General features: G+C 40.4%; 1 protein-coding gene across 1 annotated transcript; it reads left to right on the top strand.

Annotated features, from left to right (window-relative positions):
* Window positions 1–42,769: 42,769 nt before the first annotated feature.
* Window positions 42,770–44,969, top strand: PNSL4 (FK506-binding protein 16-2). Its single transcript, XM_079000718.1, has 5 exons — window positions 42,770–43,245; window positions 43,733–43,825; window positions 44,239–44,299; window positions 44,529–44,597; window positions 44,686–44,969. The coding sequence occupies exons 1-5, from the start codon at window positions 42,877–42,879 to the stop codon at window positions 44,775–44,777; spliced, it is 684 nt and encodes a 227-aa protein (XP_078856844.1). The 5' UTR covers window positions 42,770–42,876; the 3' UTR covers window positions 44,778–44,969.
* Window positions 44,970–72,089: the final 27,120 nt, after the last annotated feature.

Below are 72,089 nucleotides of genomic sequence, written 5' to 3'. Positions count from 1 at the left end.
AATAGTGCCCAATGGCCACAGGCTATGCCTAGTGAATCATACCAATGCTCCACCGGTTGGGGGTTGTAGCCCCTCCTTCCACGCAACTGGTAGTTTCCAGAAACAATGTTCATAGAGTATATCGAAGCAACTACCATTGTCAATTTATATTCGATGGACTTTCGTGTTGCGAATGAATCCAGATATAAGGAGTAGGTCTCGCAAATCCCAGTTCGACGGTCTGGGATCGCTTCTCAAGAAACTAATGTTGAGTAGGTTTCTTGAGAGTGCCTCAATCTCGTCTTCTGCATAGTGAGGTGTGCTCCTCTTACAAGAGTTAGAGATGGTGAGTACATGTTTTCCGTGATACAGATTTGTCCGCAATAGATCGATATGCAATATCGCCATCTGAGGCAGTGGAACATCCGACGACAGTTGTCGGAAACTGCTTTGGAGTAGTGTCTCTGCTATTTCTGCTGTAATCACCGGGATCCATGCCATTAGCAATTGGATTGGGGCCTGTGTTCTACACTCGCGATGATGGTCATTGTTTAACGTCACCGGTATTTTGAACAAATCTTCTAATGTCGTCCCCAGTGTTCTTGGGTTTAGATACCCCTTTTGTAGAGAACCAGCTCGTCTATTGGCTGTATCACTCTGAGGATACGTCCGGATGGCGCAAAATGTTATGACATGTTCAACAGGGGTTTGGATGCCAGATGATGGATCTGTCTTGGGAGTTTTCCTGAGAACACAACACATAGAAGAATCATTAAAGGACGTCCGGGTGTTCTCCTAGGATGTCGCTCTGATGTTCAAGTTAGTTTTCTGAGAGAGGTAATTTTAGACTAATATTCCTGAGAGAGAAGATGGATCCCTTCCTTGAGGCGGAAGATGTAACAGCCCGGAATTCCAGGTATTGTTATATTTATGATTTTTGGGTGTTTTAAGAGGGGACTCGGCGAGTTGGAGCTCAGACTCGCCGAGTAGGATCGCGGATCTGGCCGCGGGTTCGCGACTGGACTCGACGAGTCCGGATATGGACTCGGCGAGTCTGCGCTGTTTAGCGAAAACCCTAACCGTTCAGGTTTGGGACGTATATGAGGGACCTTATGGCCGTCATTGTTCACCCTAGTCCTCTGAGAGAAACTCAAATTCGTTTGTGAGCATCTGGAGCAAGGTAGAAGACTATTGTTAATTTTGGAAGTGTTGTTTTGCAAGGAAGAGGAGGATTGGCTAAGGGAACAACAAGGGGAGCCACGTTCTGAGAATTGGGGACACAGAGAGCACATTATACATGTAATATTTCGAGTTGCATCCTTCTATGATTGATGTGTATATGGATTTAGGGTTTATTGAACCCTTTTGTGGCTAGATTGAGTGTTACCTTAGTCCCCCAAACGATTGGAACCCTGTATTGGGATCTTTGGAAGTCCAGAATGTCCCATGCCTGGACATTTCGTGAATCAATGGAGGTTTTGGATTGGAATCCTTATGCCTTAGGTCAAAATGTAAATTATGAGTCATGGGGTGTATCATGAGCACCGAAATGAAGACCTCACGTGATGAATCAGTCTAGGAAGGCCAGACCTATGAATGGTCGAAGCAGTTCTGACCTTAGAAAGCAGTTTGAGCGGTTTCATGGCATGGACTCGCCGAGTCCAATGAACAGACTCGGCGAGTAGCTTGAATATTAACTGGGACTCGTCGAGTTGTTCTTCAGACTCGGCGAGTTGAGTCGGGGTGGCCCCACGATTCTTCCAGGAGGAACTCATCGAGTCAGTGGAGACACTCGACGAGTAGAAAGGGAATTTTAGAGAAGTTGTGAGGACGTCTAGACTCGCTGAGTCGCCCTAGCACTCGCCGAGTCCGGTCAAAGTTGACCGTTGACCGTTGACCAGAGTGGACCTGTGTTGACTTCTTAGGGATAGTCAACATTAGAGATATAAAGTGTTAACTAGGGACATTATGATGTTATAGGAGGATTAGAGCTCAGAGAATCGGGCACGAGGGATTCCCAGGTTGTGAGATATCAAGACACGCGAGGTGAGTCTTCTCACTATACTTTACCTTGAGTAGGTAACCAGAGTTATATGATAGAGTATTTGTATGCTATGTATGTTATGTGTTGCATTGCATTCTTCTATGTGATTTATGCTATGCTTGTGTACAGAGTTAGAACCTGAGGGTTCACAGAGTATGGGTGCACGGACCCACAGAGTTATAGCCTCGAGTGGCTAATATGTGTTATATAGTATTTTGGGGAACTCACTAAGCTTTATGCTTACAGTGTTGGTGTTAATTGTTTCAGGTACTAGTGAGGATCGCGGGAAGGCGCCGGCCTGATCAGTGCACACACGTGGGATTTTTATATTATATGATCTTGGGAATTTTATATATGTTATGAAATGAACTACAAACATGATGTTTTTATGAATATTAAATGAAGTTGTCTTTATTAAATTTGAAAAATTATTTTCAAAATTCTTGGTGTTACAATTTGGTATCAGAGCCTTGGTTTGAGGGATTCGAGTACACCTTCGGGCGTATTTGGACTCAAACTGAGGATTTAGATGTAATTTTCAAAAGATTAAAAGATTTTAAAAGACGCAGAGCAAGAGATATGTGTACGATCAGCCCGCGCCCGAACGGTGATTTCCCAAAATACCCTTACATTATGTGATGTTAATATTGATATGATGTATCTGCATGCTAGAGTAGGCTAGGCATTGCTATTAGAACTAGATTGGCCTGATTGTGTTGCCTTAGCCTAGGGAGAGGTGAGCTGCTATGAGATACTTGAGAGTGAGTAAGTAGCAGCTAGGGACTTATGAGAGATCTATTAGAGAGTGATTTACGCATGATAGAGTACTTGAGACTTGGAATCCGAAGAGAAGGACTTGGAGTGTATTCTGGTGCGGTGTGGATAGTAGTATTGGGCCCGTACTACTGGAAGCACCGGAGCGGGGTACAGCTCAAGTAAGAATCTTTGGAATGCCAAGAATCAAGGAGGAAAGAGTTGACGAGTGTGAGTGTGTTCGTGGGGATTCTAAATTTATTGTATGTCGTATTTTAGCAGTAGATCATGGTGAGGACACGTTTCACGTCCGAGAGCAGTGGTACCAGTGAGGAGGATATCCGTCGGATCATCCAGGAGGAGGTAGCTGCAGCCATCAGGGCAGAGATTCCGGAGATGTTTGGGTCCATAAAGACCACACTGATCGAGACGTTCGACGAGCGTTATGCCGCTCTTACTGAGGCTGCTGCTGCAGCGGCTACCGCAGCGGTGACTGCTGCAAGGCCGCAGAGTGGGGACGCGTCACTATTCCGGGAATTCAGCAACACGAAACCACCAGAGTTCGATAGGACCCCGGGTCCGGTGGCAGCGATGAGGTGGATATCTGATATTGAGGGGTGCTTCTTCACTTGCTTGTCTCCTGAGCATTTGAAGGTCCGATTCGCGCTGAACCAGCTTCGCTTGGGAGCGAAGGACTGGTGGAAGTTTGTAACGGCGCATTATACGCCTGCCGAGCTTGCTGCGGTGACCTGGGAGAGGTTCACCACCATGTTTCGAGGTGAGTACGTTCCCCAGGTGGAGAGGGAGCGTTTAGCACAGGAGTTTCTGACCCTCAAGCAGGGTACTGAGTCTGTTACAGCAATCACGAGGATGTTCCACGAGAGGGCGATGTTCTGCCCTGAGCACGTGCCCACTGAGCAGGCACGTATCAGCCGCTACTTGAGTGTCTTGAGGCGGGATATTCGGGAGTTTGCTGCGAACTCCTCGTACCAGACATTTGCCGAACTTCAGGCAAATGCCCGGAAGAGGGAGATCGAGCTTGAGACTCAGGCCAGGGAGGAGGCGGAGTCTCAGGGGAGGGATCGACGACCGGCACAGTCGCAGCCGGCCGCCAAGCGGGCCAAGCCTGCTGATCCCAGACCAGGGAGCCAGAAGGGCCGCACTTGCGGAAAGTGCGGCAAGGGGCATGACGGAGTTTGCCGAGCGGGGTCTTGCTACAAATGTGGCAAGGAGGGGCACATGGCCAAGGACTGCCCCAAGGGATTTGCAGTGTGCTTTCACTACAACCAGACTGGACACCGGAAGGCTGAGTGCCCACAGCTGCGCGGAGCACCTCAGGGACCTGCTCCTGCCGCCATCAGAGCTACAGAGAGTCGGCCTATGAAGATCGAGGCACCGAGAGCTCGAGGGAGAGCCTTCCAGCTGACTGCGGAGGAAGTCCGCGCTGCGCTCGATGTGGTGGCTGGTACGTTTCCTTTCATATATTTATATTGATGTTGAAATATTATGCTTATATTAGGTTATGCGTAGGTACCTTCCTTGTGAATTCTGTGCCTGCTTTAGTGTTATTTGACTCGGGTGCGAGTCGGTCTTTTGTATCTCTGGCCTTTAGTCAGCATATCAGTGCTAGTCGTGAGGCATTGAGTCGACCTCTGAGAGTTTCCATAGCTGATGATAGAGTGATTTGTGCCACGGGGGTTTTCCGGGGATGTGTGTTAGAGATTTTTGGGGTTGAGTTTCCGATTGACCTAATCCCTATCGCGATGGGTGATGTCTGTGTCATTGTGGGCATGGACTGGTTGAGCCGATTCAGCGCAGTCATCGACTGCGAGCGTCAGCTGGTGACTATACGAAACCCTAGTGGGGGAGTTCTTTCGGTGTACGGCGAGGGTACGCGTTCGGGATCAGCCTTTTGTTCGGCCGCCAGAGCGAGGCAGTGTCTACAGCAGGGCTGTAAGGGTTTTGTGGCGTATGTGATGGATACGCGAGTGACTTCCGAGAGACCGAGTTCAGTTGAGGAGGTACCGGTGGTGCGTGAGTTCCCAGATGTCTTTCCCGAGGAGTTGCCGGGAGTACCTCCTGTGAGGCAAGTGGAGTTTGGTATTGATTTGATTCCGGGAGCCGCGCCTGTCGCTAAGGTGCCTTATCGTCTTGCACCTCCAGAGATGCAAGAGTTATCCTCGTAGCTTCAGGAGTTGTTGGGAAAGGGATTCATTCGGCCAAGCAGCTCGCCGTGGGGAGCACCTATTATGTTCGTCAAGAAGAAAGATGGTTCACACCGGATGTGCATTGATTACCGGGAGTTGAACAAGTTGACGGTCAAGAACCGTTACCCATTACCGAGGATCGACGATTTATTTGATCAGTTGCAGGGAGCATCTTGGTTTTCCAAGATCGACTTGAGGTCGGGATATCATCAAGTGAAAGTGCGGGATGAGGACGTACAGAAGACAGCATTCAGGACGCGATATGGGCATTATGAGTTTGTGGTGATGCCTTTCACCAACGCCCCGGCTGTATTCATGGATCTCATGAACCGGGTATGTAGGCCGATGTTGGATCGGTCAGTGATTGTGTTCATCGATGATATTCTAGTGTATTCGAGATCTAGAGAGCAGCATGAGGAACATTTGAGGGAGGTCCTTGGGGTTTTGAGATCGGAGAAGCTTTATGCAAAGTTCTCCAAGTGTGACTTCTGGTTGTGGGAGGTCCAATTCCTAGGACATGTTGTTAATCAGGAAGGGATATTGGTCGATCCGGCCAAGGTTGAGGCGGTGATGAGTTGGGAGGTGCCGAAGTCACCTTCCGAGATCAGGAGTTTCCTTGGATTGGTAGGGTACTATCGGAGATTTATTAAGGACTTCTCCAGAATTGCAGTGCCACTCACTAGATTGACCCGAAAGGGAGTTGCATTTTCATGGGGACCCGAGCAGCAGACCTCTTTTGAGACACTTCGCCAGAGATTGTGCGAAGCCCCGGTGTTAGCTCTCCCGGAAGGGATGGAGGATTTTGTAGTTTATTGTGATGCATTTATTTCGGGGTTGGGTGCAGTTCTGATGCAAAGAGGGCATGTAATAGCATATGCATCGAGGCAGCTGAAGCCTCACGAGACGAGATATCCCACGCATGATCTAGAGCTGGGAGCAGTAGTGTTCGCCCTCAAGATTTGGCGTCATTACTTGTATGGAGTTCGTTGCACGATATACACTGACCATAAGAGTTTGAAGTACTTGATGGACCAGCCCAACCTAAACATGCGTCAGATGAGGTGGTTGGATGTGGTCAAGGATTATGATTGCGAGATCCTGTACCACCCGGGCAAAGCTAATGTGGTAGCAGATGCGTTGAGCCGTAAGGGGGAGAGCACTCCACTACGGAATGTATGTTTGAGGTTGACCGTGATAGCTCCAGTGCTGGATGCCATTCGTGGGGCACAGTCTGAAGCTATGCAACCGGAGATGCAGAAGAGGGAACGGGTCGTTGGTTTGGTTTCAGAGTTCGTTACTGATGATCGAGGGTTGATGACCTTTCAGGGTCGGGTTTGGGTACCGTTTGTGGACGGTACGCGTATTACTTTAATGGAGGAGGCACATCGATCGAAATTCTCGATCCATCCCGGGGCTACAAAGATGTATTTGGATTTGAGGAGAGAATATTGGTGGCCCTGCATGAACAGGGATGTCGCGTGGTTTGTCGAGAGGTGCTTAACCTGCCGTAGGGTTAAGGCCGAGCACCAGAGACCACATGGCAAGTTGCATCCATTGGAGGTTCCCGAGTGGAAGTGGGAACAGATCACTATGGACTTCATCACCAAATTTCCGAGGACTGCCAGAGGGGTTGATGCAATTTGGGTGATTGTAGACAGATTGACGAAGAGCGCTCACTTCCTTTCCATTTGTGAGAGTTCTTCAGCAGAGAAATTGGCGGAGGTGTATGTGAGAGAAGTAGTATCTCGGCATGGGGTGCCGATCTTGATCGTATCAGATCGTGATGTGCGTTTCACTTCTAGGTTCTGGAAGAAATTTCATGAGGAGTTGGGTACTAGATTGCATTTTAGTACCGCATATCATCCCCAGACAGACGGTCAGAGTGAGCGGACGATTCAGACGCTCGAGGACATGCTTCGGGCGTGTGTATTGGATTTTGGGGGTAGCTGGGATGCGTATTTACCCTTGGCAGAGTTTTCCTACAACAACAGCCATCATTCGAGCATTGGTATGCCACCCTTTGAGCTGTTGTATGGTAGGAGGTGTTGGACCCCCATTTGCTGGGGAGAGGTGGGGCAGAGAGTGATGGGCAGTACAGAGATCGTGCTTCAGACGACAGAGCAGATTCAGCAGGTTAGACAGAGGTTATTGACCGCCCAGAGCCGACAGAAGAGTTATGCGGACAGACGCCGAACCGAGCTTAAGTTCCAAGTCGGCGACTTCGTACTCCTGAAGGTCTCGCCTTGGAAAAGAGTGATTCGATTCAGGAAGAGGGGCAAGTTGGGGCCCCGGTATATTGGGCCTTTTCGTGTGATTGCGAGGGTAGGTCGGGTGGCCTACCGTTTGGAGTTGCCAGCGGAATTGAGTCAGATCCACGACACTTTTCATGTGTCGCAATTGAGAAAGTGTATAGCCGATGAGTCGGCAGTGGTTCCATTAGAGGATATTCAGGTGGATGCGAGCCTGAATTATGCCGAGAGACCAGTGGCCATCAGAGATCGGAAGATCAAGGTTCTGAGGAATAAGGAGATACCTCTGGTGTTAGTTCAGTGGCAGCACCGGAAGGGATTGGAAATGACCTGGGAGCCGGAGCGTGAGATGCGGGAGCAGCATCCGGAGCTATTTTCAGAGTGAGACTTCGGGGGCGAAGTCTAGTCCTAGTGGGGGAGAGTTGTAACGTCTCGTTTATGATTTCCGTTACATTTAACGTGGCCGTTTATGGTAATGTTAACAATGTTTAACTCCTTTAGACAATATACAATCCAATTCATGACAGTCTTAATTCACTACTTACTTCGCAAAGTATGAGCGACTGTACAATTTGAATAATTAAATTATTATTGAAGTAAAACATGCAAAATGAAACACAAGAATAAATAATTGACAAATGCAGTAAACAAAATCATAAATAATCTCTATTATTTAATCACCAAAAGTCAATTACATTTATTTTGTTACAAGTTCAAACTAATCATCTGACTACTAAATCTAATGCCATCTATCAATCCAATAAGGTGACCTTGTTCTACTCTATGTCTGATATAATGGTACTTTCTGTCGATATGTCTTGATTTGCCATGATCTCTCGGTTCTCTGGTTAAAGAGACCACTCCATTATCACAGAAAAGTTCCATTGGTTCCTGAATTGTTGGGACAACTCCAAAATCTCCAATGAAGTTCTGCAAACAAGCTGCTTCCTTTGATGCTTCACTTACCGCTACGTAATCTGATTCATAAGTAGAGTTAGCCACTTTGTATTGCTTGGAACTTTTCCAAGTAACGGCTTCTCCGTTTAATATAAATACCCAGCCATATTGAGAATGAAAATTGTCTCTATCTGTTTCAAAGTTAGCGTCACTATACCCAGTCACCCTCAATGTATCACTGCTACCAGGAACTAGAGCCATGTCGTTTTTCCTTCAAAAATATTTGATAATGTTTTTAATTGTTGTCCAATGAGCTCTGCCAAGATCTTCATGATAGAGACTGACCATGCTTAAAGCAAAGCACACATCAGGGTGAGTACATGGTGTAACGCCCACAAATCTGGGCTAGTCAATTAGAGGCAATAAGGGTCGAAAACGACTTTTTGACAAAAGATTATTTAGAATAAATAATCTTAACCAAGTTGTATAATATGTTACAAGGTTTCCATACATATAAACAACGTCGAAATCCGAGTTATAACGAAGAAGTTATGACTCGTCGAAGTTTTGCGACGGAACCGACACGATACCGGGAAGCGTAAATAGTGAATTTACGATAGAGCGAGATTTAGCCTTAGCGATCTAAATGAAAGTCATAGAATATGTTAAACTAAGAACATCAACAAAAAGAACGCCCAAATCTGACTTCGTATGAAGAAGTTATGATTTTTCGAATTTCGGATTAGCAGTGTACAACCCGAAATTCGAATATTAGATCGAGCGATTTTTAGCCAACACAACCTAAACGAGAATCGAAGATCTTGTTAGAAGTAGCGTAACGAGAAAAAGATGGGCGAAAACGGACTTCGGATGAAGAAGTTATGAGGATTTAACGGAGCAATCATGTCCCGGCCTGTTAATAATATAAAATTTAAAATCGAGTCAAAATTAGCCGACAGAGTCTAAACGAAAGTTATAGAGTACGTTCCCACCTTCGCGTGGATATAAAGAACGTCGAAAACGGAGCTCGTATGTGAAAGTTACGAATTTTTAAAGTAGAAAAGTGAATTTGCGAAGCTGAGGCATGGACTGATGACGTGGCTTAATCCTGACTATCACTTGCGGCCCACGGTCCTCGCTTCGGATTGTGACACATCGTCCCTCGCTACGCCCAGTGTCTGATCTCGGAACGCACCGCGTACGAAGAGCTTTCTTCGGTCTACAAGCCTCCACGTAGCTCCAACGAAGTCGCACCACCTGTAGCCTTATCCGAACTACGCCCCGCGTAGTAATACTGTACGCCCAGCGTAATTGCGAGGCCTCGCACCTATAAAAGGGGTGCAAAGGCAGCCTGTTTTTCACACTAAATCTTCTTCTCTCTCTAGATTTCTTTCTCACTCTAGAGTTCCAAACCCCCCCCCCCCCAAGCCCTAGGAAAAATACCTAGCACCTAAAGGAAGCCCCGAGGCTCCCGGAGTCCTGAGAAAAAGAGTCTTTCGGTTTCGAAACGCTGCTCCAATTAATTTTCGGTTTTCGATAAAATTCGTTGTAAGTGTGCTATGCTTACGCAATTTTTAATATAGCTTTCAAATAATTATAGGAATGTTATTAGGTCCTTAAAATAATTATTTGGGCTATTATTATGAGTTATATTGAGTGTTATTAACGCTTAATAATAGTCAGACTAATTAATTATTCACGGTTAACGTTAGACTAAACCCTAGTGATATTGATACTAGGTTTTGTCGAGGGAAAAATTGTTTTGAGATAACGAAGTGCTGTCCGAGTACCGAGTCACCACCTAATCAAGTGAGTGCATAGTTACTTTCAGCTTACACATAGATATGAAGTATTTTATATAAATTACGTGCTATGTGTGCATATTACTTGAATACTTGCTATCTATGCTGGATGAACATTTTTATACATGTTTTCAATGATTTAAATTGTATATGTATTTTATATCTACGAAAATGTTGGGGTAAAACATGGGTAGATGTATTAGTTGCTATGTGATAAAATAAAATAATGAGAGGCCTCGTTATAGATGTTATTGATGATCTAGTCATCTAGCGAAGTATAGATGACGACCACGGACTATTCTAGACAGTCCAGTGGAACACTAGCAGGCTCGCAACCTGTAGGTGTTTATTCGAACTGTGTGTTTATTCAAACTGTGTGTTTATTTGAACTGTGTGAACTATGTGCTCACCAGATGTACTCCATCCCCCACATGGTGGCCTTAAGGACATTTATTGCTGAGGAATCCCCTTAGTAGTAGTGTCCATCCCGATGATAGTCGTTAGACTAGGTCCCTTGTGTTAGATGTCTTAGGGACGTAAAGTGAGGATAACGGGAATGGGCTTTGTTTGGTTTGATAAAGTTAATAAACTTATTGTGGGTTGAAAACCCTATGTGCTCACCAGGCTCCCAAGCCTGACCCACTCAGTTTCTTGTATTACAGGTAGTGGCGCATGAGCATAGATGTGATGTCTTGGGATGAGAGATTAATGGATTTAGGCCTGTAAATACGGAATAATGTAGTAAGGCCTATGATGTATTGTTTATACTTATGTACGGTATCGAACATGACATCCCGAGTCTTTTTAATGAAATACATTTCTATAGAAATGCTTTTGATCAATCTTTATCATATTTTGTTTTGGGACAAATTCCGCAAGTCTTTTATTAAAAGGTTACTCTAATTTTGAAATAAAGTATAAACAAAACCGGTCTTTTCTAGCCGTGATTTTGGGGATGTCACACATGGCATAACGTACATGATTGATCTCATATCTGAAACATAAGGAAATCGACTCATATAAACTATCTCTTCATCCGTACTTGGGATTTGAGTCTTACTCAATTTGGCATTAATCTGAATAGATAGCTCTGCTTTCTTGGAATTTTCCATACTAAATTGTTTTAGTACTTTTTCCAAGTATTCGACTAAGTCCAATTAGTCTTCTCTTTCTATCTTTCAAAACTCTTATCCTGAGAATATAGGTAGCCTCTCCTAGATCCTTCATAGCAAAAAACTTTCCAAGCCAAGATTTTGCTTCTTGCAAGGTTGGAATGTTGTTTCCCAAGAGTAGTATGTCATCAAGATATAATACTAGAAAAGTTACTATACTCCCACTTGCTTTGACATACGCGCAGGACTCATGCTCACTCCTAGAAAAACTAAATTCTTTGACTTTTTTATGGAAGCAAAGATTCCAACTGCGAGATGCTTGTTTCAATCCATATATGGATTTCTCAAGCTTACACACTTTATTGGGAAATTTTGCATCAATAAAACCATATGTCTGACTCATGTAAACATCTTCAGCCAACTTCCCATTAAGGAAAGAGGTATGGATATCCATCTTCCAGATTTCACAATCATGAAAGGCCGCTATGGCAAGCATTATCCTAATAGATTTTTTCTTAAACACTAGTGAGAACGTCTCATCATAGTCAATATATGGGGTTTCATTAAAGCTCTTCGCAACTTGTGACAATAGTCAAATTCGGGTCAAGTCTAAGCCGGGCAAGGTCAACGAGTCAAACCGGTCAACTCAATTAAAACCTTGTATAATAGGGTTTGTATTATGTAATTTCTGTATAACTCACTATCTTAATGAGAAAACATCACTTGGAAAGTTCGTGTGTTTAAATTTCTTTAACTTTAGTGCTAAACAATAAGCAAGAACAGTAAAACAATGTTGCATACTCATAGGGAGTGCGTAAGATCCTAAAACATGGCATAACGGGGTTTACGGACCTTGCATTGCGAAGCCGGACACTCACATTCGTCACACACGAAACCGCTCTCAATCGTTTTCACTCTATCTCTTCTTATCGAGAATCTCTCCCAAATCTCTCTAAGTATGTGAAATCTCTCCCAAATATCTCTTTGTATGTGAAATCTCTCCAAGTATGTCAAATCTCTCTAAGTATGTGAAATCTCTCCCAAATATCTTTTTGTATGTGAAATCTCTCCAAGTATGTCAAATCTCTCCCAAATCTCTCTAAGTATGTGAAATCTCTCCCAAATATCTCTTTGTATGTGAAATCTCTCCAAGTATGTCAAATCTCTCCCAAATCTCTCTAAGTATGTGAAATCTCTCCCAAATATCTCTCTGTATGTGAAATCTCTCCAAGTATGTCAAATCTCTCCCAAATCTCTCTAAGTATGTGAAATCTCTCCCAAATATCTCTTTGTATGTGAAATCTCTCCAAGTATGTCAAATCTCTCCCAAATCTCTCTAAGTATGTGAAATCTCTCCCAAATATCTCTTTGTATCTGAAATCTCTCCAAGTATGTCAAATCTCTCCCAAATCTCTCTAAGTATGTGAAATCTCTCCCAAATATCTCTTTGTATGCGAAATCTCTCCAAGTATGTCAAATCTCTCCCAAATCTCTCTAAGTATGTGAAATCTCTCCCAAATATCTCTCTGTATGTGAAATCTCTCCAAGTATGTCAAATCTCTCCCAAATCTCTCTAAGTATGTGAAATCTCTCCCAAATATCTCTCTGTATGTGAAATCTCTCCAAGTATGTCAAATCTCTCCCAAATCTCTCTAAGAAAGTGGAATCTCTCTCAAATCTCTCTCGAAATCTCTCCCAACTTTCTATAATCACTCGGGGCATCCCGACCCTCGAATTTCGCGAAAACAGCCCAAAAACGGAAGTCTAAGCGAAAAACGGACTTAAGGAACCGAAACCCCTCTTAGGAACCGAAACCCCTCTTAGGAACCGAAAGTCCCCTTAGGAACCAAACCCTCCTCATGAAGAAGGCTGCTGAACCGAACCCTCCTGATGAAGAAGAACCGAACCGAACCCTCCTGATGAAGAAGAACCGAACCGAACCTTCGGACGGACCCTCGCCCTTCGCTTCTCGCTTCTGGTTCGCACCCTTCGCTTCCGGCTCAACACCAGCAAGGACCGAACCTCGGCCTAGGGACCGAGAGGTCTCGCTGGGAACGCGTTTTCTCCCGGTTTTCGACTAAATTCGCATTTTAGGCCTGTTTTTAATTGTTTTAACATGGGATTTTCACCCAAAACTTTATTTTAACATATAAGGATCCTTAACTATTAATTAATCACATTTTTAAGGATAAAACTTTATCCAAAAGAGAGTGGGTGAAGTACAAAGGTAGAGTGTTGACTTTACTTATGTCTATGACACAAGCAACCACTCTCATACCCACTCCATGTCACTATTCACCACCAGCCCATCCCTAGTCACTTCATAGGTCCTTTCTCACTATTTACAACTATTCCCACGTTCTTAGGGCTGGAACATCCATCCTCTCTCCTCACACTTTAATCATTCTCTCATTTTTACCAAAAATCACACTCCAAACTCTCATCTTTTTCTCTCTAATTCAAGAATTTCAAGGCATACTCCATAACTCTTCTCCTACAATTAGTAAGTATCATCATCCTTCTTATGATTATTACACATCCTCCTACTCAAAATCAAAGATTTCTTACACAAACATCATCACATTCTTGTTAGATCTTCGAATCTTCAAGTGATTCTTCAAGTGTTCTTGGGTTGAACACTTCTCTTCCTCAACACTTACCTACTGAAATCACTCAAGGTGAGTTCATACCCCTATATTTTCATGTTTTCTCAAGTTTTTAGGGGGGGGGGGGGGGGGGGGAATACAAGTTCAAACACCAAGAACATAACTAAATTTTTCTAACAGCTTTCATCAGAAAAGTTGGACTCCATTCACGGACTGTTTTGGACAACTTAAACAATTGTGTTTGAAAAACTGTTTTAGTTGTAAGTAGTTCCAGTTCTTAGCTTTAAAATGACTACTTGCACATCTCCATATGATTTTTCTACAATTTATGGTGATTTTTACAAAACTGCCTATCATTTCAAACACCAATCCGGACCAGTCTGTGATTATGGACTTTTTCACCCAAGTTGGAGGTCATTAAAAATCATGATAAAAATTATGAGTAAACTAGACACATTTTGGGAACTCTCAGAATTTACGGATCTAGTTTTCAATTTCGTATGATTTTTCTATGATTTTTCAAAAACAGTGTAGAAAGGTTGAAAATTTGTTAACAGCTTATAACGTTCATAACACTTTGTATTATGTTGAGCAAAGTGTATAACGATAAGTTCTAAATATTGAATGTGTTACCTTGTTAGTTCATCATCATAAACTAAATATAGTCATTCATGATAAGATTATTCATTTATTTAGAACACGTATATTAAACTATAATGAGCATAGTTTATGGATTCATAGCATTAAAGCATTCATAAAAGAATTCTTATACATTACAAACGTTTTGGATAAACTATAATTGGTATAGTTTATGTATCATTTACTTCTCAAACTTATTTACCAAAGGTTTTCAGTTTAGTTCACGTGAATCTGTTAATGACTAAATTGTGAGTCATTCCCTTCGGGTTACTTCCAAAGTAACAAAGTCGAAAAGTCCTGTAAATTGTAACCAGAGTCTCTAGTAGGGAGAACATGATAGTTTTGTATAGATCTATATTGGGTTTGACAAACCCACACCAGAGCTGCTTGCAACAGTTAGACCGGCAAGTCTGTGGTGACAAGTGTCATTTAACGGCGACGCCTGAAGAACGTCGCATTACGAGGCCGTCTATGTCAAGTATGGTTATAATAACTCACGGAAAGTATTAACAAACTTAAGAATTTACGAGAATTTCACTAATATCATACGCGTTTATATCGAAATAAACTCACGTTAACTTCTATAAATAAGGAAGATTACTCATACGTTTCAGTCTTTGGGTACAAGACTACAGCATTCATTTTAAGGAAAATATCGGATTTTTCTAGAACTGCTATACAATTACGAGACAAGCTATTTCATAATTATATACAAAAACTTATGAACTCACCAACCATTGTGTTGACACTTTTTCAAACTATTTGTATTCTCAGGAAATCGCTAAATAGGTAACAAAGTACTTTTGAGGATGGGACGTTGAGGCGTCAAACTTATCATATTTTGTCAACATATTGTAATTGATTTTGAAACATGTAATTCATACAATGATGTAACTCTTTCAATTATATATATGTTGGTTGTGTTTACTTTCATCACTATTACCATTGTTGTTATGATACTACACATGAAGTCCTCCACCCTCGGACGTTTCCGCCATCCTTGGTTTGGGGGTGTGACAGATTGGTATCAGAGCACGGTTTATAGTGAATTAAGTATATCAAACAACATAGGATATACAAACTATAAACACATTTGGGACTAAGAGTCTCTGATTTTAAAACATTCTAACTGGTTATACTTTTAGAAAACGAATAGTTCTTGTTTAAAAGCATACCTACATGCATTGCATACTCGCGTAGTGTCATAACTAGAAGAACATAAACAAAAAGAAGAGGAGTTGAACGCTACGAGTATGCCTTGGTATGAGTAATCAGTTTTGGGAAGGATATAGCCTGATCAACTATATTAGTCCGGGAAGTGACTTACTCATATCGGGGGATAGTCGTAGGAGGGCAACAAGTCTAATAACCTAACTTCACCCTACAAAGAGTGTTATAAGAACCAAATCTAAACATTAAAATACTATAGGAGTATTTGTATGTTGCTATATCGCAATATTATTAATATCTACCGCTATCTGCTTCTTACCCCTCTATTCTCGCGCAGACAACATGGCAGGATTTCACCTACCAGGAGACCCATACTTTCCCAACCAGGGAAATGCCGGCTGGATTGAGGAAGAGCCCGAAGAGCTGATTGAAGAGGATCCCGAAGAGGATCCCGAAGAAGAACCCGACGAAGAAGAAGAGGAGGTAGACGAAGAAGAAGAAGAAGAAGAAGAGGAAGACGATGAGGTGGACATGAATGAGGATGAAGGTGAAGAAGAGCCAGAGGAGCAAGTCTTCAACCCTCCTTACATTGCGAGGGTACCTGCAAACCGATGGGGGCACTACGGGCCTGAGCCCCGTTGGGCAACCATGATCGAGAGGTGGAGCCGGCAACAACGCCAAAGGTCACCCTATGGCGACCAACGAGGTTACTATGACCTCAGTCACGGGGACCGGCTGACAGAGCTCTCCCCGTTATGACCCAGCACATCACGAACTTGGGGAACCAGAGTAGGGAAATGGCAGACCAGGTTCGAAATCTCAGCGCTATTACGGCAGCCACCGATGCACGCACCCGGGATTTGGAGAGGGACTTCTATCCATTGGACCAAATCATCGAGGACCTTACCGCTGCTCGAGCGAAGGTAAGGGAGTACCAGGAGAGGCACGCAGCTCTCGAGGAGAGAGTGATCGCGGCCGAACGCCGGATTGCGGAGCTTTAGGGAGCCTCGACCTCATCCCAGGGCCACCATGGACCAGATGCTACCCGCCACGAGTAGTGTTCGCGCTACTTATATTTTGTTACAAATCTAGGATTTCGAGTATGCGTTGGTGCTACTCTTTATTGCGAATAGGTTGACCTCGCGACTAAGTGATCACACTAGTCAAAGGGGCTTTTGTACTGCCAAAACTTTATCTTTTATTATGATGTAATGTAGACCCTTATGAGGTCAAATTCCTCAAAACAATATGTACTAACAAATTATCAATGAATGTGGCATGTATCTTACTTCCTTGGATGCTGACACGAACCAAGCACATGACTCTGCTCGGGTCAACACTATTTAATTCATAAGTTTAATTGCATAAACTTTGCGATGAATTACCTTCTAAATTAATAAACTCGGACAAAATACAATTGAGATGAAACAAGTAACGCTCGACTCGTTATCACCATTGAAGTCTTACCGACAAGTCTTTCTTTTTATTTTCTTATGTCAGAACCATGCCACCAAGGAAAAGACCAAGACCTTCCGGAAACTCAGCACCACCCCCTCCGCCACCACCTCCGGAGTTTGATCCTGTGATGTTTCAGGCTACAGTAACAGCAGCCGTGGCAGCAACAATGTCGCAAATGGGTACAAATGGTTCCGGCGGTTCCGGATCCAGGAATACTAACTCGAATCAGGGGGGACAGCACGGGGCGCACTAAGGAGTGTTCGTACAAAGACTTCACTAATGGCAAACCCGATCCTTTCGACGGAAGCGGGGGCGTCATAGCGCTGATGCAATGGTTCGAAAGGACCGAAGCAGTCTTCGAAATCTGTGCTTGTCCCGAAGCGAGCAAAGTCAAGTATGCGGCATTCACTTTCACAAGAAAAGCTCTTACTTGGTGGAATGGCCGAGTTAAGTCACTTACTCCTGCAGTGGCTAACTCCATAGGCTGGGAAAACTTAAAAGCGTTGATGTTAAAGGAGTATTGCCCGAGGGGAGAAATACAAAAACTCGAAGAGGAACTCTGGAATCTCAAGATGTCGGGGACGGATCTCGAAGCTTATACCGCCCGATTCAATGACCTAGCACTCCTCTGTCCTGCAATGGTCACTCTGAAGGAGAAAAAGGTAGAACGATACCTATGGGGGCTATCATCCCAGATTCATGATAGTGTTTTGGCCTCGAAACCTACTACCTTTGAAAGTGCCAAGGAATTGGCACAACAACTTATCGATCATAGGGCCAGCCGTGGCATCATGGTCGCCACCACCGACCAAACAAAAGGAGGGAACAACAAGAGGAAGTTCTGGAACAGTAAAAAGAAACAACCGGTGTAGGACCCCACAAAGAAGCAACAGACTGTTGCTATCCGTGCAGCCACTACTGCTACCGCTCCAGCGCCACCAAAGCAATACGCATGAACTCTTCCCAAGTGCAACAAGTGCAACTTCCACCATACCGGTGCTTGTCGGGAAATGCACTGCAGAAATTGCAACCGGAAGGGGCACACTGCTCGATTTTGTAAAGTGCCAGCCCAATCCGCCCCTCAAGTCGTCCCAGCCGCTAACACCGGAGCAAGTCAAACCTGTTACGGATGTGGAGAGGCAGGGCACTTCAAAAGAAACTGCCCAAAAGCACGAAACACCAATGCTGGAGGTGTAGGGAAAGTCCTGACGATGGGACACGGAGAAGCAGTCAAGGATCCCTTGGTGGTTTCTGGTACGTTTCTCCTCAATAACACATATGCATGCGTACTATTTGATAATGGAGCAGAGAGGAGTTTTGTGAGCCATGAATTCAAACAATTACTAAAACAAACCCCTCATTCATTAAAAGATACATACGTAGTAGAAATGGCTAATGGGAAAGAAGAGCACACTAATGATATATACTCAGGGTGTACCCTCACTCTAGACAACCATTCGTTTAAAGTAGACCTGATGCCGGTCACAATAAAATGCTTTGACATAATCATCGGTATGGATTGGTTAAGTTCCCATCGTGCCGACATTCTATGTTACGAAAGGGTCGTTCGCCTTAATCTGCCAAATGGTGAAACCCTCTTCATCTATGGCGACAAACCCAGTTCAAATTTGCAAGTCATCTCTTGCGTCAAGGCCCAAAAGTATCTCCGAAAGGAGTACCACACATTTCTAGCCCACGTAGTAGATATGAAACAAGAGGTGAAGGATATCAACGACATTCCCGAGGTGTGCAACTATCCCGATGTATTCCCCGAAGATCTTCCAGGTGTACCCTTCGCACGACAAGTCGAATTCCGGATCGACTTAATCCCAGGAGCTACCCCCGTCGCCAAGGCTCCATACCGCTTAGCACCGGTAGAAATGCAAGAACTTTCCAGCCAGTTAAATGAGCTGTTGAGCAAAGGATTCATCAGGCCAAGCTTCTCACCCTGGGGAGCACCGGTCCTGTTTGTAAAGAAGAAGGACGGATCTTTTCACATGTGCATAGACTACCGGGAGCTAAACAAACTCACTATCAAGAACCGATATCCCCTACCCCGAATCGATGACCTCTTCGACCAACTCCAAGGAGCAAGCTACTTTTCAAAAATCGACCTGAGGTCGGGTTATCATCAACTACGAGTTCAAGAAGAGGATATTCCCAAGACTGCGTTCAGAACTCGCTACGGGCACTATGAGTTTGTGGTAATGCCCTTCGGATTAACGAACGCACCGACAATATTTATGGACCTGATGAATCGAGTGTGTCGACCCTACTTAGACAAATTCGTGATTGTGTTCATCGACGATATTTTAATCTACTCCCGAAGCGAGGAAGAGCACCGTCAACATCTCCGGCTAATCTTGGAAACACTGAGGGCTGAGAAACTTTACGCCAAATTCTCTAAATGCGAATTCTGGATTAGAGAAGTGAATTTTCTTGGCCATGTGGTTAGCGAGAAGGGGATACACGTGGATCCCGCTAAAATCAAAGCTATCAAAAACTGGTCAGCACCTACAACGCCGACAGAAATTCGACAATTTTTAGGGCTCGCCGGCTACTACCGAAGATTCATACAAAACTTCTCCAAGATCGCCAAACCACTCACCACCCTGACTTAAAAAGGTGTGGTATTTAAGTGGGGATATAAACAAGAAGCCGCTTTCCAGACATTAAAACAAGCCCTATGCAGCGCACCAGTTTTGTCTCTTCCAGAAGGAACTGATGACTTCGTGGTATATTGCGATGCTTCAAATCAAGGCCTCGGATGCGTGCTCATGCAGAGAGGGAAAGTCATCGCCTACGCGTCAAGACAACTTAAAACACACGAAGTTAATTACACTACCCATGACCTTGAACTGGGGGCGGTAGTGTTCGCCTTAAAAATCTGGAGACACTACCTCTACGGCACAAAATGCACCATCTTCACCGATCACAAAAGTCTTCAGCATATCCTCAATCAAAAAGAGCTCAACATGCGGCAACAGAGATGGGTTGAACTGCTAAACGACTATGAGTGCGAAATTCGCTACCACCCGGGTAAGGCCAATGTAGTGGCTGATGCCCTAAGCAGGAAGGAATACTCGGGCCGCCGAGTAAGATCCTTAACCATGACCATCCATTCCCACCTGACCACGCAAATCAGGGAAGCCCAACTAGAAGCCTTGAAACCAGAGAATGTGGCAGGTGAGGCATTAAGGGGAATGGATAAGAACTTAGAAGTCAAGGATGATGGAACTCGTTATCTCAATAACCGAATCTGGACACCGAAGTTCGGTGGGATCCGAGACGTAGTCATGAATGAAGCACACAAGACTCGATACTCCATCCATCCAGGGTCAGACAAGATGTATCTAGACCTCAAAAAGTTATACTGGTGGCCGAATATGAAAGCCGAGATTGCTACTTATGTGGGCAAGTGTCTGACTTGCGCCAAGGTCAAGGTGGAATACCAGAAACCCTCAGGACTACTACAACAGCCTGATATACTGGAATGGAAGTGGGAACGGATAACCATGGACTTCATAACCAAGTTGCCTAAGACTTCAGGCGGGTTTGACACTATATGGGTAATCACAGACAGATTGACCAAGTCTGCGCACTTCCTGCCAATAAAGGAAACCGACAAGATGGAGAAGTTAAACAGGATATACATCAAGGAGATTGTGCGACTACATGGTGTACCAATATCTATTATCTCAGACCGAGATAGTAGGTTCACTTCGCGATTTTGGCAGTACCTGCAGAAATCCTTAGGAACTAGGCTAGACATGAGTACGGCCTACCATCCACAAACCGACGGGCAAAGCGAGCACACTATACAAACCTTAGAAGACATGTTGAGAGCCTGTGTAATAGACTTCGGTAAAGCGTGGGATACCCATTTGCCGCTGATTGAATTCTCCTACAATAACAGCTATCACACCAGCATTAAAGCCGCTCCATTCGAAGCTCTCTACGGTCGCAAGTGCAGATCACCCCTATGTTGGGCTGAAGTGGGGGATACTCAGATAGCTAGGGGGCAAGTCCCTAATAGCACCCTTACTGGTCCTGAAATCATAAGGGAGACCACAGAAAAGATTGTTCAAATCCGAGAAAGGCTGAAGGCCTCTCGAGATCGGCAAAAGAGTTACGCGGATAAGCGACGCAAACCTTTGGAATTCCAGGTTGGTGATCGAGTGTTACTAAAAGTTTCTCCTTGGAAAGGAATGATACGTTTCGGTAAACGTGGGAAACTAAACCCGAGGTACATTGGACCGTTCGAAATCCTCGCCAGGATTGGTCCTGTGGCGTACAAACTTCGATTACCTCAAGAACTCGATAAGGTACATCCCACCTTTCACGTATCAAACCTGAAGAAGTGTCTGTCCGACGAGACACTTGTAATACCTCTCGACGAGATCGAAGTTAACGAAAATCTCCACTTCGTAGAGGAGCTAGTTGAGATTATGGATCGGGAGGTCAAAAGAACGAAACAAAGTCGTATTCCTATCGTGAAGGTTCGATGGAATGCTAAACGAGGACCTAAGTTCACCTGGGAGCGCGAAGACCAAATGAAACAAAAGTACCCGCATCTTTTCCTAAACTCTTAAAGTCCCGGCCAAAGCATAAATTCCGGGACGAAATTCCCTCTAACGGGGGGATGATGTGACAATAGTCAAATTCGGGTCAAGTCTAAGCCAGGCAAGGTCAACGAGTCAAACCGGTCAACTCAATTAAAACCTTGTATAATAGGGTTTGTATTATGTAATTTCCGTATAACTCACTATCTTAATGAGAAAACATCACTTGGAAAGTTCATGTGATTAAATTTCTTTAACTTTAGTGCTAAACAATAAACAAGAACAATAAAACAATGTTGCATACTCATAGGGAGTGCATAAGATCCTAAAACATGGCATAACGGGGTTTACGGACCTTGCATTGCGAAGTCGGACACTCACATTCGTCACACACGAAACCGCTCTCAATCGTTTTCACTCTATCTCTTCTTATCGAGAATCTCTCCCAAATCTCTCTAAGTATGTGAAATCGCTCCCAAATATCTCTTTGTATGTGAAATCTCTCCAAGTATGTCAAATCTCTCTAAGTATGTGAAATCTCTCCCAAATATCTCTTTGTATGTGAAATCTCTCCAAGTATGTCAAATCTCTCCCAAATCTCTCTAAGTATGTGAAATCTCTCCCAAATATCTCTTTGTATGTGAAATCTCTCCAAGTATGTCAAATCTCTCCTAAATCTCTCTAAGTATGTGAAATCTCTCCCAAATATCTCTTTGTATGTGAAATCTCTCCAAGTATGTCAAATCTCTCCCAAATCTCTCTAAGTATGTGAAATCTCTCCCAAATATCTCTTTGTATGTGAAATCTCTCCAAGTATGTCAAATCTCTCCCAAATCTCTCTAAGTATGTGAAATCTCTCCCAAATATCTCTTTGTATGTGAAATCTCTCCAAGAATGTCAAATCTCTCCCAAATCTCTCTAAGTATGTGAAATCTCTCCCAAATATCTCTCTGTATGTGAAATCTCTCCAAGTATGTCAAATCTCTCCCAAATCTCTCTAAGTATGTGAAATCTCTCCCAAATATCTCTCTGTATGTGAAATCTCTCCAAGTATGTCAAATCTCTCCCAAAGTCTCTCTAAGAAAGTGGAATCTCTCTCAAATCTCTCTCGAAATCTCTCCCAACTTTCTATAATCACTCGGGGCATCCCGACCCTCGAATTTCGCGAAAACAGCCCAAAAACGGAAGTCTAAGCGAAAAACGGACTTAAGGAACCGAAACCCCTCTTAGGAACCGAAACCCCTCTTAGGAACCGAAAGTCCCCTTAGGAACCGAACCCTCCTGATGAAGAAGGCTGCTGAACCGAACCCTCCTGATGAAGAAGAACCGAACCGAACCCTCCTGATGAAGAAGAACCGAACCGAACCCTCCTGATGAAGAAGAACCGAACCGAACCTTCGGACGGACCCTCGCCCTTCGCTTCTCGCTTCTGGTTCGCACCCTTCGCTTCCGGCTCAACACCAGCAAGGACCGAACCTCGGCCTAGGGACCGAACCTCGGCCTAGGACCGAGAGGTCTCGCTGGGAACGCTTTTTCTCCCGGTTTTCTACTAAATTCGCATTTTAGACCCGTTTTTAATTGTTTTAACATGGGATTTTCACCAAAAACTTTATTTTAACATATAAGGATCCTTAACTATTAATTAATCACATTTTTAAGGATAAAACTTTATCCAAAAGAGAGTGGGTGAAGTACAAAGGTAGAGTGTTGACTTTACTTATGTCTATGACACAAGCAACCACTCCCATACCCACTCAATGTCACTATTCACCACCAGCCCATCCCTAGTCACTTCATAGGTCCTTTCTCACTATTTACAACTATTCCCACGTTCTTAGGGCTGGAACATCCATCCTCTCTCCTCACACTTTAATCATTCTCTCATTTTTACCAAGAATCACACTCCAAACTCTCATCTTTTTCTCTCTAATTCAAGAATTTCAAGGCATACTCCATAACTCTTCTCCTACAATTAGTAAGTATCATCATCCTTCTTATGATTATTACACATCCTCCTACTCAAAATCAAAGATTTCTTACACAAACATCATCACATTCTTGTTAGATCTTCGAATCTTCAAGTGATTCTTCAAGTGTTCTTGGGTTGAACACTTCTCTTCTTCAACACTTACCTACTGAAATCACTCAAGGTGAGTTCATACCCCTATATTTTCATGTTTTCTCAATTTTTTAGGGGGGGGGGGGGGGGGAATACAAGTTCAAACACCAAGAACATAACTAAATTTTTCTAACAGCTTTCATCAGAAAAGTTGGACTCCATTCACGGACTGTTTTGGACAACTTAAACATTTTTGTTTGAAAAACTGTTTTAGGTGTAAGTAGTTCCAGTTCTTAGCTTTAAAATGACTACTTGAACATCTCCATACGATTTTTCTACAATTTATGGTGATTTTTACAAAACTGCCTATCATTTCAAACACCAATCCGGACCAGTCTGTGATTATGGACTTTTTCACCCAAGTTGGAGGTCATTAAAAATCATGATAAAAATTATGAGTAAACTAGACACATTTTGGGAACTCTCAGAATTTACGGATCTAGTTTTCAATTTCGTATGATTTTTCTATGATTTTTCAAAAACAGTGTAGAAAGGTTGAAAATTTGTTAACAGCTTATAACGTTCATAACACTTTGTATTATGTTGAGCAAAGTGTATAACGATAAGTTCTAAATATTGAATGTGTTACCTTGTTAGTTCATCATCATAAACTGAAATATAGTCATTCATGATAAGATTATTCATTTATTTAGAACACGTATATTAAACTATAATGAGCATAGTTTATGGATTCATAGCATTAAAGCATTCATAAAAGAATTCTTGTACATTACAAACGTTTTGGATAAACTATAATTGGTATAGTTTATGTATCATTTACTTCTCAAACTTATTTACCAAAGGTTTTCAGTTTAGTTCACGTGAATCTGTTAATGACTAAATTGTGAGTCATTCCCTTCGGGTTACTTCCAAAGTAACAAAGTCGAAAAGTCCTGTAAATTGTAACCAGAGTCTCTAGTAGGGAGAACATGATAGTTTTGTATAGATCTATATTGGGTTTGACAAACCCACACCAGAGCTGCTTGCAACAGTTAGACCGGCAAGTCTGTGGTGACAAGTGTCATTTAACGGCGACGCCTGAAGAACGTCGCATTACGAGGCCGTCTATGTCAAGTATGGTTATAATAACTCACGGAAAGTATTAACAAACTTAAGAATTTACGAGAATTTCACTAATATCATACGCGTTTATATCGAAATAAACTCACGTTAACTTCTATAAATAAGGAAGATTACTCATACGTTTCAGTCTTTGGGTACAAGACTACAGCATTCATTTTAAGGAAAATATCGGATTTTTCTAGAACTGCTATACAATTACGAGACAAGCTATTTCATAATTATATACAAAAACTTATGAACTCGCCAACCATTGTGTTGACACTTTTTCAAACTATTTGTATTCTCAGGAAATCGCTAAATAGGTAACAAAGTACTTTTGAGGATGGGACGTTGAGGCGTCAAACTTATCATATTTTGTCAACATATTGTAATTGATTTTGAAACATGTAATTCATACAATGATGTAACTCTTTCAATTATATATATGTTGGTTGTGTTTACTTTCATCACTATTACCATTGTTGTTATGATACTACACATGAAGTCCTCCACCCTCGGACGTTTCCGCCATCCTTGGTTTGGGGGTGTGACACAACTAGTCATTCCTTGAATGTGTGCACATTTCCATCCATGTTGGTCTACTTCTTGATGATTCATTTGCAGCCAACTGTCTTTCAACCAGTTTCTTGATCAACCAATTTCCAAACTTGGTTGTCATACATGGACTTAATCTCGCTGCCTATTGCCTTTTTCCACTTTGAAGCCTTAGGGCCCGCCATTGCTTCCTTGTATTTAGTCGGTTCTTCCAAATTTACCAGTGTACGATCACTGATAAATGTATTACCATCTGCAGTTATATGGAAAACATAGAACTCATGTGGCATGCTAACTCGACTAGAACGATGAAGAGATAATGGGCTGTCAACTGGCTCGACTGGAATTTCTTCCTCTGGTTGAGTGTTATTATCTTCTAAGGTTATTTCATTGGTTGACTCTTGAATCTCTTCAAGTTCAATTGTGCTCCCACTATCCTCTTTTCATATGTGCTCTCTCTCGCATAAAATTCATCTTTGTGCTACAAAGACCATGTTTTCACTAGGAATGTAGAACAAGTATCCAAAAGACTTTTGTGGGTAACCAATGAAAATACATCTCTCACTTCTGGCTTCTAGCTTGTCATGAGTCTCTCTTCTAACAAAAGCTTCACAACCCTAAACTTTGATATGTGCTAACGAGGGAAATTTCCCTGTCTACATCTCGTGAGCTGTTTTGACAACCTTTTTAGTAGGGAAAAGATTGAGGATATGAGCAGCTGTCTCTAAGTTATACCCCCAGAAGGAAATAGGAAGAGTGGCTCGACTCATCTTGGAACGAACCATGTCCAACAAGGTTCGATTGCGCCTCTCAACCACACCATTATGTTTTGGTGTCCTAGGAGGAGTCAATTGTCAAACTATTCCACATTCCTTGAGGTAGTCGTGGAACTCAATACTAAAATACTTGCCTCCTCTATCAGAGCAGATCATCTTTATCATCCTGCCTAATTGACAACTTCATGTTTAAACTCTTTGAAATTTTCAAATGATATTGATTTATGTTTGACTAAGTAGATATAACCATATCTACTATAATCATATATAAACGTTACATAAAATCGATTACCGTCTCTTATAGTGGATCTGAAAGGCCCACACACACTTGTGTGTATGAGATCCAACAACCCTTTACTTCTTTCACAAGATCTAGTGAAAGGTGATTTTGTCATCTTGCCCAAAAGACAAGATTTGCATTCATCATTTGGACTTAGGTTAAATGATTCCAACACTCCATCCTTTTGGAGTTGGGCGATGTGTTTCTTGTTAATGCGTCCAAGACGAGAATGCCATAAGCATGCCTTGTCTAAACCATTAGACAAATCAATGTAAAATACACTATTGCCTAAGATATCAACACAAGTCATAGTTTCATACACACCATTACAAGGTAAAACTTCGAATATAAATACACCATTTTCATAAACCAGAATTGAACCATTCAAATCATCAAAAGAGTAGTGAAAACCTTATCCAAATAATTCATGAAATGAAATAATGTTTCATGTCATTTCTGACAAGTAGAACAATCAATAAAACTAATCCTAACATCACTACTAATCACAATTTGATAAGTCCTAATCTTGGTAATAAGAGAAGATTGCCTATTTCCCATGATCAGATTCATCTTCCCATGCTCCACATCCTCACTTTCTTTTGGCCCCTACAAGTCAAATCAAATGTGAAAACCACATACTGTATCAAGTACCTAAGAACTAGTATATGGTGAGTTATAAGATTGAATACCATATATACGTGATAACGTTGGCTTCACCTTGCCATCCTTGATGTCTTGTAGGTCTTTAGGGTAGCTCCTCTTCCAATGGCCCTTCTCATTTCAATAGTAACAAGTAGCCTCTTTGGGGTCACTAACAACTGGAATATTTGAGTTAGGCTTTGCCTTTGGGCTATTGCTTGATGACCATGCATGGACCTTGTTATTCTAGTTAGCTTTGGGAGCAGCCTTCCTTTTCTTCCCTTAGCTCTTTTCAATGGAGAGAACGGGAGCATTATTAGGAGGGGCCGAATTCTTCCCCTTCAATCCCGACTCAACAGTCTGTAGCAAGTTGTGGAGTTGGGCCAAAGTGTTTTCTGTGTTGTTCAAATGATAAGCTAATATAAACTAATCATAACAACTTGGCAAGGAGTTTAAGACCATGTCAATGGCCAATTCCTTTTCAAAATGCACATTAAACTTAACAAGGTACTCCACATATCTTTTCATTATCTACACGAGGTTGCATACAGACTCTCCTTCTTTCATCTTGCAAGCCATGAGGGACTTGACCACTTTAAATTTCTCTTGACAAGCTATCTTGTGGTACTTTTCCACAAGGTCATTGATCATCTCAAATGGCTAGTAATCCTCATAGAACCTTTGCAATTAAGGAGTCATTGTGGTGACCATGATGCAAGAAAATTTGTTGCATCATCGTAGTGTTTCTGTAGGAGGCTAGTTGTTCGGGAGTAGTAGTGGCATCATCGACTTCAACAAGTTTTTCTTCAAGTACATATTCTTTTCCCTTGAATTGAAGAGCCATTTTGATGTTGCACATCCAATCATTGTAGCTAGAGCCATCAAAGGTTACTTTGGACACAATAGAGAGTAGATGGGCTTGGATAAGGCATGTTTCCTTGGATAAGCCTTATCCCTTTTGCTTTTCCCCCAAGTTTCCTTAGAGCCCATGAAAAGCTCTAGAAACCTTCTACAACCCCCTTAGGATTCGTCCAACCCTAGGGAGGTTCTAAAATTGGTCAATGCTCAATCTTTTGAGCATTGTCACCTTTAGTCCTTCCACTTTTAATTATTCCAATTAATTTATAATTGAACAATATAATTTCGAATTAATATATATTTTTTTAAAACATATTAATAAATTATTTATTTTGATTTCAAATTATTTTATTAATCAAATAATAAATTAATAAATCAATATCTCTCTTTCCACATAGCATTCCAGTTTCTTACTATGTTTGAGGGCAACCCAAAAGGAATTTCCTAATAATTTAAGTTTATAATAATTTAGTTAATGGCTTAGACACCTAATCCAACAATTTTTGCTTTCAATATTTATTGACATTATTTGTATGGAGTCAGGTGTATCATTTTTATAGATCACAAGAGCATGATGTATCTGATGGATCAACCGAACTTCAACATGAGGCGGTGCAGATAGTTAGATGTGGTGAAAGATTATGATTGCGAGATTCTATACCATCTGGGAAGGCCAATGTTGTGGTTGATGCCTTGAGTCACAATTGCACCCATAAGAGATCTATGTTTGAGGATGGTTATTGTTTCACCACTTTTAGATCTTATCAAGAAGGCACAAGTATAGGGATTAAGGAAAAAGAATTAGAAAGAAGAGAGAATTAGGGTTCACATTCCATTATTTGTCAGGGATAGTCGAGGATTATTGTCTCAGTGCAGCAGAGTATGACTCTTGGTTTCTTATGGGCTTAGGCATACAATAATGAAGGAACGTCACAATTCGAAGTTTACGATCCATCCGGTGGCCACAAAGATGTATAGAGACTTGAGATTGAGCTACTGGTGGTTCTGCATGATGAGGGGGATAGCATGGTGTGTGGAGTGGTGCTTGACTTGTTGGAAATTCAAGGTCAAAAATCAGTGACCCGACAATAAGATGCTTCTGTTACTTATTCCCATATGGAAATGGGAGGATATCACCATGGACTATATCATGAAGTTTCCATGGATGACACATGAGGCTGGTTCTATTTTGTTCGCTATTGATAGATTAACCAAGAGTGCTCATTTCATCCCTATTGCTAAAATCATTTCCATCGAGAAGTTAGATGACGTCTACATCACGAAGGTAGTCGCTTGTCATGGGGTTCAAGTTTCAGTGCTCTGACCACGATGTCCATTTGACCTCCATATTTTGGAGAAAATTTCATAAGGATTTGGGTACTCAATTACTTTTCAGGACCACAGATCATCCTCAGATCGATGAACAATGTGAGAGGACTATTAAGACGCTCGAGATTATGCTTAGGGCATGTGTGCTAGATTTTGGTGGGATCCAGGATACTTATGATGGGTTTTGAGCATTCTAACACTCCTATGGTGTACATGTAACCCTATAAACCTTGGATCTATGTTTTCTCTATTATACATGCAAATATTAAATATTCCAAGGTTTCATCCTAACTAGCATATTATGAAGCACCTATACTACAAAGTTCTAGTTAGATGACATAACTTTTGATGTAGCTTGATGTCTTCAAGCTTTAAGAGCTTAGCCCCAATAGTGTGGAAGCCTCAAGTTGAATTACAAATCACCAAAACACCTTGGAAGACCTTGAGAGAATATGTATACACACTAAAATCGGCCCACTCTTATGTCCTCACACACTAGTCCCATTTCTTGTGCCAAAGACCTCTTTATATAGTATGGAGGATTATGGTTACATTAATGTAAACCCTAATACCCATGACCTTTCATTTCATAGGATCCATGGGTTAAAACTCCATGGACTATCCATGATAGCTTAGCCCAACCTAAATGAACTTGGCCCATTCCATATATATATCTAAGAGTCCATATTTAATTAGTTCCTTTTGATCACTTAATTAATTCTAAATTAATTATTGATCAATACTAATTAAATAATATGATTCCATATTAATATATTATAACTTATAGTATATTAATATAAATCATAAATATACTATTCTCAAAAGACTAACCATATAAATTGTGTAGGTGAAGTGCAACCCAAATGGACCATGCCGAGTCGGGTAAAGTACATACAAAATATAGTTATGGACTTAGACATTAATCCAATAGTCTCCCACTTGGATAAGTCTAAAACTATTATTGAGTATGACTTCAAAATCTAAATGGCAATCGTAGCTCTTAAAGCCACTGTCGGACTCTGACCTTGTCAACGACTTGTCCATTAGATAAGGGATCATATATTCCTCCATTCTAGATATCATATGGACTAAGACATGGATTATAATCATTCTCTCTGTCCATTTGTTGTTTCCCGATTTCCGATTTATGATGCCTGACTGATTGAACAAATCAAATCAGTCCTGGCTTGGCCAAGCATTCACATGTGTCATCGCTAAATCATCGAGGGGCCCACAGATACCGTTTTTATCCCGAAGGTAAAACGAATGGATAAACTTCGACTCATATGGCTTGTTCTACTACTTGTTGAATCATACACAAAGGCACGTTTTATAACATCGAGTTACCGAATGCGTTTTCGTGCAATCAATGTACAACCAACTCATAGTAACAACTCATATCTCTAGGTTTGAAGAATATAAGATATTATCGTCTCATGATCACTCGTGATAAAATCCATGAAATGATTCAAATGAGCGCGGGTTGAATCTAATACTCATAACTTATGAGCACTTATGAGTGTTGTAGCACAACTTTGCCCACCTACTTGGACCTCTACAAGCCAACCCATGACAGTCTTGATTCATATCTACTTCCAACATATGACCGACTTTGGATGGTTTGAATAACTTAGTCATTCCGGAAGAATAACCTACTTATTATGGAAGTCAAAACATGCAAAGGGAAACACAAGAATAAATGAATCTAATATGGTATCAAAACCTATGAATATAAATAAAACACTTTCTATTTATCACCATACTGATTACTCATTATTCATTGTTTCGGTTTTATCAACTTTATACTTGAATTAAAACACTAGGTGTCCCATGCTCTAAGCATGTACTCTATGTTTTCTAAACAATAGCTTTGCCATACACTAAGTATGAACTCTATATTTGTTTATGATCCTTTTCTTTGTGAACTAGATCAATTGAACATAATTTCAATGATACTTTTTTCACACTCCCAAATCCATGTCTTAAATGTAAGAATTCCAAATTCCTATCATTTATCGAAATTTGTTTAGATTTTAAACTTATATGCATTGTTCCTCTTGTAATGATTATGCACAAAGCCACAAAGGCTTGGCAATAATCAGTACAGAGTATCCTAATGGAGAGCAATTCCATGGAAACGATGTCTCAGATTCAAAGCGCATTGCTTTGAACATGCTTCTTGCATTAAGTTCCTTTAATCTTACACAGATTGCTTCCACCTATGAAGACAACTCTATATTCCCATTTTAACTACCACTTCTGAACAAGAGTTTCCTCTTTTCATACTATGTCAATATGGTCCTTCCAACAGTATACTTCCAAATTTCCTTGAGCAACCAATCTTTGGTAAACCTTAGATTGTCCTCGACAATTGCTTAATCACTTTAGTAATATCCAATTCTAGACATTGTTCCCCTTAATTCTCCAAGCCATTTGGAAACATTCCTTGATGAGCTAAAACAAATATTCAAAAGTTCGTGCGGATTTCCGACAAGAAAACACTTCATAGAATAGGTCTCAGCTTGTTTTTTGATCATCAAAAACATCACAACTCCAATTCTAAATGTGCTAGAGTAAGAAAACATTATTACTCCATATTTTATGAGCTATTGTTATCCTTCTTAGTTTTTGAAATGAGTTTCAAGATATGATTTGTTGTTACTAGAGCATGGCTCTAAAACTTTGATTGGGAACAAAGTATAACTCGTCTTATGATCGAACCATTTATCACAATGTTCTATTCCTCTTCTTAGTCATACAATTGCACTAAGTTGTTCTTGGATGATTTATTGTGATACCATTCCACAATTACTAAGACGGTCATAAAACATTGATACTAAAACATTTTCCTTCTTTTCAGATTGAAGAATCTTTTATCTTTCTGCCTAACAGATTCTTCTATTCGTTCAGCTACTCTTTGAACTTTTCAAAAGTATTAGAATTATGTTTAATCTTATAAACAAAACCATATTTATTGAACATTAGTAAATCATCACAAATAAAGTTATCGTCCTTTGTGGTAGATCTGAAGAGTGCATATCAACATATACTAGATTCATTATAAGCCTTAGTTTACAAACTATCATATTTATATTTTAAATTCCTATTTTGGCATATTTGACCAAAAAACTCAAAATGCAAGCTTAAATGTAGAACAATAAAAATCATTACCAAAAGGGAAAATGACTTGCGATGGTAATTACCTTTTCATCTTATTCAGGTTTATGCAACTTTATTTTTTTTATACATATTTGACCATATAACTTGTTCAATGTGTTCACATATTACCATTGTCAACTGCTATAGCAGATGACAATGATAATATGTGAACACATTTAATAAGTTAAAAGGTCAAATGTGTAAAAAAAAAGAAATTTGTCTAAATGTGAACAACCTTTTTTACAAATTTCTTAAGAATTTTTATAATTTCTTACAACATTTTTATGATATTTGTTTTCCTATAGGTTTTTTTTTTACAAATTTCTTAAGAATTTTTATAATTTCTTACAACATTTTTTTGATATTTGTTTTCCTATAGGTTTTTCTAATACAATGTTTAAAACTTTTTTATATATTTTTTTAAACTTTTTTTTTTATACTTTTATATAATTTTAATACAAGTGTTTTAAAGAAAATATTGTATAAATGTTTGAAATTGTTCTTACAAATTTTTAATTCGTTTTTTTTTTCAACATCTTCACAAAATTTTTTTTATAAATTTCATACATTTATTTTTAAACTTTTCTTGTACAACATTTTTAAAATGTTTCACAGATTTTGTTTGACAATTTAATATATTTTTTATAATATTTTAAAATACTATCGTTAAATACTAGTTTAAAATGTTGTATAAAAAAATCAAAAGTTTATAAATTTCTAATTAAAAAGTATTAAAATTTTAGAATAATTTTAAAACATTTACATTATATAGATTTATTTTATTTGTTAAGTAATATTTTCTTTTTAATTTTTTAAAAGATCCTGCATATTTATTGTAACATATTTAATTTGTTTGTTAGATACTATTTAATTTAAAAATATTTTATATGCTTAAAAACAAAAAAAAAAATTAAAAGATGCTATATAAAATATTTCACAAAACAAAAACATATTTATTAATTAAAAAGTAAAATTTAAAATTGATCACTTGTAACGTCCCAAAATTCAAGACAAAAAAATTCTTTTAATAAAGCATTACTTTAAGCAAATTCATCATTTCAAAACATAAACAGAGTATTAGTTTCCAAAATACATGTTCGTTATCAGAGTAAACATTCCCAGGCTGTCTAAACTATGGTGTGTGCCATGCGATCACCCCGAGCTCTTCCCTCCGGTACCGGAAGTACCTAAAACCAAAACTGAAAACCGTAAGCACGAAGCTTAGTGAGTTCCCCACCCTACCACATACCATGCATAACCACATACTGCACATACTGGGCCACACCCGCTAACCTGGGCCTCGCCCGCTACAACGGCCCCGCCGCTCCAGGCCCCGCCTGGCTTCAAGCCCCGCTCGGATACAGATCTGTTTCACTTAGGCCTCACCTGTCACAGGGCCTCGCCCACTAACATATAATAGCACGTAAACATATCACATCACATCACATAATCTAAACACATACTAACGGATCTTGTCCTAAGGCCTCGCCTATCTCTGGGCCCCGCCCTTGTCCAGCTACTGATGAGTCATGGAACCCCGTTCATACTCCTGTTGATAGTGAGGTACGGGCCCAGCCCACCCTCACTTCGTCCCTAACTTGGGCCTCGCCCCTGCTCTGCTGCTACTGAGATGTGGAACACCATCCACACTCTGCTATTAGTGAGATACGGGACCTCGCCCACACTCACCTCCCTACCAGGCACATATAAGTATCACACAGACAACAAGTATAAACTATCACATAAACCATTCCTTGGGCACCCGCCCTCTGCCATTGGACCACGTCCCGAATATCATACTAGCATACTATGCCTAGGGCTAACCCCCGGGTCTTCTACTCATAACTACGTGGGCCGGCATTGTGGCCTTAGACCCATTCACACAAAGGGAAACTCACCTACACTGGCTGAACTGGCTGATGAACCCACTAGCTGCTGCCCGGCAACTCTCTGAACTCCTGCTCCACTCGCTCCCCGAGCTACCAATGTCAAGGCAACACTAAGTCTAACTGACCCCCGAAAGACAACCAAGTCAACTCTGGTCAAAGTCAAAGTCCTGGTCAAAGTCAACCTTCCAAGTTAACCCTACTCGCCGAGTCACCCTATTGACTCGCCGAGTTCATATGTTCAGAGTCCTTCTCTTTGCGACTCGACTCGCCGAGTCAGTCCATGACTCGTCGAGTCTACCGATTTCCGAGTCCTGACCTGTCCAACTCACTGAGTCTCCATTCGACTCACTGATTTGAGTCTCAACACGAAGGGTTTGGGGTTCCGCGACCTGACTCGCCGAGTCCAAGAACAGACTCGCCGAGTTGTTCATCCAACTTGCCGAGTTCCTGCCCAACATCATCTGACTCGACGAGCTGTTCATCCCACTCGTCGAGTTCCTCCAAATCTTCATGCTACTCGCCAAGTCCACTCAAAGGGCTCGCCGAGTCCATTCAGATCTCCAAACATGCAAAGGACTTTTGAGTCATGCAGGGACTCCAAACCATATATCCATACTTCCAAAGCTCAATCCCCACATAAAGTTGCAAACTTTACGTATAACTAAAGAGATCTAGGCTCAAAACATACTAGGGTTTGGTTTAAGGACAAAAGGGCTTCACCAACTACTCATCTTCTGATGCTTTATGACATATTTGACCATCCCAACACTAGATCTGAAGTGGCAACAACATATCTAAGCCCCTAACTCGAATTGGGTCTCAATCAACCATAAAACCCCCAAATCTCATAACAAAATATATCTAGATGCAAAGAAGGGAAAATGGCAGCTTAATACCTCCAAGATGAACGCAAACTGAAGTAGATCTCGGATATACACCTCTCCTTTGAAGCAACCTTCTTGATCTTCAAGTTCCTTTCCAAAATTTCCTTCCTCCAAAGCTATTTCTCTCAAATGATGGTAGCTCACACGAAATCTAGGGTTTATAGGTTCTCTAGGATGATATGGAGGCTGAGGGAGGGACATAACACCCTTTATATAGGATACAACTCTCGGAATTAGGGTTTTCCTCACACAGACCAGACTCGCCGAGTCTCCTAGCCGAGTCGCCGAGTCGGTCACTTACTCCTCGACCCGGATCCCGCTCAGACTCGCCGAGTTCCTCCTTGAACTCGCCGAGTCTCCCCTTAATTTTAGGGGTTTTCTTTCCTTTCTTGGCCTTCAAAACTTTGGGTGTTACAAATCTCCCCCACTTATACTAAACTTTGTCCTCGAAGTTTGCTATGGCCCACCGCCTGCGATTTGCCTCCAATAACCCACCAATTAATCCAACACCAGCTGCCTACCTTCGTTGGCTTCCAGCTCGGTCATTCCGACTAACACAAATCCTTGCGAATAATAGACTCGGGTCACCCTGACCCTGAACATCCTGGAAACACAACTTACTTACCGACAATCCTTCTGGTACTCACCGAGTACTGCACTAAACCTATAGGGGTTCACCCCTTCTTTCCTTGCACAATTCCTTGCCTTCCCAAGGCAAAGCTCCATAACCAACTATTTCCTTAGTCACTGTGAAGGCCTTATCCTTCACCAACTCCATCACCCCCCCTATTTCCAGTACGGGTCATCACCGTCAATGACCACTGACACTCCTCTCTGCCAAAACTTGGTGCCGAGCACCCCTCGATTCAACTAACTGAATTCCACCATACACTGCTTACCCGCAGTACCACTGACTGTAAATTCTGCTATTCCTTGTCTGCCTTCCGGATGAACTGAGACCACCCTGGTCCCTACCAACCTATCAATGCCTGGATTACCGGCTCCCACCGGTAGCTAGTCCCAACACCACCACTAGTCGCTCCCAGCGACTTCCGAAGAAACTTCGACCACCTATAACTGCTCAATCTATTCTGCTATTCAGGCACTACAAACCTGGGATCCCCGATCCCCTAACTTGACACTAAGGTCCCTACCAGGTCCCACCTGTGCTGCTAAAACTCACGGGCCTCGCCCACGGGTCCCACCCGCCTCTATCCTTCTAGTCCCACTAGTCTAACCACTCTCGCTCGGGCCTCGCCCACGGGTCTCACCCAACCATACTGCTGAGCAACCCTGCTTCCAGGTCTCATCTACACTGCTAATCTCATACGGGCCTCGCCCACGGGTCTCACCCAACTATATCCTGGAGCGGCCTCTCCCAAGGTCTCACCTCTCTAGGGCTATACAGGCAAACTCCCTATCATTCTCATCCACTACCCATTCTTGATCCCTATCTGGTCACTAGGAGATAAGGGCCTCGCCCCAAATCCACTAACGAAGCTACTAAGGAATGCTACGGCTTACCCGTAGCCTTACATCACCATCCATTGCTGACTGCTAGTGAATGCTACGGCTGCCCCGTAGTCTTACAACACTTCCACCACTGACTGCTAACACGAAGGCACCCACGTGCCATTAGCTCTCAAGATCCTCATTCCGACTCCCTCGAGTCCTACGGGCGATCCACAACCTGAATTCCCAACCACGTACTAACCATTACCATCACACGCACTAGCTGATGGGGAGTTTCTCAAACTCCCAACCCTGAAATCCTCAATCCATCAAATGCTGAACTACTTCTTTTCCTTCTCGGAGGTCGCACACTCATTCTGGATCTGCGTGCTCCTACCTTTGCACACTCGGAGGATTCTCCCCCACTTCGATCCTGCTTACCCCTTGTTGCTCAATACTCAAAAGAAATCCTTGCTACCATTCCATAATCAATCTGCTGAGGGACCCAAGCTTACCATAGCTAGGGATCTAACCAATCCATTTCTAACACTATACAACTCCGATCTAGCGAGACATAACAAGTCCTTCCCAAGCATGCTATAGTTACTGCATCCTATGCAACCTTCTCCAATAGGGCACATCCCCTCACTACCATTCGGATATCCAAGGTATGCAGATGGCATATAACTCGATCACAATCAACCACTCAAAAAAATAAAATACTCATACTGATAATGATGCAGAACCATATCAATATACTCATGCACAAATAAAAGAACTGAAAACAGAAATCGCATACCTGCAACGTCCGGTGTTGATCGCGCGTCTAAGGTAGTCATCTGAAGAGCTCTGCCTCCTACCGCAGGCACCTCTGCACGGCCCTGACGGCCGTCTGTGATCCTCAAAGTTGCAGGGGCAGGTGCCATCACCCATCCTGCTGAAAACAAACTAGGGCACTAGGCCTTCTTGTGGCCCTGCTGGTTGCAGTAAAAACATAACAGGTCTGATCCCTGTGAGGTGGTAACTGTACAATCCCTGCTGAAATGACCAGTCTGACCGCACTTGAAACAACCAGACTCACCACCGCTACCACTCCTGCACGCGCCCCTGTGCGCCCTACCACACTTTTCGCACCGGTTGCGGTCCTGATAATCCCTTGAACTCGAATCCGACCCCTTGGGCCTTTTTCCCGAACCTACAGCTACCTGAACCTCATCCAGCTTCCTCTTCCGGATCTGCTCCAAATCAATTTCCCTCTCTCTAGCCTGAGAAATCATGTCTTCCAGCGTCTTACACTTGGATCTGTTCACGAACTCCCTGATGTCATCCCTCAACATCTCATGGTATCGGGCCTTCTTCATCTCCTCATCTGCGACATACTGCGGTACAAGAAGAGCCCTCTCCCTGAACTTGGCGATGATCTACGCCACAGTCTCAGTGGTCTGCGTCAAATCCTGAAACTCCCGTGCCAACTGCTGCACCTCAATAATCGGCGAAAACTCCGCCCTGAACCTGGCTGAGAAATCGCTCCAAGTCATTGCGTCCAACGCGACATCATCCCCCAAAGCATGACCAATCTCCTCCCACCAATCCCTCGCTCTGTCCTTCAGAAGACATGAAGCGAGTCTGACCTTGTCCCCCTCAGGATACCGGCTCGTACGGAATGCGTTGGCAACATCAGCCAACCATCTGCTGCTAGCGATGGGGTCCCTAGCCCCATGATAATCTGGTGCCCCGCAAGCCCTGAACTCTCGAAATGTCAAGGTACGTGCTCCCATCAAAGCCATCATCTCAGTACGGAAGGCTCCCAGCCTCTCATCCAAAATCTCCAATATACCCTCCTTGACCGTGCCAAAGATCACAGGAGTCTGATTCAAAATACTGTGCGTAGCCTCGGCGGATATCAACTCCCTCATTTGCTCCTCAAGCTGCTCGGCCCCTGAACCCGAGCCTGATCCTTCTCCGGCGCCTGATCCGCCTGCTGGTCTCTCTCGCAACGTCACCATGTTGACAATGTACCACAACCACTATCAGAATACTCATCACTGATGCGAGACCAAACACACTCTACCAGGTTCCCGGTCTTGTCTCAGCCTTTCCCAAATCGAGTACGGATCCTCTACTTTCAGTAGTACGGGCCCATACTACCTTCCACATCTATCCGTACTTTCCTCCGGAATTGCTTTGACTCCACCAGGTCCCTTATCCACTACCACTGCTCCCAACACTATCTCATCCTAGGCTTACCCTAGGAAAACCTCAGACTCAACTCAAACTAGTCCTCAGCTGTTGAGGGTCTCCTTGTGATGCCAACTAGCCATCACCTAGATAGCATCACATGTGACGAGGCTCAGATAATCCTTCAAGTAAAAGACTCGTCCCTACAATGGTTGGACTCAAACAAGAGATGCGCAATAGGACCAAATCCAGCACTCTGAGATTATCCAACCCTGATCACATGTGGCGTGCCGTATCCACCTAATGGCTAACTCCCATCACTCAGAATCCCATAATGCACAAAGCAAGCAGCATTCAGACAAGGGAAAATCTAACCATAACATACTCAAGCAATCATATCCATAAGGCAAGAAACTGAACTAGCAAGCAACACAAGCTCATAGACTCACACAAACTCATAAACTTAGGCATAACCTAAACAGGCTATCCTACTACTGTCTAATCAGCACTACTATGCAGCTCAAAAGCACAAATAATAGGCACATAAGGCATCATCCCTAGATCCTTAGTCCTATTCTAGCATGCTGTTCTATCAACTGATAATCATAACATAAGCTTGTATGGGTATTTTGGGGTACTTACTTGAGCTCGGTTGATTGCATGCACCACACCCTTTTTCTCTTTTCAAAGTTCTTTTCTTTCTGAATTATTTTTGCCTTTCTAAAACTGTTTTCTTTCCCAAAACTCTCTTTTTACAAAACTATCTTTTCATTTTGAAAACTTCTATACCAATTCCTCAGTTTGAGTTCAGACACACCCGAGAGCATGTCCGAATCCCTCAAACCAAGGCTCTGATACCAACTTGTAACGTCCCAAAATTCAAGACAAAAAATTCTTTTAATAAAACATTACATTAAGCAAATTCATCATTTCAAAACATAAACAGAGTATTAGTTTCCAAAATACATGTTCATTATCAGAGTAAACATTCCCAGGCTGTCTAAACTATGGTGTGTGCCATGCGATCACCCCGAGCTCTTCCCTCCGCTACCGGAAGTACCTGAAACCAAAACTGAAAACCGTAAGCACGAAGCTTAGTGAGTTCCCCACCCTACCACATACCATGCATAACCACATACTGCACATACTGGGCCACGCCCGCTAACCTGGGCCTCGCCCGCTACAACGGCCCCGCCGCTCTAGGCCCCGCCTGGCTTCAAGCCCCGCTCGGATACAGATCTGTTTCACTTAGGCCTCACCTGTCACAGGGCCTCGCCCACTAACATATAATAGTACGTAAACATATCACATCACATCACATAATCTAAACACATACTAACGGATCTTGTCCTAAGGCCTCGCCTATCTTTGGGCCCCGCCCTTGTCCTGCTACTGATGAGTCATGGAACCCCGTCCATACTCCTACTGATAGTGAGGTACGGGCCCAGCCCACCCTCAATCCTTTCCTAACTTGGGCCTCGCCCCTGCTCTGCTGCTACTGAGATGTGGAACACCATCCACACTCTGCTATTGGTGAGATACGGGACCTCGCCCACACTCACCTCCCTACCAGGCACATACAAGTATCACACAGACAACAAGTATAAACTATCACATAAACCATTCCTTGGGCACCCGCCCTCTGTCATTGGATCTCGTCCCAAATATCATACTAGCATACTGTGCCTAGGGCTAACCCCCGGGTCCTCTACTCATAACTACATGGGTCGGCATTGTGGCCTTAGACCCATTCACCCAAAGGGAAACTCACCTACACTGGCTGAACTGGCTGATGAACCCACTAGCTGCTGCCCGGCAACTCTCTGAACTCCTGCTCCACTCGCTCCCCGAGCTACCAATGTCAAGGCAACACTGAGTCTAACTGACCCCCGAAAGACAACCAAGTCAACTCTGGTCAAAGTCAAAGTCCTGGTCAAAGTCAACCTTCCAAGTTAACCCTACTCGCTGAGTCACCCTATTGACTCGCCGAGTTCATATGTTCAGAGTCCTTCTCTTTGCGACTCGACTCGCCGAGTCAGTCCATGACTCGTTGAGTCTACCGATTTCCGAGTCCTGACCTGTCCAACTCACTGAGTCTCCATTCGACTCACTGATTTGAGTCTCAACACGAAGGGTTTGGGGTTCCGCGACCTGACTCGCCGAGTCCAAGAACAGACTCGCCGAGTTGTTCATCCAACTTGCCGAGTTCCTGCCCAACATCATCTGACTCGACGAGCTGTTCATCCCACTCGTCGAGTTCCTCCAAATCTTCATGCTACTCGCCGAGTCCACTCAAAGGGCTCGCCGAGTCCATTTAGATCTCCAAACATGCAAAGGACTTTTGAGTCATGCAGGGACTCCAAACCATAGATCCATACTTCCAAAGCTCAATCCCCACGTAAAGTTGCAAACTTTACGTATAACTAAAGAGATCTAGGCTCAAAACATACTAGGGTTTGGTTTAAGGACAAAAGGGCTTCACCAACTACTCATCTTCTGATGCTTTATGACATATTTGACCATCCCAACACTAGATCTGAAGTGGCAACAACATATCTAAGCCCCTAACTCGAATTGGGTCTCAATCAACCATAAAACCCCCAAATCTCATAACAAAATATATCTAGATGCAAAGAAGGGAAAATGGCAGCTTAATACCTCCAAGATGAACGCAAACTGAAGTAGATCTCGGATATACACCTCTCCTTTGAAGCAACCTTCTTGATCTTCAAGTTCCTTTCCAAAATTTCCTTCCTCCAAATCTATTTCTCTCAAATGATGGAAGCTCACACGAAATCTAGGGTTTACAGGTTCTCTAGGATGATATGGAGGCTGAGGGAGGGACATAACACCCTTTATATAGGATACAACTCTCGGAATTAGGGTTTTCCTCACACAGACCAGACTCGCCGAGTCTCCTAGCCGAGTCGCCGAGTCGGTCACTTACTCCTCGACCCGGATCCCGCTCGGACTCGCCGAGTTCCTCCTTGAACTCGCCGAGTCTCCCCTTAAAATTAGGGTTTTTCTTTCCTTTCCTGGCCTTCAAAGCTTTGGGTGTTACATCACTATTTAGGAAATTATAGATATTTTAAAAATAAATTTTGAAGAAAAATAATACAAACAAATATGAATAATAAGACCGTTATTAAAAGAGAGAAAAATGATTTATCATAATAATTAATTTGTCGTTTAATTCACACTTAGGCAATTTTTTTTACATATTTAACCATTTAACTTGTTAATTTGCTCACGTATTATTTATTACCACCTTTAATAGCCGATGACAACGACAATATATAAATACATATAAAAGTTAAATGGTCAAAATATATATAAAAGTCAAAAAATTACTTAAATATAAAAAAATAATAAAAATGATTATTATTTTTCCCTAATAGCGCATAACTAATTATCGATTCTCGTACAAAAATGAAATAAAACTAAGGGAAAATGACTTAAGAGACCATCGAAGTTTCAAATTCGTTCGAAAAAAAACCATTCAAGTATTACATGTTCAAAAAACACCATCAAACTAAGACATATGTTCAAAAAATACCAACGAAGTACATGTTCCGTTCAAAAAACATCATCTCTATGATTTGGGGTAACTTACATATTTAGTCTCTAACTTTTTTTTTTCTAAACTCGGACGGTCCCTTTAGTTTAAATTTGCTTCAACTTCGGACTATGATCGAGTTAAAAGACTAATATACCTTTATTACTTTCATTTAACATTATTTTTATTATTTATTAATTATTTATACAATTTATGTTATTATTTATTATAAATATATCAATTGTCTAAATAATTAACAAGTAATAAAAATGAATGTTAAATGAAACCAATAAGAGTATATTAGTCTTTTAACTCGATCATGGTCCGAAAGAAAAATAAATATAAACGCTAGGGATTGTTCAAGTTAAGAAAAAAAATTAGGGGCTAAACATGTAAGTTACTATAAACCATAAAGATGATGTTTTTTTAATACTTTGTGGTGGTTTTTAAACTTATGTCTTAATTGGTGTTTTTTTATTTTAAACAAATTTAAAACTTCAATGTTTCTAGTCGTTATCCCAAAAACTAAAATACACGGATTTTGTAGATTAAAAAGTACACAAATCCCTCGAACTAGCCAAACTACAGGCGGGAATTTTGTCTATCCACAGGCTCTAGATAGACCGATAGAAAGCAAGACACAAACCTCATCGTCCCCAGAAATGGCGATCTCCACACTTCAAACGCTAACCACACCATCTCTCCACCATACCCTTCAACTCTCCGCCACCAGGCCACACCACCACTGCACCACCATCAAGTCACATTCTAATTCGAACTGCTCTCTAGACTCTACAACTAATCTTACTCCTAAACCTAACAAGAAGAGGGGATTAGTGGGCGCAGGCATTGGATTGTTAGCTGCTTCGATGTTAATTTCATCCCCGCTTGATGCTAATGCTACTAGAATCGAATATTACGCCACCGTTGCAGAACCCTCCTGTGAGCTTCAGTTTGCGCCTTCAGGACTTGGGTACTGCGATGTCGCTCCCGGGTTTGGTGAAGAAGCTCCCTATTCCACTCTTATCAATGTGAGTTACAGACATTTGAGATTAAATCCATTAATTTCCATCTTCGAGTTTACATTATTGTAATTGAAAATTAGATTATGCATTGAAATTATAATCCCTAGTTGCATAGAAAAATCGAATTCGAAAATAGTTTGTGAACCTCGAAACTGATTATAGTATAGAACAATTTCCCCTCTGGTTCAAACGTATATAGTTTTGGATCCGAAAAGTGACTAATTTCATAAAAATGTCTGATTTGGAATATTTCTGTCTTCATCACTTTCTGATCCAGCTTGTTTAATGGAATGCAAAAACTTTTGGTGTTTCTTGGATTTTCATCGAATTTTGATTCCAAATGAGAAATTTGAAATAGAGAAACGTGAAACTTATATCTGATGCTTCATGCTTGTTTATCCCAATATTCCATATACCTTTATTTGACAATCAAAGTTCAAATGTATATATAGTGAATTTAATCCTCAAATATTCCCCCTTTCCCTTCTTACAGATTCATTATACTGCAAGATTTGCTGATGGCATAGTTTTTGACAGCAGTTATAAACGTGGAAGACCACTAACTATGCGTATTGGTGTTGGCAAGGTATGAATTAGTTAGTGGCAATTTGGTAATTGTATTATATTTATCTTTAAAGGTTGTTTGTTATGTCAGAACTCGGTCAAGACATGACAACCTTGTACTAAGTTTGACTCGGGCCGATGTCAATGGGACACAAATTCCAATTTATTGTCAAATATGTATTTGTCTGTGTAAAAGACGCAAATGCCCTCCTCATCCTCATCATAAGAGACAACCGTAGAAAGCTTGTGATGTCCGGTCCATGATAACCTTATATCGTCTTTGTCGCGCATAAGACAAAATTTCAGCTTTTTGTCGTTCTCAGAAAGTAGGAGAAGAACTCATTCTTAATCTGTCATCTGTGCAAAAGACGTGAATGCCCTCCCTATCATTATCTTACCCTTTTGTTCTAATATTTATACGTTCTCTACATCCAGGTGATCAAGGGACTTGACCAAGGGATCTTTGGGGGCGAGGGTGTTCCACCCATGCTTGTCGGTAAGATCCAAAAAACCATAAAATCCTCATGACATGACATGACATGATGTACTGTGTTTGGATTCGGTCTAAGACTGGGATCTTTGTTCCACCCAAAAGGGTGGAACAGAGATTGGCTATCGATCTTTTGTTCGTACAAAAGACGTAAATGCCCTTATCATCGAAAACAACCCTAGAAAGCTTGTCCAGTCGTGTCTTCTTGTATGACACATGGGCGGTGCTTCTGTAGGTGGAAGACGTAGACTTCAAATTCCTCCGGAATTAGCATATGGACCTGAGCCCGCTGGTTGCTTTTCTGGTAACCCTTTTTAACTTTGGGCTAAATGTGCATGAAATATTTAAATGTGAAGTCAATTGATATGTTGATGTATTTTGTATTTGAATAGGTGAGTGCAATATACCTGCGAATGCAACGCTCCTTTATGAAATTAACTTTGTGAACATCTACTCTGGTAATAGAGCATTACCACCGAAATAATTTGAATGTACAATGCTATAAACAACAGTGTTTCTCACGAAGATGTTCACGGATTATTGTCAGAAATTAGATGTATATATGGTACAATTGTTTGTACATGTAATGAAAAACATCACTCTATTAAATTCAACAACATTCTTTACCTGAGAATATGTGAAATGTGTGAAGTCTGAGGTGGTGTTTGTTTTTTAAGAGGTAAATGTTTATAGTATTTATCAATGTTTGCAAAAGAAGTCTGTAGTCCTGCATATATAAGATTTTTTTTTTTAAGTTTGCAAGTTAAAATATATTTTTAATTTCTTTTATATTTATTTAAATGAAATCAAATTAAATGACATCATCATCTGTTGCTACCAATCATATCCGAGTCATTCCTGCCATCACTACCATTATCATCTTTACAAACCGTTATCTTTTCGAAATCTATAAGAACCATGTTTAAAATTCAAAACAGAAACACAAGCCAGAACAACCCCCAAAAAAAAAAAAAAATCGAAAATGGGCTAAAATTTAAAAGCTAATTGTTAGAAATGTTTGCAAAAAGAGGTCGAATTATGATTTTACATAATTTGTCCTCTAGAAATAAGCAGTTTTTTTGCCCTCTACAAACCTAAACTAGTGTTATACCCGCTTGTTGGTCGAGACAAAATGATACTTTGCCCTCAAGGTAGATGGTCAAGAGAATTAGGTAGATTATATATATATATATATATATATATATATATATATATATATATATATATATATATATATATATATATATATATATATATATATATATATATATCGGTTAGCTCTTTGCCTTAATTGCTAAGAAGTAATTATATGTGTGGATTGCTAAATTAGGGTTAATTATATGTTTACGGAGACAACTCTTTTCTGCCCCGAGTATGCCGATTCGGAGTAGGTTTAGATGCCACGCTACTTGAGTAAGCTTAAGACTGAGATCAAAGAGTTTTGTTTCGACTCAGCAATATAGTTCCCTCTCCGAGATGTAGTCTTTTGCTCGAAGGATGGAGATTATGATTGAGACCCACGTGAAAGAGTAGACGCATACCTCAGTTCAATCACATCTAGCATTGATGCGGTTCAAACCTGCCGATTCGTGATATGGAGGTAAGGCGGTCCTCACTTGTGGCAAGTGTGGGAGGGTCATTGTGCGAGGGATTATCATCAGCAGAATCCTCCACTGAGCCCCATAATTTGTTACCATTGTGATCAGGTCGGCCATATGAAAGCCAAATGTCCCTTCCTCAATGTGAGGCCAGTGTAGGTACCGACTCTAACTACCCTTCGAATCGTAGATAGACACCAGATGAGGGTTGAGAATCTGAGGACCAATGGTCTTGTGTTTCATCTTACAACAGAGGAGGCCATGGCGGCGTCTGACGTTGTTACTAGTATCTATTTACTTATTATTCTGTCAAGTTAATTTCTGTATGTTTATTTTTATATTCCTGATGCGTATATTCTTAGTGAATACCTTACATGCTCTTGTGCATTTTGACTTTGGTGCGAGTCGGTGTTTTGTATCCTAGACCTTCATTAGTGATTTCGATATGACCCTTGGGGAGTTGGAGTGTCCGTTGCAAGTTTCCATCGTCAATGAACACCCGGTTTCTACTTCGAGGTTTTTTTTATAACGACCGTCATTTGAGGTATTAATTATTAATATTTCTTAATTTATTTGTTGGGCTAAATGTAGATAAAAGGATTAATGGAGTGGACTTGAGTAAGTGGGCAGAGGACTTGGGCCGCCCATAAGTCGTACGTTGGGTGTAGCCTTGGGGTACGCGAGGTGTAGAGATGCATTGGATGCGGGGAACGTATGCACGTACGCGCAGCGTATGTGAGCAGATTCCAAAACCCTAATTTTACGGGTTTAAGTCATATAACTACCTCATTCTAGCTTAACCTTGGTCTCCTTACCAGCCCCTCACCCTCAGAAACCCTAAATATCCTCTCTTACTCCATTCTTTTGTGTGTTTGGTCTTTTGAAGCTTAGTTTGGTGAAGAAGAGCTTGGAAGAAGAAAAGAGAAGTTGGAGAAGAAGAACTTGAGTATCTTGAGCTCAAGGATCTGGGATTATCTCATCCTTTAGCACTCAAAGGAGGTATAATGCTTCTAACCTTCCTCATAAAAGTTTAGATATAAGTTTATGGAGCTTTGGACCTTTTTAGGTCCAAAGTTTTGATTTTTATGATGCAACTTCATTCTCAAGCTTAGGGTTGCCACCCTTAGAGCTAAAAGTGTTCCTTTAGCAGTAACGTTTCAATCTTTAAGGCCCATTTGCAACCATGCATGAGATCTAGCCATTTCCATGAAGTTAGTTGCTATTTTTCCAAGTTTGATCTCACTTGGTGGGTTGCAAGCCACCAAATGATCGACTTTATGGGTTAAGACGGATTATTGGACTCAGATCTGTACTTTGGACATAGTGTCTTAAAGGGTTAAGAGATTTTGAAGAAAATGGCTTAACAGAGAAGCATGTTGGGCGTACACGCCAGTACACGCAGCGTACAAGCTATGCAAGCTGTACATGTAGCGTACAGAAGTGTACGCTCAACGTACTCTTAGATCTTGGGCGTTACGACATTAGGCCTCGGTGTGGGCCAATATTTGGGCTTAGCAGATGATGGGCCGAAGTGGTCCACCAAGAGTCAGTTAATGAACCAGGGACACCTTTGGGCTTGGAGGAAAGCCCATTTGAGGAGTTGGGCCCAATTTTGAAAATTGAGCCATTAGAGAGCCTTAGTGGGCCATTAGTGAGTTTGGAAAGACTAGAAGGGTTTTAGGCCTAGGTCACGGTCCAAACTAGATCAAGAGGGTAAAATAGTTATTTTACCCTTAGAAGCATTCTCAATTTTCTCACTAAGTATTATTGTATAGACTTAGTCGGGGAGTCATGGGAGCAGCCATCAGAGATTCCTCACGCACGAGTTCAACATCCAGTTTGAGAGGTGAGTATTCCTCTAGTAGGAACGGGTCGAAGGCACCAATGCTGGCCCGTTTAGGTATGTTAGTAAGTGACGAGCTTCGGTCCGATGTCGGGGTTAGCTCGATGTAGAGTATGTGTTCTGGACTTCGGTCCGATGTCGGGGCAGTCCCGAGAAGTAGTTATGTATGCTTGATGTATTTTTGATTCATGCATGTTATTTGTTATGTGTTTCGGGCCTACGTCCAATGTTGGGGAAACCCCGATGTATGTTAGTTTATATGTTATGTGTTATATGTTCCGGGTTTCGATCCGATGTCAGGGCAAGCCCTGTGTATGTTATATGTTTTTGTTATGTGTTTATGACATATGCTAAGTAGCGTGTATGCCGGGGTGAGCCCGATGCTGGGGAAACCCGATGTCGGGCAAGGCCCGATGCCAGACGTGGTCTGATGCCAGGGTGAGCCTGATGCCGGGTAATCCGATGTCGGGTTCGTGCCGATGCAGTGGGCAAGGCCCAGTATATGCTATTATTTGTTTGTGTGTATGGTATGTGGTAGTTTGGGGGAGCTCAATAGGCTTCGTGCTTATAGTTTTTAGTGTTGGTTTTAGGTACTTCTGCTAGTAAAGGGAAGGGCTTGGGGTGATCTCATGGCACAGACCACAGTCTCATAGCCTGTGATATTTTACTCTGATATATGAGTTGACATTTTGATATTTGACAGTTTATGAGATGTTTTCGAGAAACATGTTTTTATGATATTTATTTGATGATGTTATTTATCATTTTATTAATGAATTAAAAACGAAAATTTTAGACCGTATTTTTGGGATGTTTCAAGTTGGTATCAAAGCCTTGGTTTGAGGGATTCAGGCACACTTTCGGGTGTGTTTGAACGCAAACTAAGGAATTGGTATAGAAATTTTCAAAAGAAAAAAAAATCATTTTTATAAAAAGAATTTTTGAGAAAAGAAAAGAATTTTAGAAAAAGCAAAAATCAGTTTGAAAAAGAGAAAAGGGTGTGGTGCATGCAATCAGCTGAGCTCAAGTAAGTACTCCCAAATTAGCCATACAAGTTAATGTTATGTTATGTTATTAGTTGAGAACTGCGTGCTAGTCTAGGACTGAGGATCTACGGAGGATTCCTTATGTGCATGTTATATGTGTATCAGCTTTATGAATTGCATGCTAGTACAAATTAGTCAGTATGATGGCCTGATTAGACTATGCTTGATTATGTGTACTCAATGCTCGAATCCTGCTTGCTTTGTTCTTATAGGAGTTCTATTTATCTTTTACTATCTAGTAAACGGATATGTTAAGTTACATACTGCAAAGACTAAATAATTCCAGAAGGTTAGGTTTAGCCTTATTTCACAAGTCTCGTTTGAGTCTAACAGTTGTAGAGTAGAACCTTTCATTCGAAGAATTATCTAGTCTTAGTGATATGTAATAGTATTCGTGAGCTAGTTAAGGGAATATAGACAGGACTTCTTATGCAGCTGATGGCACAGAATGGGATGGTGATTACCCTAGGGCAATCCTAGGATGAGAGTAGCGCGTGAAGCAGTAGTAATAGAAGGGACTTGGTGCAGTCAAGGCAGTTCTTGAGGAAAGTACGGGTAGATGTGGAAGGTAGTATGGGCCCATACTACAGAAAGCACAGTATCCGTACTTGAGTCAAGAAAGGCTGAGATAAATCCAGGGCACTTGTAGAGTATGTGATCCCTCGAGTTACGATTAGTATTCTGATGTTTGTTACGATGTGTTTTTCAGAATGACGATTTTACGCAACATACCAGTCGACAGTTCAGGCGCATGTGAGGGATTAGGCTCAGGCTCAAGAGCCATGCAACCAGATGACCAGACTAGGGAGTTCATCTCCTCTGAGATCAAGTACAGTATCCTGGATCAGACTCCTATTATCTTTGGCACGATCAAGGAGGGTATTCTTGAGCTTTTATATGAGAGGTTGAGTGCTTTCCTCACTGAGGTGGCGGCCATGATGGGGTAGCACACACTGACTTTAAGGGAGTTCAGGGCTTGTGGAGCTCCCGAATACCATGGGGCTCGGGACCCCATTGCGAGTACCAGATGGTTGGAAGATGTCGCCAACGCTTTCTACACCAGCAGATGTCCCGAGGGAGACAAGGTTAGAAATGTGTCTTGTCTTCTGAAGGACTGGGCATGTGACTGATGGGAGAAGGTCAGACATGCCATGGGTTATGATGCAGATCTTGATGCCATGACATGGAGTGACTTTACGACCTAGTTCAGGGCCGAGTTTGCACCTGTGATAGAGGTGCAACAGCTTGCCAGAGAGTTTCAGGATCTTGAGTAGACAAAAGAGACAATGGCGGAGATCACCGCCAAGTTTAGGGAGAGGGCCCTTCTCATTTTGTAGTATGTAGTGGACGAGGAGATGAAAAAGGCCTGGTATCATGAGATGTTGCAGAGTGATATCCGCCAGTCTGTGAGCCGCTCTAGTTGCAAGACGCTGGAGGACATGATTGCTAGGGTGAGAGAGAGAGAGAGAGAGAGAAAGTTGGATTTAGAGATGGAGAGGAAAAGGAAACCAGAGGGGGGGGGAGTTAGTTAGGGAGTTCGGGTAAGAAGCCCAAGGTATGAGATCATAGATCTCGGAGCCAGCAGAGCCACGACCATTGTGGCAAATGCTGCAGGATGCACGAGGGAATGTGCAAGGCAGGGAGTTCATGCTACTACAAGTGCCATTAAACTGTTCATATTAGCCGTGATTGCACAACCACTACCACCATCACGACAGCTTTAGACCTGATTTTCTTTCAGTGTAATCAGATGGGACATAAGCGGTCCCAGTGCCTGAGTTTAGCAGCTGTAGGGAAGGTGGTAGCTATTGGGTTATGAGCAACACAACAATCCTATGGTGTTCATGGAAACCCTAATTGCTTCGATCTATGTGTTGGATTAATGTCTAAGTCCATAACTATAATTGGTAAGACTTGACCCGACCCGACATGGTCCATTTGGGTTGCATGGAATCATGCACTTGGATAGACTAAAATGAGAGAAATAACACTTAAGGTTTTTTAATATATTATAAGTTCTAATATATTAATAAGATTATTTAATTAGTATTGATCAATAATTAATTTAGAATTAAGTATGTGATCAAAAGAAGACTAATTAAATATATGGGTTGATTGTGTAAATCATCCATACTTATATAGTGGGCTAATGCTCCATGGATTATCAAGTTGGGCTAAAACCCATTGGATGCTCCATGGATGCTCCATGGTGTATTTGAACCCATGGATCCATGGAAATGGATAGCCATGACAATTAGGGTTTACCCTAATTGTAACACACTATATAATGATCTCTTTCTTGGGAAAATCGGCGACTATGATATGCATGGAGGGCAAGCCGATTCTTGAAGTGTTCTAATTTCTCTCTGAGTTATTCCAAGTGGTTATGGTGTTGTGTGAACCATTTGAGGTGTCACACTTGGGGCACTAGGCACTCAAGCTTCATGAAGACAAGCACCAACAAAAGGTATGTTATTCTAACTTGTGTTATTCAAAGTTTTGTATGCTAGAATAGAACAATACCTTGGAAAGTTGATATTTGCATGTATGATAGAGAAAAAATAGATCCAAGGTATTTAGGGTTGCATGTACACTTAGGATTGTTAGATTGCTCAAAACCCAACAGTGGTATCAGAGCCTAGGCTTGTTTTCTTGTTGTACTTGTTTAAACTGCTTAAAAATCGACTTTTGGTGCTGTCTGCCCACCAGACTCACCGAGTCCATGAAGGGACTTGACGAGTCCATGGCAAAATGCATCCAACTCGCCGAGTTTGTTCATGCACTCAACGAGTTGGACCCCCAGACAACATATTTTCGAGTTTTGCTGCTGGAATTGGTCTAGAATCATTACCTTTGACTGTTTTGGGCTTATAAAACTTGTTTTGAATGTGGTAATGATTATGTTAAAACAATTTCAATTCTATAATAAAAGTTTCAAGTTTATATGTGTTCATGTTATTCTTGAAAATTGTTGATTATGAATGATCATGCTTATGAGTTTTGCTAGATCATAGGAATTGTGTGCAAATTGTTTGGTGATATAATTCATGATCTTGTTGAAAATTGTATGGAGTTCATAACTTATCCTCAAGTTATGAATTTTCAAGAATTTTATGTTTCCTTGATTTATGAGTTAGTTTAGATTGATAATGAAAAAATTATGTTTTAGTTGTTTTCAATCCATATTAGTCTAAAAGAAGTTCATAAAATATGTTTTTGTAACTTGTCTTCAAGTTATGTGAAAAGTCATATTTATGAATCTTAAAAACTCATAAAATTTTTGTAGGTTACATAAAATGTAAGAGTTTTTTCCATTAAATAGTTTAATGACTCCATAACTTGTCCTCAAGTTATGAATGTTGAAGAGACACTTCTTTAAAGTGTTTTTAAAGAATAAGGGGTTACATTAAAATGAAGAGTCTTCATTTTAATGAACCATTAAACTCATAAGTTATGATTTAAAGAGTCTTGAAATAGTTTCAAAACTTGCCCTCAAGTTTTGGAATTTGAAAAGTTACTCCTCATGTATACTTTAATTCCAAATTGAACATTGAAATTTTAAAAAGTTTAAAATTCAACCCTTATACTATTATTATAATTTTAATTATATAGATATGTATAAGAGGAAGTCAATCTTACCGTTAGTAGGCCTCATTCACGAAGCCGGTCTATAAGGGGGGTATAAGGTTACTGCCTATAAAATGGCAGTTTAATGGGTGTCCACTCTCACCCACTGCTTCCTTGACTGGTGGAGGGTCGTTAGCCGAACGGGTAGGAATGGACTATAATTCTCCCTTCATTAAAAGTATAATGAAAAATACTAAGTAACTAAACACTTATAAATTCCTAATCTTAGTTACTTAGGAAAATGTGAAAAGGTGCTAGCCCATAAAATTACACTTTGTACCTTACCAAGTTGTTAGTGGAGCGTGTGTGGTTAACCGTCACACTAACATGGACTAGTAAGAGTGGCAAAGGGTAACTTGACTTTATTATAGATCGGTGGAGCGTGTGTGGTTAATGGCACATCGATTAGGTAAAATTGTTAAGGGTACCAAGTCAATTTGTATGGTTATTCACACCTTGTTTGTGATCCTCGGCATCCCAGTCACAAATTTGAGAGGGCACAATCGAGATTCAAACATGCCATTGAAAAGTTCAATGTATCTCAAAAGATCTAGGAGTTTCAAAACCAATAAAACCTAATAATAAAATATTTCGTTTTCATGGTGGAAATTGGTAAATCGTCATTTACCTACCTTCAACTATTTTATAATTTGGATTACGACATCCCTCTTCCAGTTATAAATAGGTTGTTGGGTCCTAGCCTTAATATTTCATATTGGGTGTCATATTAGGGACTTTAAATCAACTAACTTGAATTTCTCCCATTATAGATGTCTAGTTTAGACAGATATGGTCTTCCCAAATCTTTAGGAACAAGCTTCCTAATGAAGATGATATCCCAAATGGCAATCAAGGTGAAAGATCAATCCCTTTGTTGGGCATTTGTGGGACTAGAAATCATACTTCACTTCATCCACCTCTTCCAATAAATCTCCATATCCCACAAGTTTTAAGACTTGATAAGTTCTAAGTCACTCAATCCTTATTGGCAAGCAAAGTCTATATGTGCTTAGATCTTGGGGATTAAGCCACATATTGACATGTCGGGAGAGTCGGGTGTCGAAGTCTCGAGGTAGCTGGCTGCTGACTTGGTTCTTCAGTCACTCCCTGATGACAGGTCGCGACAGGACCCTTAATGATCTTACCTATTTGCTTGATGATGCTAAATCAACAATGATTTGGAGCATTAGTAAAGCAAATTGGATTGTAAGATCAACTTTCCAAACCTATTTGGACATTGAAAATGGTGACATTGGAGGTCCAGAAAAACTTTCTCTTCCCAATGGAAAGGGATCGGCCATAGTCAACTTGGTTGACCAAATGGTAAAGAGAAAGGTTAAGTCTGTGATAGTCCCATGTACCGTTTCCAAAGAGTCCATATAATTATGTTGCCAAAGGAAATACATTGGTTGCGAAGCTGCTAAATTTACCTGAAACATCTTAAGGATGGTAAAGTCAATAGGTTTGACTCTACTTCATGTAAAGCCCATTGTCTAACTCTATTAAGTTTCTATACTGAGATTCTTATTGCATAATGTGACGAGGTCACATGTTGATGTTTTAAGAATCAAAGAAAAGGTGAAGAAACTTAAAGGAAGTATATGCTGATTCTGATCGCGAAGATGGACTTCGATCGCATGGTTCGGTGATCAGAACTTTGAGTTGTTACTTAAAGAGTTATGATATATTTCTTAGGAATAGATAACAACAAGTTTTCCATATGGATTGTAAGGATAAATTTTTCCGCAAAGTTTTAAAATAAAAAGAAAAATGGTTTTGATTTTATTTATTTTAAGTATCCTTATAATGGCATTTGTGAAAAATTGTTGATTATATGTTTCCATTGATAAGCAATATGGGTAAATGGATTTGATTCTTTCATTAGTGGAAGTGTCATAATTTACCAAATAAGGGAAGATTCTCATCACCCAAGTTTCAGTTGGATAGAAACTTGGAATCATGCAACTTGTATGATCATGAGAATTTTTTTATATATTTGGGAAATTAAGTCTAATTCCTTGTTCACATGTATATGTGAATCAAGTGAAGGACAAAGGGATCGGATACACTTGGGTGTGCGCTGATCAAGTCCACCATAAAGTTGATAAGATTATTCATTATGATTTACTAAAGTTTAGTAAATATGGTTATACTTACAAGTTTAAGTATAGTTATAGATCATTGGAGAAGTTTCAATGATAGACATAATGAGTAAGAAGAATCAAATAAGGCAGAAAGATAAAAGTTTCTCTAATCTGAAGAGATGGGAGAGTACTTGAGTATCTTGTTTTATGATTATCTTAGTGATTATGAAACTATGTCACAATTGATCCTCTAAGGACACCTTAGTTCATTTTGTTTGGCTAAGGAGAGGAATCGTGAATTGTTGAAATGGTTAGATCAAAAGATAAATTATACTTCATTCCAAAATTAAATCTTAGAGTCATACTCCAAGATTAAGCCTTGAGTGACATAATCTTAAGAAAGGTTTAAAACACTTGTTAAATGTAGAGTAAAATGTGTTCTTACTCTTGTACATTTGAAATTGGTAAGTTGTGATGTTTTGGATAAAACAAAGACCAACTAAGACCAATTGTGAGAAGTGTTTAACTTGATAAGAATCTGCACTAACTCTTAAATATTCGTTTTTGTCAAGGAATGGTTCTTGACAAAGAGAATCTTATATGTCAAGAGGTCAGTGGGAGTCTTAAAAGGATCTTAAGATAGATTCAAGAACTAATAAAGAGTTTTGTTAATCACTAGACCATGAATTGAGGTTTGTAACCTATCGTGTTGACATATTCTATGTCCATTCCAGTTAAAGTTGGTTTTGCATTGGAGTTCTGAGAGTTCTCAACTGGTTGCATAACAACTTGGAAGCAATGGCAGGCCCTTGTGCTACCATGTGGCAAGAAATTAAGATTGCACAAGTTCAGTCCATATGAATTTGGATTTGTCATTAACCTTGTCGTGTGATTATGGTTATGTCAAATTCACATGGATAGGAACACATACACCATCAAAATCTAAGTGTCATAAGGTTTTTCTCCGATTCATGAAAATGATAGTGAGGAAACTCTTTCACTAAGTAGATTTAAGTGGATAGCAAGTGTGAAGTTTGCATTCTCATGTCGTTAGTGGAGCGTCTGTGGTTAACCGGCACACTAACTGATGAGAATGAAAAAGGTTTAGAATCACATGTGAGCTATCTAAGGAAAGGTTTAGACTCCAGGTGTATGATTTGATAAAGTCTTAAAAGGCAATCTAGTATCAGAAATCTGACTGATTTCTAGGTACATGTCAAAGCTAGTGGGAGCATAAAGTGTTATGCTAGTTAGATAATAATCATTATGCTAGTGGGAGCATGATGATTATGCTGCAAGTTAGCAATGTTAATTATAGAAAACAAAAGTTTCGACTTGCTTTGGAAAAGTTGTTTTACTATAATTAAGGGAGAGAAATTTATACTTCATTCCAATTCTACAAGCTTAGATTGAGATTTTAATCAACTTTAGTCAAGTAATTATATGAATGTTATGTTGGAATGGTTCAACATAAGGAATTTCTATATATGTTGCTTTCTCAAAATTCGATTATGATTACGGCATCCCTCTTCATAGTTCGAATTATGAGAACATGGCAAATAAAAATTTTATAGCATAAATCGTATCCCATATGCTTCGGATATAGGATCGATTGCATGTGTTATAATATTCATCCATTCTAAATTTTCCTAATGCTTAGGCCGTTAAGAATGGAAAAGGGATTAGAACTGGATATGACTAAGATGATTAAGCAATTGTCGAGAACAATTTGGGGTTTTCCAAAGTTTGGCTACTCATGGACAATTGGAAGTATAGAGTAAGGATCGTATTGACATATTTTGGAAAGAGGCAACTCTTGTTCAAAAGTGACGGTCAAGATGGGAATATGGAATTGTTTCCATAGGTGGAAGTTATTCTTTGAATCTGTGTAAGATTAAAGAACTTAATGTAAAGAAGGATGTTCAAAGGAATGTACTTTGAATTTGAGACTTCATTTCCATGGAATTTCTTTCCATTGGAATACTTTGTGATGTTTGGTGCCAAGTCTTTGTGACTTGTATGGATATCATTACAAGAGGATCATTGCATAGATTACGGTAAAAGACAAGAACTTGGTATTCTTACATTTACAATAAGGATTGGGATTGTGAAATGAGAATCATTGAAGTCATGTTCAATTGATATACATTTCACAAAGAGATGACCATATGTAAACATAGTATGCATACTTGGAGTATGGCATAGCTATTGTTTAGAGAAACATAGTATGCATGCTTGGAGCATGGCATCACTACTGATTCAATTCAAGTATTAAGTTGATTAATCGAAACATGAATAATGAGTGATCAATATGGTGCTTAGATAAAAGGTGTTTTATTTACGCTCAAAGTGTTGAGGCCATATAGGACTAGTATTATTTTGTGTTTTACTTTGCATGTTTTGACTTCTAGAATAACTAGGTCATTCTCCTGAATGACCAAGTTATTCAAACCATCCACAGTCGGTCATATGTTGGAAGTAGATATGAATCAAGACTGTCGTGAATTTGGCTTGTCTGATTTGTCTAAAGTGCTTTAGACAATGCAATAGTTGCTACAACATTCATGAGTACTCATAAGGGCTGAGTATTGGATTCAAACCATGCTCATTTGGATTCACTTCATGGATTTTATCACGAGTGAATCATATAATATCTTATATTCTTCAAACCTAGAGATATGAGTTGTTGCCTATGAGTTGGTTATACATTGATTGTACGAAAACGCATTGGTAACTCGATGCTATAAAACGTGCCTTTGTGTATGATTCAACAAGTAGTCAGTACAAGCATATGAGTCGAAGTTTATCCATTCCTTTTACCCTTAAAGGGATAAAAGCGATATCTGTGGGCCCCTCGATGATTTAGTGATGACAAAAGTAAGTGCTCGGCCGGGCCTGGACTGATTTGATTTGTTCAATTAGTCAGTCGTCATAAATCAGAAATTGGGAAACAACAAATGGACAGAGAGAATGATTATAATCCATGTCTTAGTCCATATGATATCTAGAATGGAGGAATATATGATCACTTATCTAATGGACAAGTCATTGACAGAGGTCAGAGTTCATCGACAAGGTCAGAGATCGACAGAAGCTTTTGAGAGCTACGATTGCTAGTCTGGTTCTGAAGTCATACTTGCAATAATAGTTTTAGACTTATCCAAGTGGGAGACTGTTGGATTAATGTCTAAGTCCATAACTATAATTGGTAAGACTTGAACCGACCCGACATGGTCCATTTGGGTTGCATGGCATCATCCACTTGGATAGACTAAAATGAGAGAAATAACACTTAAGGTTTATTAATATATTATAAGTTCTAATATATTAATAAGATTATTTAATTAGTATTGATCAATAATTAATTTAGAATTAAGTATGTGATCAAAAGAAGACTAATTAAATATATGGGTTGATTGTGTAAATCATCCATACTTATATAGTGGGCTAATGCTCCATGGATTATCAAGTTGGGCTAAAACCCATTGGATGCTCCATGGTGTATTTGAACCCATGGATCCATGGAAATGGATAGCCATGACAATTAGGGTTTACCCTAATTGTAACACACTATATAATGATCTCTTTCTTGGGAAAATCGGCGACTATGATATGCATGGAGGGCAAGCCGATTCTTGAAGTGTTCTAATTTCTCTCTAAGTTATTCCAAGTGCTTATGGTGTTGTGTGAACCATTTGAGGTGTCACACTTGGGGCACTAGGCACTCAAGCTTCATGAAGACAAGCACCAACAAAAGGTATGTTATTCTAACTTGTGTTATTCAAAGTTTTGTATGCTAGAATAGAACAATACCTTGGAAAGTTGATATTTGCATGTATGATAGAGAAAACATAGATCCAAGGTATTTAGGGTTGCATGTACACTTAGGAGTGTTAGATTGCTCAAAACCCAACACTATGTCACACCCCTGGACCGGACGGCGGAAACGTTCGGAGGCGGGTGACTTCATTGTGCAGTATCATAACAACTGAATATAAATGAAACAGAGTAATCCAAACATCATAGATTGAGATAATAAACTTACATGGTTTACATATTGTATTTGTTCTTCGAGTTACACAAAAGATACATAAGTAGAAAACTTCAACTAAATCTAAATAGTCCTGCATCAACGTCCCTTGTTACCTGCTTACGAGATCCCTGAGAATAAAAGTGGTTTTGAAAAGCATCAACTAAAAAGTTGGTGAGTTCATAAGCATTTTTGTATAAAATCGTTTACACTTGTTTAGAATCGTTCTCATTGTACTTTCATAAAATCCGATATTTTCTATGAAATCGTTTGAAGTCTTGCCTTGAAAATCATGGATATATGTGTGTATGTCATTACTGTAGTTCATCCTTATAATGAGTGATTTTGAAAAGTAGTGTAAGTTGTAGAAGCATGTTGTGTCCAAGAATAGTTCTTTTGAATAGTAATAGTCAACCGTTTTCAGAAAAATCCCTTATTTTCAAAGTAGGATATGGTTGAACATCTTGTTCCTCTTATCAAGCAAAATTGAATGTACGTTCTAGTTTTTTGTTATCAAAATCATAAAAAATCGTTTTCTCCAGAAAATCCTATATTTTCTGCTGTAAAATATTTGTATGTTTTATTTCCAACTTTGTGTATGTGTGGGTTAATTTATCGTTTTCAAAATCGTTTACAATGTTTTCCCTAGAGTCCTATGCTTTTTAATTAGCAAAAATAGCAGTATTATGACTCTATACTTGTTATGAGAGAGAATCAACATGGCAATTGTGGACTTCCTACGCGATGAAAAAGGAAAATCGATGCAAAAAATGCGGACCGTCACTTATCATGTGTAGAACAGTCGACACAACGTGCCAAAAATTATTTATGAGGTTTTCCTTACATAAATTTCTTGGTGACATAACATATTCTAGTAAGTCGTTATAACCATACTAATCCGACAGAGTGCCTTTTTTGGCGTTTCTTAGGCACCCTCGGTTTGGAAAAGACATTTGTCACCCTAGACTGGCCTGTCTAGCTGTAGCGAACATCGAAGATGCAGGGTGTCAACCCCGTATAGATCTATACACAAATTCTCGCTCTCCCTCCATGAGACTCTGGCTATAACTCCTTACAGGACTTTAGACGTACACTAATATTTTCATATTTAGGTACTTTTGAGATTTGTCTGACTAGAATATTAACAACCTTTTGAGCAATCATTAGAGATCCATTATTTGATAGATAAATAATTAAATTCGTACTCATTGAATAGAAATATCGTTCTCGTTCCATATCGTTGATTGTGCTCGTTAACTGGGTGCTCGTGTTCGTTCCTTTTTGTCTATTGAAAAATGAGTCATTTTAGTCAAAGTGTCAAGTTATAATTTGTATAAATTTATAACGGCAAGTTATGACACGTACTTTCTGTTTTATGGCATATAGAAAATTACTTATGTTCTTCGAGGGTTTACGACAGCAGCTTATGACATGCAAATATTTCTGTCATAAAGTCTCTATTTGTATAATTTTTTGACGCAAACTTTTATATCGAATATTTATACAATACTTCTTGATAGTTTGCAAATAGTCACAAGGTTTTCATTTTCGAAAATTACTAGAAATGGTGTCCACTTATCAAGGTCTATTTTTATAACTTTTGTCTCTAGACATGAATGCATAGATAAAGGGGTTAAGTTGGACACACCCAATAGTTGGGAGGCTCTTTTGCACACAAAGTATCCTCTGTTTTTTATGAAGTCGTGAAATCTTACGTTCATGAATATATTACTAAAATAATAATTTAATAATATTTCACACACACATACAAACATACATATACATGCAATTATTCAAGTATTTAGGCAAGATTTGACTTGTACTCTTCCCCAAAAACATTAAAACATTGAAGAAAGATGGGGTATGAAGCTCACCTTGAGTTGGTTGAGGAGTTGTTTTGGAGTTATGGAGTGAAGATCTCAAGCTTAAACTTTTGGCTGAGATGAGGAACTCCGCTGGGAAGAATGTTATCCTAAGGTTGATTATCACATATTATTATGAGTAAAATAATATGGATTATCTAGAAGATTATATGAAATTGTAGATGAGTGTATAACTTACTTTAGACAACTCCAGGGAAGATTTGAGAATTTGGCTTCCAACAAGATCCTTACTTTCCTCTTAGGGATAAGCTTTTGAGAGGAAATGAGAGGATTAAGAGGAAATGGATAGCCCAATATTTCTTCTACTGTCGTGCTTAAGAGTAAGAAAAAGGGAGGGAATCTTTGGTGCATGAGAATCTGATGGTCCAAGCTTTGTTATTTGGTGGGTAAAGCATGAGATACTGTGATTTGCATGGGAAATGAGAATTTCATCAAATCACAAAGTCAACCTCTTTGTCCTTATCTTTATTTAGGATAAGATCTTCTTAAATCCCAAGCATTTTTTTATATAAATATGCTTAAAATAATTAATTTTAGCATGAAATAGGAGTTTAAGGGGTTTAGGATAGGAAAAATACGAGTTTGTTGTGATTTCCGGCATCAAAATGCCTTTAAATGGTGAAAATTCCGAAAATAACCAAAATCCGAAGTGGGGGTTGGTTTTTGTGAGGATCCGAAGGGTTTAGGAGAAGTTCCGGAGCCATTCAGCAAGATCCGGAGTCATTTGGATCATTTTCAAAGCGGTTTCCTCAAATCCGGAGTGCATCCTCGGATCCGAAGTCAGGTGCAACAATCCGAAGCGAAGCTCGCAGTCCGGACCAGAGGCGCGAAGCGGCTAGGAGGTTCCGAAGTGATGCGAGGAGGGTCTTCCGGAGCAGAGCCGAAGGGTCGGAACTAGTTGGTTCTGGAGCATGGGGGTTCCTCTTGGCTCCTTAAGAGGCATTCCGGACTATGAAGGTTCCGGACCAAGAGGGTTCCGGACTAAGAGGGCCCTTTTGGGGTTTCCTCTTCCGGTTTTGAGTTGTTTTCGACCGAGGAAGGTACTTAGAGAGATTTGAGAGAGGTTTGAAATACATGGAGAGATTTGGGAGAGATTTCACATACTTGGAGAGATTTGGGAGAGATTTCATATACTTGGAGAGATTTGCGAGAGATTCAATATACTTGGAGAGGTTTTGCATACTTTGAGAGAATTGGGAGAGATTTCACATACTAGGAGAGATTTCACATACTTGGAGAGGTTTGGGAGAGATTCAATATACTTGGATAGATTTCACATATTTTTAGAGATTTGGGAGAGATTTCACATACTTTGAGAGATTTGGCAGAGATTTCACATACTTGGGGAGATTTTGGAGAGATTCACTATACTTTGAGAGATTTCGCATACTTAGAGAGATTTGCATCCTAACACTACATGGCCCCTTAGGAACTCATATTGTACACTTAGGTGTGTTAGCACAAGTCTCACAATAGTCCTTGCTTACTTGAGGACGGAATTTCCTTAGTCAAAAAGGCTAGTTGTGACAATCTAGTTTTTGTAATTGTACATGCATAACTGTCCAAGACTTGCAAACCCTATTCTAGCATACAACAAAACTTGAATCATCATAAATAAACAAGTATGAATGTTACCTTTGATTATTGCCTGAAGATCTTGAGATTTTGAGAATCTTAGCACCCTAAATATTGCGCCTCTAATGAACCACAAACACCAAAGCAATTGGAGAAGGCAAGAGAGAGAGGGAAGGAAAAAATCGGCTCTAGAACTCTTAGGGTTAAGGGTGTAGCCGATTTCTCATTCCCAATGGTCCTTTATATTGGTAAGGAATTAGGGTTTTACTCCAAGATCTCATCCAGTTACTTAGGCTCTAAGCAGCCCATGAGAATCTTCCAGAATCCCTCCTTGGATGAAATCTTATGGGCTATCCATAAGGATTTCTTCTACTCCCTATCTTTAGGGTTTCCTTAGCCCACAATGTAATTATCCAATAATTACAATATCAGCCCGTTAGCTTTAGTTAATATATTTTGATCAAAAAATTAATTCCTAATTAATTCTTGACCAATATTAATTAAACTAATATGATTTCTCTTTTAATATATAATTTATACAATATATTAATAAACCATAATAATCTCTTTCTCTATTATTCATCCAGTCAAGTTGCTTTGGTGAAGGCAACCCAAAAGGATCATGCTACAATCGAGTCAAGTACATACCGAATATAGCTATGAACTTAGTCACTAATCCAACAGTCTCCCACTTGGATAAGTCTAATAACTATAAATGCAAGTATGACTTCAAAATCCAATTAGCAATCGTAGCTCTCAAAAGCCGCTGTTGAACTCTGACACGTACTTTAGATAAGGGATCGTATAGTCTTCCGTCCTCAAGATATCGTGCGGTCAAATACATGGAACATAGTCATACTTATTGTCCAGCAGTTTGTTTCTCGATCTCTGATCTGTCTGACATAGAACTTTATTGAACGCATGAATTCAGTCCTGACCAGGCCCGACACATAAGTCAAACCAAATCATCGAGGGGCCCAATATACAAGTCTTACCCTCTTAGGATAAAAGGAACAGATAAACTTCAACTTATATGCATTTACTATTTACTCATCAAATCATACACAACAACGTGTTTTATAAAATCAAGATATTGATGCGTTTAGGCATTATCAATGCACAACCAACTCGCAAACAATAAACCATATATGTAGGTTTAAATACCATATGATATTATCATCTCACAATCACTCGTGATTAATTCCATGAAGTGATTTAAGTGAGTGCGGGTCTAATCCAATACTCAAATCTTATTTCAAGAGCACTCATGAACGTTGCAACAAATTTTGCTATGTCTAATACACTTTAGACGATCTACAAACCACTTCATGACAGTCTTCTTTCATATCAACTTCCAACATATTAACGACTATGGACAGTTTAAATAATCTTATTATTTAGGAAGTCAAAACATGCAAACTGAAACAATAGTAAATAATTAACACAAGACAGTAACTTTACTTATAAATAAAACACCTTTATGTAATCATCAAATGTTAATTACAATTTGCTATTACACGTTTCTAAAAGCTATCTAATCAAAAACTAATATCGTCCTTCAGCCTATTGCTCCTAGCGTGCTGCAAATGCTTAGCCCTACTCAGTCCCTTCGTGAGGAGATCTGGTGGGTTCTCTTCTGACGATACCCTCTTAAGTACGAGGAGTCCCTCTTCTACCCGATGTCTAATAAAGTAATATTTTCTGTCGATATGTCTATATCTGCCATGATCCCTTGGTTCCTTGGTTAAGGAAACCACACCTTCATTATCACAGAAAATCTCCATAGGCTCCTTTATGGCTAGCATAACACTAAGGTCTCCGATGAAGTACTTTAACCATATCGCCTGCTTCGACGCTTCGCTTGCTTCTATTTACTATGATTCGCATGTTGAATCAGCTACGGTCTCCTGCTTGGAAGTTTTCCAAGTCATTATTCCTCCATTTAGGGTAAAGACCCATCCCGACTGAGAGCGAAAGTTGTCTCGGTTGGTCTGAAAACTGGTGTCACTACACCCTTGCAACCATAAGTCATCACTCCCGCCGAGGATAAGAAGCCATTCATTAGTCCTCCAAAGGTACTTAAGAATATTCTTGACTGCGGTGCAATGTGCTCTTCTAGGGTTGCCTTGATACCTGCTGACCATGCTCAAAGCAAAGGCGACATCAGGGCGAGTACAAGTCATAGCATACATGATCGAGCCAACTGCGGAAGCATAAGGTACTCGAGTCATTTCTGCTATCTCGGCTTCGGTACTCGGGCTTTGAGTCTTACTCAACTTGGTATTGCTTTGGATCTGTAACTCTCCTTTCTTGGAATTCTCCATACTAAAGCGTTTCAGTACCTTATCCAAGTAAGTACTTTGACTAAGTCTTATTAGTCTTTTACTCCTATTTCTCACTATCCTTATCCCAAGAATATAAGCAGTGCCTCCGAGGTCCTTCATAGTGAAGCACTTCCCAAGCCAGGACTTAACCTCCTGCTAGGTTGGGATGCCGTTTCCTATGAGTAGCATGACATTGACATACAAAACGAGGAAGCTAACTATACACCCACTACCTTTGACATATACGCAAGACTCATCCTCGTTTCGAATGAAACCAAACTCTTTGACATTCTCATCAAAACAAAGATTCCATTTGTGACACGCTTGTTTCAATCCATAAATGGATTTCTAAAGCTTACACACTCTATTAGGGTGTTTTGCATCAACAAAAACCTCTGGTTGATTCATGTAAACATCCTCAGCCAACTTCCCATTAAGGAAAGCGGTTTTGACATCCATCTGCCATATTTCATAATCATGAAATGCAGTATGGCTAGCATAACCCTAATAGAATTTATCTTCACAATTGGTGAGAAGGTCTCATCATAGTCCACTCTGGGAGTTTGAGTAAAGCCCTTCACAACCAATCGCGCCTTATAATTGTGTACCTTCCCGTCCATGTCGGTCTTCTTTTTTAGGATCCATTTGCACCCGATCGTCTTACGACCTGGCACATTGTCAACCAAATTCCAAACTTGGTTGTTATACATGGACTGAATATCACTTTCCATAGCCTCTTTCCACTTTGCAGACTTCGGGCCTGCCATGGCTTTCTTGTAGCTATTAGGTTCATCCAAATTTACTAGTGTAGTCTCACTATTAAACGTATCACCCTCACTAGTTATATGAAAACCATGCAACACGGGTGGAACACTAACTCTACTAGAACGTCTAAGAGGTAAGGACTCGTCAATCGGTTCAACATGAGTTTCGTCCTCGGGTTGAGCGTCAGCATTAGAGGTTCCTTCATCGCTTGACTCTTGAAGCTCTTCAAGATTAATTTGCCTCCCATTTCTCGCTCTCAGAAAACTCCTCTCCTCGCAACGAAGACAACATTGTTACTTGGTCTATAAAAGAGATAACCAAAGGACTTCGGCGGATAGCCGATGAAAATACACCGGTCACTACGAGGTTCGAGCTTTTCATGAGTCTCTTGTCTTACAAAAGCCTTGCAACCCCAAACCTTGATATGTGCCAATGAGGGAGCTTTCCCTGTCCACATCTCGTGAGGTGTTTTGCCAACCTTCTTTGTAGGGACTAGGTTAAGGATATGGTGACAGTTTTCTAAGGCATGCCCCCAAAATGAGATAGACAACAAAGCACGACTCATCATGGAACGAACCATGTCCAACAAGGTTCGATTGCGCCTCTCAGCCACACCATTCAACTGCGGTGTTCTAGGTGGTGTCAATTGCGAAACGATTTTGCATTCATTAAGGAAGTCGTTGAATTCAAGACTAAGGTACTCACCACCTTGATTGGATCGAAGCATCTTGATTTTCCTGCCCAACTGATTCTCCACTTCTTGCTTAAACTCTTTGAACTTTTCAAAGGTTTCTAACTTGTGCTTGATTAAATAAATATACCCATATTTGCTATGATCATCGGTGAAAGTCACATAGAAGCGATTCGCATCCCTTGTGGTGGATCTAAAGGGCCCACACACATCGTTGTGTATGAGATCCAATAAACCCTCACCCCTTTCACAAGTGTCAATGAAGGGTGACTTGGTCATCTTTCCAAGTAAACAAGACCCACACACGTCATCGTCCCTAAGGTCGAATGACTCCAACACTCCATACTTTTGGAGTTGGTCTATGCGCTTCATGTTGACATGTCCAAGATGACAATGCCACAAGCATGCTTTATCCAAAACATTGGAAGAATCGATATATAACACATCATTTCCTAAGTTTTCTACACCATCACAGTTTCAAATATTCCATTACAAGGCAATGCTTCAAAATAGGAAGTATCATTAAAGAAAGCATTAATAGAACCTTTTTCATTATCGAACGAAAATCTAAAATCTTGTTTATATAAACCATGAAAAAATAATGTTTCGTGTCATTTCTGACGAGTAACAACAATTATTCAAATCAAAAGCTAACCCACCACTAAGCATTACATAGTAAACTCCAATCTTGGTGACAGACAATGCTTTCCTATTCCCCATGATCAAGTTTATCTTCCCATGCTCGACATCCATACTTCTTCTTAGGCCCCGCAAATCAGAACAAATGTGCAAACCATACCCTGTATCAAGGACCCAAGACATAGCATGTGATGAGTTGTTAGAATGAATAGTATAAATACCTACGAAGGACGGATTTATCTTCCCATCCTTGATATCTTGCAAGTACTTCGGGAAGCTTCGTTTCCAACGCGCTTTGTCATGGCATTAGAAGCAATCAACATCCTTCTGGTTCGAGGAGGGTGCAGTGGGACCAGCCTTGGTTCCACTTGAAGAGGTACCATCGTGGGACTTTCCCGTATGGTAACTTTTAGAAGGAGCATTCCTATTCTTACCCTTCCCTTGCCCAATAGCTAAGACGGGGGCGGTAGCAGCAGGAGTTGATGAAGCAGATTTTTCTTGCATACTACTCTCAATAGTCCTTAGAAGGCCTTGAAGCTTGCTTAGAGTGACTTGTAACGACATGATTTTTCAAACAATTTTTTTCAATTTAAAAACTCATAAAGAAATGTCTCATCATTATTTCTCAAAAACAACCAACAAGTTTTCAACACAATTATTCAAATCCAAGATCCACAATCATAGCTCAATGTCCAGAGTGTGTGTACAATCACGTCGGTGCCTTCCCATGATCCTCGAAAGTACCTGAAACACATAACACATAACACGGTAAGCACTAATGCTTAGTGAGTTCCCCAAAATACCACATACAAAAAATTTGCCACTCAAGGCTATACTTTGTAGGAACCTCCGACTATGTGTCTCAGTGAGACCCTCCAGTCCCGTAGCTCGTTGGACCCTCTAGTCCGGTCTAGCTCGTTGGACCTTCCGGTCCGGTCTGATTGTGAACCCTCTGGCCTCATAGTTCTTTGGACCCTCTAGTCCGTTCTATGCAACAATAATATAGCATACAATACATATCACACAATCCTGCATAACTCAATCAAGCACATAAGACCCTCTGGTCATACATAACTATCACTCTAGGTAAGGTATAGTGAGAAGACTTACCTCGGGTAAACTCGAATGATCTTGAACTCGAAACACCGATCTAGCCTCCGCCTAATCACATACATAAAATATCTCTACTTAATAATGGCTCTCAAAGGCTAAACTAATCCCTTCCTATGCTCTATCAGAAGGGTAAAAGACCATTCTACCCCTCCAATGATCTAAAAGTCCACTTGTTGACCGAACCCTAATGTAAACAAAAGTCAACGCTAGTGAGTACGCTGCGCGTACCAGATCCTTACGCTGGGCGTACTCGACCGCTATGCTGATATCAGACTGCTTGAACCCTACGCCCCACGTACTGGGATTTACGCTTAACGTACGTCCCAATTTCACTCTTATCTCATTTATTGACTTAATTAGTTAAGACCTTGGCTCCAAATATAGATCTGGACCCCCTACAATCTCCTAATCCATAAAGTCGAAGACATTACGCCTTTGCATGGCTGTAAAGGTCATCATCATCCAAATCACACCACTTCCTTCATTAAGAAGCTCATATCTTATGCATGGCTCACTCCTAACGTCCATGATTGGATTTTTATGGATCTATATCACATTATACACTACATATGGGCAGATTAAGGTCTATGGAGCTCCTTTACTCATAACGTCTCCACTTTTGGGACAAAAACCCTAGAAATGGTCCATAATGCATAAATCAAAAAGGTTGAGAAAGCTCTGAGCTTTTTACCTCCAATTGATGCTCCAACCTCAGAAAGTTCAGATCTAAAGCTTGCCCTCCAACTCTAGCTTCTTCAATGGCACCTCCTTCTCTTCAAAGCACACAAGAATACTTTCAAGCTCAACCACACTCACACAAACTCTAGAACGAGGGTTAGGGCACACTTAGGGTTTTGCACTCTAGAAATGGTGGCTAAAAGTGAGGCCATAATGTTCCTTATATAGGGCTCACCCCCACAATTAGGGTTTCAATATGAACCTAGTACGCCCAACATACACTATGGTATGCCCAACGTATTGGGTAGCCTCCGCGTAAAGAACATGCTCATGAGTACGCATCACATACTCACCCTTACACCCAGCGTACTCAAAATCCAAACATTATTTTCAAGGACTAATTTTGACAACTTGAGGAAAGAAAAAGATCAAAGGAATATACCTGATTTCCGTGATGTTACAATTCTCCCCCACTAGAATCAGACTCCGCCCTTGAAGTCTTGCTCTGCAAATAACTCGGGGTATTGCTCCAGCATCTCCGAATTTGGTTCCTAAGTCAAATCGGACCCCCTCTGATGCTGCTATTGGACCTGAGCCAGAGGCACTTCCTTGTTCCTCAGAACCTTGACTTTCCGATCTAGGATCCCGATCGGCCTCTTGATGTAATTCAGGATCGCATCCACTTGAATGTCCTCTAATGGTACTACTGATATCTCATCAGCCACACACTTCCATAACTGGGACACTTGGAAGGTGTTATGGATCTGGCTCAACTCCTCAGGTAGCTTCAGCTGATATGCTACCTTGCCCACCCTGGCAATCACCCTAAAAGGTCCAATATATCGAGGCCCCAACTTGCCCCGCTTCCTAAACTAGATTACTCCTTTCATTGGGAAACTTTCATAAGCACAAAATCTTCGACCTGGAACTCAAGCTCGGATCATTGTCTGTTTGCGTAACTCTTCTGAAGACTCTGAGCCGTTTGCAACCTCTGTTGGACCTACTGAATCTACTTGGTCGTCTTCAACACTATCTCAGTGCCGCCCATAACTCTATTCCCCACCTATCCCCAGCAGATGGGAGTACGGAACCTCCTCCCATAAAGAAGCTCAAAGGGAGGCATATTGATGCTCGAGTGACGGCTGTTGTTTTAATAAAACTCAACCAAGGGTAGGTATGCGTCCTAAATCCCACCAAAATACATAACGTATGCTCGAAGCATGTCCTCGAGCGTCTGAATCGTCCGCTCACTCTGTCCGTCTGTCTGTGGATGACACGCGGTAAAATAGATCAATGTTTACTCATTATTCATTGTTTACTATTTCAGAAAATTACTCATTATTCATTGTTTATTGTTTCAAAAAATCAACTTATTACTCAAATTACAACAATAGTTGTCCCATGTACAAAGCATGTACACTATGTTTCCTATGGTCCTTACTTTGTGAAATAGATCAACTGAAAAACTTTTCCAATGATGCTCATTTCACAATTCCCAATCCTTATCATTAGTGTTAGAACACAAGGTTCTTGCCACTACTAGAATATGCTAGATTCTAACAATTTAATCAATGATCCTTTCATAAAGTCATAGCACAAAAGTCACCAAGACTTGGCCAATCATATTACAAGGTCTCTATCAGAAATTGTTACAAACAATTCTATAGATGTGATGTCTCTCACTCAAAGTACATTCCTTTGAACATCCTTTGGATAAAATTTTCTAATCTAGACATAAATTCTCAATTTCCAACTCCCAATATGGAAACATTTCCATATTTGACATATGAAAACTCATTCTTAATAGAATCTTATCTATTCATAATAATGTCGATATGGTCCATCCAATACTATACTTCAAACTGCCCACAAGTGACAAATCCTCAGCGAACTATGGATCTTCCTTTGATAGTTGTTTAATTATTTTAGTCAAAGCCGATTCTAGTCCTTTTTCCCTCTTAATGCGAAGGAATTTGCAAAATTTTAGAATGGTCAAATATTATAGCATTTTTAATCGATCCTATACCCGAAGCGTATGGGACACGATGCATAATGTCTTACATAAAGATATGATACTTTATCAATCTTCTACCATAATATTTTATGTGTCATGTTCTCACAATTCGAACTATGGAGAGGGATGTCGTAATCATAATCGAAATTTAAGAACACACTATGTGTCCGTTGACTAAATTTATTAAAATTTCTCAAACTAAGCTTTAGATTTTGAAACGAAGTATAATATTCTCTCCCTTAAGTATGGCAAAACAACTTTTCAAACCGTACGAGTTTGCAAAGTATAACTCTTGTTTTCTATAATTAATAATGCTAAGTTTCAATACTTACCTTAATAATCATACAAGCATAACATTTATGCTCCTAATATCATGATGATTATTATCATATAAGCATAACACTTATGCTCCCATTAGCTTTGACATGTATTCAGAAAACAGCCGAACTTCCAGAAAAACAATACCTATTGAATTTCTGAAGTTAATACCAAATGCTTCGATAAGCCTTTGTCTAAGCTTCTTAAACTTATACACCTTTTCCTTAGAAAGCTCACATGTGTGTCTAGACAAATTCATAACATATGTTACTAAGTCCCAAATGTTCAGACTCATTGCCAAATCTCACAATTCGAACTATGGAAAGGGATGCCGTAACCATAATCGAATTTGAGAATACAATTTTCACAATTGCTATCTTCTTAAAATCTCTCTTAGTGAAAGCATTTCCTCGCAGTCATTTTCATGAAGGAGGGAATCTTATGACACTTAGATTTTATGGTGTATGTGTTCATGTCCATGTGAATTTGCCAAAACCAAGTTTGCAACAAATCCAAACTCATATGGACTGAACTTTCTTAATATTGATTTCTTGCCTTATGGTAACACGAGTGCCCACCATGTCTTCCTAGTAGTTTATCAACTTATCCTTACATATCAATGTACTTTCCATCGATCAAGGTGCTTTGTCTTTATGCATTCAAATGAGAACTCATAGAGCTCACATGCATAATTAACTCAATTGGAATGGCACATAAACAAAATAATGTCAACACGATAGGTTGTAAACCTCAAGTCGTGTGCTACTGATGATCGATAAGGTTTATTCTTGATTTGTTCTTGAAACCTTTTTCAAGATCATTAAAACTCCCAATGACCTCTTGAAATATATGATTCTCTTGTCAGGAAACTTTCCTAGACAAAATAAATATTCAAGAGTTAGTGTAGTTCTTATCAAGACAAAACACTTCACATAATTGGTCCTAGTTGGTCTTTGTCTTATCCAAGACAGCACAACTTACCAATTTCAAATGTGCAAGAATAAGAAAACTTTTCCAAATTCCACATTTGTTGAGTGTTATAAACCTTCTTAAGACTTGTCACTCAATTCACAATCTTGGAGTATAACTCTAAGACTTGATATTGGAATGAAGTATGATTGACTTCTTGATTTAACCATTTCCACTGTAACAACGTAAATTTTCAAAACAAAATTTTCATTTCTTAAAAACATGTTTTCATCCAGAACAAGCCATAAAGATCCAATGTATCATATCATAATACAAATCATATAATCCCAAGATCATAAATCCTCCATCAGTGTGTACAGATCACGCTGGCGCCTTCCCACGGTCCTTGCTAGTACCTGAAACACATAACACAACAACTGTAAGCATAAATGCTTAGTGAGTTCCCCAAAATACTACTTACACACATACGCCTTTCCAGGCCCTGACCTTCCGGTCCATGTGTCTCAGGGGACTTCCGTCCAAACTCGGTAAACCTTCCGGTCCTACCTTACGGTCCTCATCACAATGCCTTCCGGCCCATACATATATGCCTTCCGGCCCAAAACATAATGCCTTCCGGCCCATATCAAGCATAGCAT

This window comes from Lactuca serriola, chromosome 5 (genome assembly GCF_051521515.1).
Source record: "Lactuca serriola cultivar US96UC23 chromosome 5, Lser_US96UC23_V15, whole genome shotgun sequence".
In the NCBI taxonomy this organism is placed as follows: Eukaryota; Viridiplantae; Streptophyta; class Magnoliopsida; order Asterales; family Asteraceae; genus Lactuca; species Lactuca serriola.
The sequence above is the reverse complement of the archived record's forward strand: the minus strand, read 5'-3'. Positions and strand labels throughout refer to the sequence as shown.

Excerpts from the sequence above, each read along its gene's own strand:
- PNSL4 (XM_079000718.1), top strand. The coding sequence starts at position 42,877 with ATGGCGATCTCCACACTTCAAACGCTAACCACACCATCTCTCCACCAT. Across the intron at positions 44,300-44,528 it reads TGTTCCACCCATGCTTGTCG|GTGGAAGACGTAGACTTCAA; the intron begins GTAAGATCCAAA and ends GTGCTTCTGTAG. Across the intron at positions 44,598-44,685 it reads GCCCGCTGGTTGCTTTTCTG|GTGAGTGCAATATACCTGCG; the intron begins GTAACCCTTTTT and ends GTATTTGAATAG.